Source organism: Hibiscus syriacus, unplaced genomic scaffold (assembly GCF_006381635.1).
Source record: "Hibiscus syriacus cultivar Baekdansim isolate YM2019G1 unplaced genomic scaffold, ASM638163v2 tig00111640_pilon, whole genome shotgun sequence".
Lineage (NCBI taxonomy): Eukaryota > Viridiplantae > Streptophyta > Magnoliopsida > Malvales > Malvaceae > Hibiscus > Hibiscus syriacus.
This window is the reverse complement of record NW_024063142.1, coordinates 477,000-547,313: the sequence shown is the minus strand read 5'-3', so window position 1 is coordinate 547,313 and position 70,314 is coordinate 477,000. Positions and strand designations below refer to the sequence as shown.

Below are 70,314 nucleotides of genomic sequence, written 5' to 3'. Positions count from 1 at the left end.
ATTAATTGTTAATGATTTAAAGTTTTTAATTAAATGATATCTTAATTCATTTAAGATATATAAAAGCAATTAATTAATATATATATATGTCTAGCTATTAAGATTCACAATTAAAAAAATGTTTAATCATAAATATTATTAATAAAGAAAAGTTGACTTCTTTTAATATGAATGTCCACTTATTATCGATTTATTTTTTAATTAAACTAGAGTAATTACAAGTGATAATATTTATGTTAGAGATACTCAATCATTTAATAATAAATGTTAAAATATCTTACAGTTGCTAACACTCGAACCCTAGACTTCTAAGGATAATAATCATCTATTTAATCATTCAATTTTTTAATTATACAAGATAAAAAAATAGTACTATGTGTCTAGGGGCGGAGCTAGAAAATTTGATTTAGGGTGTCAAATTTAGAAAGGATAAATTACAAGATTAGTTACTTTCATTTACGTTGTATATTTTTTCTTATTGAATTCAAAAAATATAATATTTTATTACTTTCATTCTTTTAATTAAGATGTGGTACTAAAAATTAATTGTCGTTAGACCTTTAAGAGATTACTGACTTGACATAATAAATTTATAAAAATAAAAAAGATAAACCGCACAATTGGTCACTAATGTTTGATCAATTTTTTGTTTTCTCCACTAAAGTTTCAAAAGTAACAAATTGGTCAGTAAAACATCAAATATGTCATTGAACAATTATTTTATATCAAATTCACCCAAAAGTTTTCTGATTTTTCCAAATTTCCCAATATTTTTTATATATTTACTTTTTAAAATTTAAAAACAAAACCTAGAAATTAACTTGTTTGGACATGAATCAATCATATATTTTTAAATTAAAAACAAAAATTAGAAAGATCTTGGAATAAGTTAGATATAAAACCATTGGTCAATGACCTATTTGATATTTTAATAACCAAATTGTTATTTTTGGAACATTAGTGAGAAAAATGAGAACTTACTCAAATATTATTAATTATTTTTATAGTTTACTCTTTTTTATTTTATAAATTCATTGTGCCACATCAGCAATCTGTTAAAGGCGTAACGACAGTTAACCCTTAGGCCTTAGTGATCACATCTTAATTAAACAAAAACGAAAGTAATCAAATCTTAATTAAATAAAAACAAAAGTGATAAAATATTACGTTTTCTGAATTCAATAAGGAAAAGTGTACAAAACTTAAACGAATGTGATCAATCATATAGTTTATCCATTTAGAAACTACATGAAGATTTTTTTAAAAGAAATTTTTTTATTATTAAATAATTTTTTAAAATGCGAGGTAAATTTATTTCTTAAAGGATGTCAAAATCTTTTAAAAAGGAGTGTATTTTCCCTTTTTTTATTATATATATATATATATATATATATATATATAATAAAAACTTTTGAGGTATCAACGTTGCGTTTGCACTTTCCTTACATTATTATAAAATAAAAAAATAAAACTTATGTTATCATGTAATCACTTTTAACTATTCAAAAAATATTGTAAGATTTTTTTTTGCAAACATTGAAATGTATAGAAATATTTTTTTAAAATGAAACGAACATAAATAAAATTTCAATATGAAAATATCGTTAATCAAATATAAATTTAACATAAAAATATTTAAATAAAATTTTGGTTTTTTAGCCGGATTTTATTCTCCGATCCTTAAGCGGTAATGCAAACGGGCTGCACATACACTAGTTAACATCGCGTCAAGTTCTTCTGAATTAATTTCATTTATGCATGATTATCCTTTGTGTTTATCCACTATTGTTGTTAACGACGTTATTTTAAGTTAACGAAGTGTGAACACTTTTTTTTGTTTTTAATAGGGTTCTGAGGTTCGTTTTTATCAAAAATAAATAAATAAATATATGTATATATATATACCCATTTTGCATGGCCGACTCTGGATATTTTTTTTGTTCCGGGTGAAATAAAAGAAATAAACCCTTATTTATGTTTTTTATTTTTAACTCGAGACGAAATAAAAGAAATAGACCCTAAACAATTTAATTCTTTATTGAATATTATGAAAAATGTCATGGGCCCTGGGCGGGTGCCCCTCCTGCCCCGGCCCTGCCATTATGAATAACAGTTGTACACACCATTGACCATGGGAATTAGCAAGACGTTCTTTGTTTTGTTTTCTGCTCTTTTATTGGGCAGGTTCGGACGGAACTGTGGTTAGGCTGATGGTTTTTCTCTTTGATGGGGCTGGGCTTGGGGTCCAAGTTTCTTTATTTTGAGATTTATGTTATTTGTATGGGTGTATAGAATTTGTTATGTCAAGATAACGAGTTTTAATAAAAATATTTTTTATTCAATTTTTTTTACATTGATGTGATAAATTTTAATAAAAATATTATATTTTATTAGAACTTGTTACCTCAAATTGACGAGTTTAAATAAAAAAGTATTTTTATTGGAACTCATCACCTCGACGTGACGAATTCCATGAATACCGTAAAAAATACCGTAGATCTCAAAATAAACTTCTACTTGTCATATTTTCTTAAGTAATTTACTTGCTTACCCTATTGGGTCCAAAAAACCCTAGGCACGAGTATTGCTGCACCAGTAAACAGAGTGGTGAGATTAGTTGTTGCTATGAGTTTCTTAACCATCGCAAACAAAATTACGTTTGCTACAGTTTTCTGTTGAAAATTTAAAGGGTAGGCACCGAAAATTGAAAGCAAAATCCACCTAATAGAAATTGTCAAAAAGTAAATGATTTTGTTGAATTTTGGTAAAGGGTAAATTACCAAATTTAGTCATTGTAATTTAGGGTATTTACAAATTAGTCCTTCAATTTCAACTATAAATACCCTAACTCATTTAGTTTCAAAACCATCCCAAAGTATTCTAGCTTTCTTCCAATACTAGAGAGAATTTAGAGAGTTTCTTGAGAGTTGTTTTCTCCTTTTTATCAAGAGAGAATTATCATTGTTTTCTCCTTAGTAGATCGAGAGAAGTTGTAATTCCTATTTTCTCATAGTGAAATTCTTCTACCGTTGCCCGTGGTTGTTACCCTATTTTATTTAGGGGTTTTCCACGTAAATTTTGTGTCTCTTTTTATCTTCATTTTTATTTTCTCAAATTATCAGTTGCGATTTTGCTCTATCTAATAGCCGTCTTCCGCAACAATTGGTATCCGAGCTAGATTAGAGTGTGTAATATCTGCTTATTGTCTTTGTGGTTGCCATCAAAAGGTGGATCCTCCAACATAAGAAAGTAAGAAGTTATTACCTATTATTTGAAGGTTCTAGAGAACTATTCACGATAGTGAAATAGTGGGAGCTATCCGTAAAAGAAGCTATGACAACGAAATTTGATATTGAAAAATTCAATGGGAGAAATTTCTCATTGTGGAAATTGAAGATGAAGGTCATCCTGAGGAAAGACGGTTGTCTAGCAGCTATCAGTGAAAGGCTGGTAGATTTCACAGATGACAACAAATGGATCGAAATGGACGGGAATGCAATGGCAAACTTTCATCTAGCATTAGCAGATGAAGTATTGTCAAGCATCGAGGAGGAGAAGACAACTAAGGATATATGGGATCATCTCACCAAATTGTACGAGGCCACATCGTTGCACAATAAAATTTTCCTTAAGAGGAAATTGTACACTCTCCGGATGCCGGAATCTACTTCAGTAACGGAGCACTTAAACACGCTGAACACTTTATTTTCTCAGCTTACATCTTTAAGATATACAATAGGAGAACAAGAATGTGCTGATCAACTCATCATCAACTTGACAAACAGTAATGTCAACTCATCATCAACGTATACTTCAAATTCTACCGGATTCGTATGATCAACTCATCATCAACTTGACAAACAGTAATGTCACCAGTCTAGTCTTCGATGACGTTGCAGCTGCTGTTCTACAAGAAGAAAATCGGCGCAAGAACAAGGAAGACAGACAAGTAAATCTGCAACAAGCAGAAGCGTTGACAACGATGAGAGGGAGATCAACAAAACGTGGCCAAAGCAGCAGTCACAAACATGGTAGATCGAAGTCGAGAAGCAAGAAGAATTTAAAGTGCTACAACTGTGGAAAGAATGGTCACTTGAAGAAGGATTGTTGGAGTCTAAATAAAAACTCCAATCCACAAGGCAATACTGCAAACACTTCAGATGATGGAGATGCTTTATGCTGTGAAGCGTCAACCACCGTGGAAGGTAAAAAGAGATATGCAGACATATGGCTCATTGATTCGGGAGCAAAATATCACATGACATCAAGAAGAGAATGGTTACATCATTATGAACATGTCTTAGGAGGATCTGTGTATAGTTGCAATGATCATGCCTTAGAGATCATTGGCGTGGGAACCATCAAATTGAAGATGTATGATGGAACAATTAAAGTTGTTCGAGATGTGCGGCACGTGAAAGGGCTGAAGAAAAATTTATTATCCTACGGATTATTGGATAATAATGCAAGCAAGATTGAAACACGGAAAGGAATCATGAAGGTGTTCCGTGGAGCGCTTGTGGTGCTGAAAGGTGAAAAGATAGCTGCAAACTTGTACATGCTTAAGGGAGAGACTTTGGTAGAAGTAGAAACATCTGTTACCTCATGTAGTTCAGATTCTGCAATGCTATGGCATCAGAAACTTGGACACATGTCAGAACAAGGAATGAAAGTCCTTGTGGAGCAAAAGCTAATTCCCGGCTTAACAAAGGTATCACTTCCTTTGTGTGAGCATTGTATAACAAGTAAGCAGCACCAGTTGAAATTCAACACATCAAATTCTAGAGGCAAAAGTGTTCTAGAAGTGGTTCACTATGACGTATGGCAAGCACCAGTTACATCCCTAGGCGGAGCAAAATACTTTGTCTCATTTATTGATGACTACTCCAGGAGATATTGGGTGTACCCTATTAAGAAGAAGTCATATGTGTTTTCCACTTTCAAAAACTTCAAAGCGCGGGTGGAACTTGATTCTGGAAATAAGATCAAGTGTTTCAGAACAGATAACGGAGGAGAATACACAAGCGAAGAATTTGATGACTTTTGTAGGAAAGAAGGCATCAAAAGACAGTTCACAGTAGCGAACACTCCTCAACAAAATGGAGTGGCAGAGCGGATGAACATAACCTTGTTAGAAAGAACAAGAGCAATGTTGAGGGATGCAGGCCTAGAAAAATCATTGTGGGCAGAAACAGTCAATACCGCCTGTTATTTGGTGAATCGAGCTCCATCAACTGCAATAGAGCTGAAGACACCAATAGAGATGTGGACTGGTAAACCAGCTGATTATTCAAACCTCCATGTATTTGGAAGTATTGTGTACGTGATGTACAACTCCCAAGAAATCTCAAAGCTGGATCCAAAATCCAGGAAATGTAAATTCTTGGGGTATGTTGATGGAGTCAAGGGGTATCGCTTGTGGGATCCTACTGCCCGCAAAGTGATCATCAGTAGGGATGTTATCTTTGTAGAAGATAAACTACAGAGAAAAGAAGACGATTATAACACTGAAAAGTCAGATACTACACAGATACATGTGGAAAAAGAGGTTGAACAAGGAGATTATTCTGAAGCAGAACCAGCACATGATGAACAAGAACCAGAGATTTCTGAAGCTTCAACAACTCGTCAATCAGATCGTGTGAGAAGACGTCCCAATTGGCATTCAGATTATGTTATAGAAGGAAATATTACATACTGTCTTTTAACAGAGGACGGTGAGCCATCAACATACGAGGAGGCAATAAACAGCTCATATGCTTCACTATGGATGATGGCGATGCAAGAAGAAATTGAATCCCTTCATAAAAATAATACATGGGACCTTGTGCCACTACCACAAGGAAAGAAGCCAATTGGTAACAAATGGGTCTTCAAAATCAAGCGAAATGGTGACGATCAAGTTGAGAGGTATCGTGCAAGACTGGTGGTCAAAGAATATGCTCAAAAAGAAGGTATTGATTTCAATTAAAATTTTTCTCTTGTGGTTCGACTAACAACAGTTCGAGTAGTCTTGGCAATGTGTGCTACAATAAACTTACATCTAGAGCAGCTAGATGTTAAAACAACTTTTCTTCATGGAAATCTTGAAGAAGAGATTTATATGCTCCAGCCTGAAGGTTTTGAAGAAGAAGAAAAGAAGAACTTGGTTTACAGGTTGAACAAATCTCTGTACGGTCTAAAGCAGGCGCCGAGGTGTTGGTATAAGAGATTTGATTCCTTCATTATGTGCCTTGGATACAACATACTTAACGCAGACCCTTGTGCTTATTTCAAAAGGTCTGGTGATAACAATTTTGTTATATTGATGTTGTATGTAGATAACATGTTGGTTGCATGACCCAACAAAGATCATATTGAATAATTGAAGGCACAACTGGCTAGGGAATTTGAAATGAAGGACTTGGGATCAGCAAACAAGATTCTAGGGATGCAAATTCACCGAGACAGAAGTAATAGGAAGATTTGGCTTTCACAAAAGAATTACTTGAAGAAGATCTTGTCAAGATTCAACATGCAAGATTGTAAGCCAATTTCTACCCCTCTTCCTATTAACTTCAAATTATCCTCCAGTATGAGTCCTAGCAGTGAAGAAGAGAGGATGAAGATGTCTCGAGTACCGTATGCATCAGCAGTGGGAAGTTTAATGTTCGCTATGATATGCACAAGACCAGATATTACACAAGCAGTGGGAGTGGTTAGTCGGTACATGGCGAATCCAGACAAAAAGCATTGAAATATTGTGAAGAGGATCTTGAGATATATAAAAGGGACCTCAAATGTTGCATTATGTTACGGAGGATCAAACTTATTAATCAATGGGTATGTCGATTCTGACTATGCAGGGGATTTGGATAAAAACAAATCTACTACAAGATATGTGTTTAAAGTTGCTGGTGGAGCTGTAAGCTGGGTTTCAAAATTGCAGTCAGTTGTGGCTACGTCCACAACAGAGGCAGAATATGTAGCAGCTACACAAGCCAGTAAAGAAGCAATTTGGTTGAAGATGCTTTTGGAGGAACTTGGGCACAATCAAGAGTATGTCTCTCTGTTTTGTGATAGTCAAAGCGCCTTGCATCTAGCAAGGAATCCAACATTTCATTCAAGGACAAAGCACATACGAGTTCAGTACCATTTCATTCGTGAAAAGGTGGAAGAAGGGACGGTAGATATGTAGAAGATCCATACCAAAGACAACATAGCAGATTTCATGACAAAGGCGATCAATGTTGATAAATTTACCTGGTGTCGATCCTCTTGTGGCCTGTCAGAGACGTAAGCAACCTGAAGGTACAAGGTAGAAAGAATGGTGTGAAGATATGATTATTTCAATCAAATCTTCAAGTGGGAGATTGTTGAAAATTCAAAGGGTAAGCACCGAAAATTGAAAGCAAAATCCACCTAATATAAATTGTCAAAAAGTAGATGATTTTGTTGAATTTTGGTATAGGGTAAATTACCAAATTTAGTCATTATAATTTAGGGTATTTACAAATTAGTCCTTAAGTTTCAACTATAAATACCCTAACTCATTTAGTTTCAAAATCATCCCAAAGCATTCTAGCTTTCTTCCAATACTAGAGAGAATTTAGAGAGTTTCTTGAGAGTTGTTTTCTCCTTTTTATCAAGAGTGAATTATTATTGTTTTCTCCTTGGTAGATCGAGAGAAGTTGTAATTCCTATTTTCTCATAGTGAAATTCTTCTATCATTTCCCGTGGTTTTTACCCTATTTTATATAGGGATTTTCCACGTAAATTTTGTGTCTCTTTTTATCTTCATTTTTATTTTCTCAAATTATCAGTTGCGATTTTGCTCTATCCTAAAACAAAATGTAAATACCATTGAGGCTCTTTAAACATGGTAATGTTCAATATTAGCACTTCGCCTTCTTGATATACTTTTTGTACACACAAATCATGCGAGTAAATTGATTCAGCTGTTTTCGTTCGGTTTGATACCGCTCAACATCTGAACCACACCTGAACCACGTAGCTTACTGAAACTGGCAAGCCCATACCCACAGCTTGTTGGGCGTCAGAAACCGAACCATCAATATGTGGATACCAAGGTTTACCATTACTAGTTATAGTTTCTAAAATCAGATCGAATTGCATTATTTTTATAATCATATGGATTTTAATTGTATTTAAAATCGAATCAGATGCTCTAGTGCTATTTTTTTCAATTAATAACTTTTGAATTCTTTACCATTTGACGTAACAGCCATTTAGATGTGAAAAAATATTGCTTTCTTCCTTCGCTTCACGGTGGCTTGGTGAAGAATCTTTTCTGCTTCATATTCTCAATGTCCACCAGCCACCTAGACAATCTGTAGGCTGAAGTTTAGTTGAAGACTTGGAGTTCAGGGTCAGGATTAAAGAAAACAAAAACAATAGAAGAACCTTGACTAAGTTAAATGAATAACTTGGTTCAAGGCATGAATCATTACAAAATAAATCATTGCACTTGTAGCTATATTGTATTGATGATATTTCCCTAGAAAAATATGCTAATTTATAAACAATTCAACTTAAATTAAATTGATATACGGCCTTATTCATAATTTATGCGAGTGTTTTCAGGTTTATCAGAGATTCAGACCCTAATGATCTTAAAGCGTAACCAAAGCTCCCATTATGATATGTCTCTACAAAACCTCCATTTCAATCCATATAGTTTTGAATTTGGTCCGATTTCTTTTCACTGAAATTGATGCCGTGAATGTTTTGTTCAAATAACAATGGCATTTGACAACATTGTGTTGTGGAGCTGTCAGGCTGGCCATCTTTTGCTGTGAAAAAGTCTGAATGTTTCTGTTTTTTTTCTTCTTCTTTTTTTCGTTATCTTGTTTCAGTTAATTTTGCAGTTTGATTGTTACCGGTTTTACTTGGCTGGACTGGAATCATCCCTAGTTTGGGGAGAAGAATGTATGGAGCAAGTTATGGAGCTTTGAATCTTCCTATACATTTGTCACTCTGAAATGCTGCAGTTTTTGCTGGGTCTGAATCTGCAGCCAAAAGTTTAAATGACAGGATTTTGTAGACAAAAGTGAAGCTCTCCAAATACCATCCCAAGACAAATCAATTCAAAGCACAAATACCATCTCTTCGTTCAAGACATTTAAAATGAAAAATATCAATCCATTTTTTTATAGTAATAAATTGGTTATTGTAAACATTAAAATAAGATGTAGATATATTTAAAATAATGTTTTTCTTCGGTGCATAACTTAAAATTGAAATTGGATTAATTTTTAATTAGATTTATAATATGATATGTTATTAAAAATCACAAGTGTATTAAGATATTATCATTAAAAATATATATTTACACTTAAATTTACTTCTATAGCATTATCCTACAAAATAATATTTTAAATGAAGTAAAACACAGAGACAAATACAAAAATTAGTTTAGATAGTGTGAATTAAAAAAGTTATATATCAAATTTTATAGGAGTAAAGTTATAAAATTTTAAGAGATGTTAAATCAAATAATAAATAAAACATTTAAAATTTATTTTTTAATTTTTTTTAGAAAATACGACCTACCCAACACCTTGATTTTATATGTAGTGAGACGAAAATGAATTAGGGGACACGGGTTCTTCGTGTAGCTCTTCAACCTTTATCAATGCTCTCACCTAACATCTTTAAATTACCATAAGCTCCGTTACTTTATTGTCTACATGTACATCTTTTAGGAAATTATATATATTAATTTTTATTTAACTTTTTCATGATAAAGGTTTAAGAGGTTAACTACCGCTCAAAGGGTGAGGGAAAAGATAAATGTAATATTTGGCCCTTGAACACGATAACGTTTTGATGGGATAATTGACCGTAAAACTGGGGTGCTTATACGTACCAGTTAAGAGTTCTTCATCGTTACTTTAAATTTGCTTTTTATAGTAAATATTTTATTTTTGATGGATAAAATGAATGACATGGATTATATATTTTTATAGATAATACGAAATCATTATTAGTTAGACATGATCACATGATTGAATATAATTGGGCATTAAGAGGTTTGGTTGCTGGGAAAAGTAGCTCGAAAATCGGTGCATATAAGCTTTATAGCAGGAAAAGAAGAAACACTAGTGACCAACTCTCACGAATTCTGATGATTTAAGTAAATTAATTTTTACAGTGGTAATCATAGACGATGCATTAACAAGGGCACTATTGTGATAAATGGTAAAAGAAGAGTCGTTTAGATTACCATAATTATTAATCAAAGTTGGAAGCCTGAATTAGAGGAAAAAGCAAGGCTTTGTAACTTTCTTCGATCAGGCATTACAAATTTCTTGGCAAAGTATTTCGTGTATAAAAAGCCTAAGAAAGCATCAAAAGAGAAAAGCCCTCGCAAAAACATTATAAACTTCTCGGATATCTATCATCACCGTTTCATGCTCCAACACCAACAATGGCAGCGGCCATAACCCGAGATGAATCCGGCTACGAAAGCAGCTCCTCATCGATAACCGTACCCGGCTCTAGCCGGAGCTGGATGAGCAACCTAAGCTCCGGCAGCCACCGGAGCTCGGTTACCCTTTTTTCCGTCGAAACTTCTCTCTACAGCTCACATAAGCCGCACAAGGCGAACCAGGCGGCATGGGAAGCCATGAAGCGACTCAAGAGAGCCAAGGGTAAAGTCGGGCTCGACCATTTTCGGCTCCTTCGTAGGCTGGGAAGCGGCGACATAGGGAATGTTTACCTTTGCCAGATAAGGAACCCTGTGGTTGGTTTGCCTCAGTGCTTTTACGCCATGAAAGTTGTGGATAGAGAAGCTCTTGCTGTAAGGAAGAAGCTGCAGAGAGCTGAGATGGAGAAAGAGATTCTGAGTATGCTTGATCACCCATTTGTGCCCACTATGTATGCAGACTTTGAGGCTTCTCATTACTCTTGTTTGGTAATGGAGTATTGCCCTGGTGGAGACTTGTATGTTGCAAGGCAACGCCAACCGGGAAAGCGTTTCAACCTTTCATCTGCTAAGTAAGTTTATCTTAATTATTAAGGATTAATTATGTACTATTTAGTAATTTTTTATTCAAGTAATGGTTCATTGACTTAAGGTCTCTAATAATAAAATACTGTGATAATGCAGGTTTTACGCTGCTGAGATACTTTTAGCACTAGAGTATCTGCACATGATGGGCATTGTGTACAGGGACCTGAAGCCAGAGAATGTCTTGGTTAGAGAAGATGGGCATGTTATGCTTTCAGATTTCGATCTTTCCTTCAAATGCGACGTCGTTCCGGAGCTACTAAGACATAAACCAAACTCGGAAGACACTGAAAATTACGACAGCTATTGCTTGATTCCCGCATGTGCTACCCCCATGCAACCAGTGCTGTCTTGTTTCTCATCTCCCAAAAGGAAAATGAAAGGTTCTAGAGTCACAACAATCACAGAACAAGCTGATAATTGCGGCCATGAAGTCGGTCCGGAACTGGTGGCTGAACCTATCAATGCCAAGTCCAAGTCGTTTGTGGGAACCCACGAATACTTAGCCCCAGAAGTTATCTCAGGGCAAGGCCATGGGAGTGCAGTGGACTGGTGGACGCTAGGGGTGTTTTTGTACGAAATGTTGTACGGGAGAACACCTTTCGAAGGCGAATACAATGGGAAAACATTGATCAACATCCTTAAACAGCCTTTAACATTCCCGAGAATCACTGCTAAAAGCGGCAAAGAGTTTGAAGAGATGGTCAAAGTTCAAGATCTCATCAGCAAGCTGCTGGTGAAGAATCCAAAGAGGAGAATAGGAAGCTTGAAGGGATCTGCTGAAATCAAAAGGCATGCGTTCTTCAAAGGAGTGAATTGGGCTCTTATTAGATCAGTAAAGCCGCCTGAAGTCCCCGGTGATGTATATAAGCGTAAGATCAGTAGGGTACACATTCCGAAGTTAAGCAAAGAAGAAAGAGATGCCCCATATTATATCCCTCATCATTTTGACTATTTTTAAGTCTTAACAGTGTAAATTAAAATACCCAAAAACAAAATAGGAAGCAAGTGAAAAAAATCATGCATTACACCAAAGCAAAGAGTTGTTTATCCTGCCCAGAGAGTTTTTTTTAAAGTTGTTGTAAGCTTCTAATTTGTATGGTTTGAATTACTTAACATTTAATTTATTTTTATGTATTCTGACGTTTAAAAGGGAGGGATCCCATAATTGTCCCAATGTGATTCCAAGAGAAATCTATGAACTTCATGTTATGACAATTATGACTCTCGTCAATGATGGTAAAAATATTATTAAAAAAAACACCAAGGGCTTTCCTTTGTAACTTTTTCTATCAAGTCGGTCACTTTTTTCTCTCTCACAAAATGAGCACTTCCATAGTCACGCATTCACATGTCCTTTCACGGACCAAAGGTAAGAAAAACATATAATAAAAGGACAAATTATCAATCATGTTTTCCTGCCGCGGGATCAAATATCATGTGTGGACCACTTTCATGATTATTAGAATGTGGTGGGAATAATAACATCATAATCAAGAAATATAAAAGAAACAAGATCATGTATTTAATTAAACTCGTTTATATACTACATCGATAAGAGTGATAATCTGACTCCTTATGCGGATGACTCATCATTTTCTTTCTTTATTTTATATCCCATTTGTAAATTTCGAGGAAGAACATAAGATATTAAGGTGTATTTGGTTCACGGAATGTAAGATTATTAGTGGAAATAAAAAGATTATTAGAGAATATGATTACTGAAAATGTTGTATTTTGTGTTTGGTTGGTTTAGCAGGAATGTAAGATTGTCGTGTTTGGTTAAAGGAATAAAAGATTATTAGAATGTATATTTGACCAAATTGTCCTTATTATATATTTGTATAATATTACAAATTGTAAAATATTTATATATTTTCTTTAAAAAATTAAATTCATAATATTTATATAAATTTTTTTACAAAATTAAAAATATAAAAAAGGTTTAATGAAATGGTAAAAAAAATTAATCCCTGAACTTCATATAAAATTTTAATTATATAATTTTTTTTGTAAATCTAAAATAATTTAAGTATAAATTTGTAATTTAACCTTCGTAGAATTTTTATTATTCAATGACAGAAGAATGATATTTTTGAAAAAAAATAAAAATTTAAGGGCATTTTAGTCCAAAACGCCGGTAATGTTACAATACCTAAGGGAAGGGGAGGTAATGACATTCCCGGTAATATACCCCAAAAAATCTACTATTGATAATAAAACATTACCGGGAATGAGATTCCCGGCCAACCAAACATGAGAATGTGGGAATCTCACAATCCTTGAACCAAACACTCCCTAAGAATCTAATGAAACTGCATGCTTATCTCTTGTGATTTCGAGGTTCTAGAACAACTGATCAAGTTCACTGTTTCGTTCCATGTTATCTAACGCTTGTTCCATGGGAGCTTATTATTTGATCAAGGATAAGTCGAATTTTAATGAAATGGATCAAAAGTTTGGAGAGGAATATATGTATATAAATGTTATGGTCAACAGGTTCATTATAAAGGTAGATTCAACTTTGAACGGAGATAGGCAAAGCCAAAGGCGAAATTGGAGTGACCCATTTGATATGGAATATTGGGACTGGGACTGGGACTGGGGACCGGTGGGTCGTCGGCTTGCAGAAGCACGCGAGGTTTCTCAAATTCAACTTCAACCCCACTAGCTCGTGTTGGTTGCAAGGAGAGAAAGTGATAGCGTTATCTCTAATCTACTATTCATATTTCTCACTTTTCACCCAGCTGCTAATTAAACTGAACAATTAAGTAATATCAGTACGAATCTTCAATTACGTAATACCAGAACGAATCTTCCTACATACAGACCATCTCTTAGTTCCCTTCACTAATCTTCGGTGTTAAGAATGGTAAATGTTTAGTAACCAAATTCCAAACACTTTTATCACAAAGTCCACGAAATTGTTTTTCTTTTGACTTGAAAGGGATAACACTCGACTTTTTAACTTGAATCTTCTTTTAACCATGCGCGACTTCCTTTGTTATATAGATGAAAAAGGCTTAATACAAAACTAAATGACCAAACTGTACCTTAATTCTCGAATAGGTGTTTAAATTATTTTTTTGACATATTCAGGTTTCTAACGTTACAAATATTATCATTTTAGGTGTTTGGGCCGTCAACAACGTTAATTTTCCCGTTAAGTGACACGTGTCACAAATATGATTTTTTTTAAATTTATTTAAAATTAAAAATAAAATTATATATATATGTATTCATTTAAAGAAAAACAAAAACATTTTGAAATGACCCCAAACTTTAGAAACCTTCATTTCAATTCCTAAACCCACATCGACTGATACTCTTTGTTGTCGACGAAGCTCCACTCGACCTCTTCTCCCCCCGGCGACCAAAACCCCATGAAATCATGACCAATCAACGATGAATCGACGTTTTATATCTCGTGAACCCTAGGATGAAAAATCGCGATCCCACGCAATCTCGATGGCAACTACGACGGCGTATGACTAGGAGGGTGGTAAGGATCACGTTGGCAGCGATAGTTGTGATCAGAAAGGGGGGTGGCAGCGGGTTAAGGATAGGATTTGGGTTTGTTAGGTATTTTGTGGTTTTTTATAATGTAAGAGAAATTAGGTTTTTTATATTAAATATAATAATATATTTTTAAAAAAATAAATTTCAAAAGTATCATATTGTGACACGTGTCACTTAACAGGAGAAATTAACGTCTTTGAGGGTCTGGACACCCAAAATGATAATATTTGTAATGTTAGACACATGGATGAGTCGAAAAATTGTTTAGGCACCTATTCAAGCATTTAAGTATAGTTTAGGCACTTGTTTTAGTATTAAGCTATCTGAAAAATATGGGTAATAAAGCAGCAAAATATGGGCCAGAACTACTCTAGAAACCGAAACGAAAAATGGGTATGGGTTTGAGCAAAACTATTAGGCTTTGAGGGTCTGGGACTTTAAATGTGACAAACTTTTCTGTTCCCCTCTTTAATACTTAGTTTAAATGAACCAACAACATTTAGGTATAACTATCAATATCCGATATATTGATTGACTAATCCAGATTAAATATCGTAGAGGCAACTAGGCAAGGATGATCTTCCAGCTTTAATGCACTCTTTTAATAATTTTTTAAAGTTTTTAAAAATTGAATAATTTCCTTGATCGGCCCATGTGAAAAAGGTATATCGAATAAGTTAATTTAATGTAGTACAATAAACTTTTATAATTTAAATTACAAATATTAAAAGTAGATTGATTATTTTAATAATCTGATGACAAAACTAACGATCTATAATAAATATTAATTGACCAACGACAATCATCAAAAGAATTTTTTTAAGATCAAGTTGATACATAAATTAGCATTCAGTACTTAAAATTAAAACATTTTAAATCTAGTGACAATCAATACATAAATTAAAATTCTCGAGAAAAAAATAATTACGCTATTAATGATTTAACAAATCTCCAGTTAAACCCCAAACTAAAATTTAATAGTGAAAGTAAAACAACTTAAAAGCTGTGAAATGCTGCAGCAAAACCATCTAACTTGGTACTTCGTATTGAATGTTTGATGTCTGCCGGTGTCATAGGCAGATAGCGGCAATCCCATTAATTTTGTAGGACACGTGTTCCTATTTCATGGGCTCTTCAGTTCAGGCACATGAAATAGCTAGCACATAAGTTGAACCAACAAAAGGGCCTTACACTTTAGAATAATAATATTTTACGTTTCAAGTATAATATAGTACGACAAAATATCATGTTTCTTGAATACCAGAAAGCACCAAGAAGGTGATTAGGTTACCCATGGTTTTGTGAAAGCTTTGGCTCAGCTAAACCAGTGACTTCGGCGATGTCCATCATGAGAAAAAGGAGAAAAGCACGAGAAAAAGCTTTCATGGATTTGTGCGTGTAAGTGAGAGAACAAACCACCCTGTTGATAATGTGCACAAATCACCAAATTCCTATGCCCACCGTTTTCAGTAGTTCCATATCAACTTATCTAACTCCAAATGACTGAGTTATCTTTCAATTTCTTTAAAGTTAATATGTGAAGTTTGATTTTTGTTTCATTTTAGTATGATTATTAAAAATTTTAATTTTTAATTTATTTTGTTATCTCTTTCAAAATTTAAAGTTAAGTTTTTAAATTTGAAAATTAAGATATTAAAATGGCTCACAAATTATAATTTAAATATTAAACACGTTTTATTTTTAACGGTGAATATTAAAATAAAATAAAAATTAAACGTTAGATATGATTTAAAAAAAATGAAATCAAAAGTAATAATTTATATGCTAATTATGTAGTTTGCTCTTTGTTCTTTTGATTTCTTTTAGATAATATAGGGAAATGTGCAGGAGCAACGGAGCCAAACCGATAACAGCAGAAATCAAAGTGAAAGGTGAAAACAAGTGTCTCTGTCGCTGGGATTCAAGTGAAACCATCAAACTCCACCCCCTATACCTGAGGCACACTCCACAAATCTCTACAACTCCATATCCATCCTATTTCATCCCTTATAAATACCCATCCAATTCTCACAATCTCTTCAACAAACCCTCACACAATCATACCATTTACTTTTTATTGTTTTCCTCTGAAACTTGTTTCATCACAATCACCTTTTTGTTTCTCTTTCACAATGGCTAAAAATGTTGCTCAATCTGCTACCTTGGCTTCCCTTGACCAACAGCTGGCCATGGCCAAGCGCTGCTCTCATGGTAATTTTCACTTTCTTTCCAGGTTATTATACATATTTGGTAACTTCATCATGTTAAAGCATCATGGGACAACATGCTTTAGTTCCTTTAAAAGTAACTTGAATATTGATCATCCGTTTCTTGTTTTGCATCATCAGAGGGCGTGCTGGCCGGAGCTAAGGCAGCCGTTGTTGCTACCATTGCCACTGCAATTCCAACTGTAAGTATATCGAGTACCGGACAGTCTCATAGTATTTTATCCTTGATTTTTCTTGGGGATGATTAAATGTTCTTGATATGCATGATGCAGTTAGCTAGTGTAAGGATGCTGCCATGGGCAAGAGCCAATCTCAATCACACCGCACAAGCTCTCATAATCTCCACAGGTAAAGTTTTTCATCATTTTCCTTTTACAAGTTTCTCTCAAGATCTTGTGTTACTTATAATTTGCTTTTGTTAATAAAAGTTCCGATCGTTATTGCAGCGGCTGGAGCTGCTTATTTTATAGTTGCGGACAAGACTGTTTTGGCTACGGCACGGAAGAACTCCTTCAAGCATGCACCTAACATGGAGACAAGAATCTGAGTTTGGTTTAAATTTAGACTCGGCATCTGATGTAAACCATCATTATTACCATTCAGTACGCTATAAAAAAGGGTTGGAATTAGGAAGAAGGGGTGGGGTGAGTTGAATTAGTATTCTCTAAGAAGCTGGTATTTGCTCCAGTTGCTATGTAATCCATCGGATTTGTAATATATAAATAAAGATGGTTTTCCTTTACAAGAATCTGAGTTTTATGCACCAAGAAATTTCACTTCCAGAGTTGGCTGCTTTGCAGGGTATTAGCTTACATAGCACATGGTTTTAAAATTGGCCTAAATAATGGCTCTCGGCTTTAAATGGTTTCCAGTTTTTTTTTTAGATTCAAGTCCAGATCTTGTCTTGGACTTCGGATCTCTGAAATATTAGTTTATCCATGATTAGCGTAACTAGCGATGCTTTAAATATAATATAAAAATAAAACCCTAAGGAGAAAGAAGATGATGGTGAAATGTAAAATCAGGATATTAGAAGCAGGATCATCTTCCCTATTTCGTCTCTTTACGTTGGTTGTAACGTCCCAAATTTAAGGTTACCAGTTCGGGTCAACTCGAGATCTATAAATGAGCCCAAAGGATCTATTAAAATAGTTGGCCCAAGTTTAGTAATAGTTAACTTGAGTTGGACCCAAGAGTTAAATAAGGGTGATGATTATTTTATGAGATAAAAAGGAAGAGGACCAAAAGTGTAATTTACCCGTTTCTCAATTCAAAGGCTAAAACCCCCATTTTTATGTTTTGTTACGTGAACCACTCCCCCTACTATCTCACCAAACACTCTTCTCTTCATCTTATCTTTTTTCTCTTTTCCTTTCTCCTTCAAATGAAAGTTTCAAGGATCTCAAGCTAGTTGGGTTTAGTTAAGGTAAGCATGGTAAGCTACAATCAAAGAGCGTTAATTTCAACCCCATTTCTCAAGTTTTAGACTTGTTTTTCAAAAATGAGTTTTGGGGAAGTTTAAGAGAATATATGGATTCTAACTCGTTTTTAGTAGATTAAAGTTATATGAAGTGTCATTAACTTTAATCCAACCACCTAGTTAAGTTGGTAATTCCTTCGTTTGACTTTGAACATTGTTGCATTATTCATATCCTTGGGAAAATCTTGTTGTTGCCGATGAAAATGGGGAGAACATTGGTGATGTAACATCGCAGATAAACAAAAATTCTAATGTTTTGCATTGTATAAATTATTCCATACACTTTTTTTTATGATTATTGTTATTTTCTATATAGCTATTTCTTTTGCCTAATGATTCCCAAACACCGCCCCTGCTCCCATTGTATGATACAATGGCTAGGTTTTATCCACCTTCATGTCTTGAGTTCATAGACTAATACAACATTGTTATAACCAGACACAATGAGTGGCAGAGAGATTAAGAGAGTCTGGAAAAGATTAATGGCTTCCAAAGAGAGCAAGCCCAAGAAACTAGCTAGTTTCTGATCACTTTTTATAGGTCCAGTACCAAAAGTCAGAAGCCAAAATCCGAGCCTGCTGTGAGAGCAAACTACAAGCCTGTTTCACAGAGTTGGTTGTTGAAGAAACTCGAAAATGGCCCAGCTGTAGACAATGAAGACCAGAAGCGAATCGAAGGAGCAAATTAAGGTGATTGTTGAAGGGAGAAAGTCAGTGTCCCACATAGAAACGAATTTTGGTAAATTCTAAATATAATTCTAATTCTAATCCTACCTAGAGAAATAGAATTTCTCATAATATAAGGGAACTCTAGGAGAATGAATTACTCATGACTTAAGCTAATATATAACTATAAGGAAATAAAGATGAGCAATTTGATCAACTGACCAAATATTTGTACTAAAAAATGGTTAAATTATGACTGTTACATGAATCTATTCAAATTATATAATCCTTTATTTTCTTTTCTTCTGCCCTTTTGAGTCATTTGGGTGTGTAGAACAATGAAATACTGTAATGCGAAATTAAGTCCAGTCTGTCCCGTGAGTTCTAATCATTTTAGACGTTTAATTACCTTGTTTTTGTCTGTCTCGTAGTTAACACTTTGGGCTTTTTTATACAGAAATTTGATAAAGTTTTTGGATCCGCCTGACATTGCATTATGGGCTCAAATTTCTGCTCATTTGTTACCCACGTAACCGGTTGCTTCCTTTATTTCTCAATGGACGAACTATACATTTTAATATTTAACACGAACCAATTTATTTCAGTGGTTAAAAAAATTATTGTTAACATAGAGGTCATGGGTTCGAACACCAACGACTACAACAGGGTGATTGAGTGTTCATTATCAAATGATTGCGAATGCTTAAAACAAATTCTACTTTATAATCACCTTAGCTTAATAAAAAATACATTTTAATATTTAAAACAAAAGTTGCCATGATTGCAAATTAAGGCTAATAATTAGAAACTTTGAATGCTATTAATCAAACATAGATTCTTTTCTCTCTATTTATTCTCATTTTTTAAAAAATTTGTATGTTCTTTTTTGTTAATGGAGAAACTATACATATTTTCTCTATTTATCCTCAATTATTATGAATCTCTACATGCATTATTTTAGTCTAATGGTGATTCATAATCCAACTGATTCAACACTTAATAATTCTACTCCTCAATTCCAAGTTTTGACCCAACGCAGTAACAATTTAGTGCTAAATAATAGTATTTTAGATAGGAAAGATTTGACCAAAAAGATTTTTATACAAGAGTGACAACCGATGGATTGAAAGAGATGAAAAAAAAACATAAATCAATTGTTACATACTTATTCAAAGGATTAAAATATGGGGATAGGTAAGGATTCCTCGCCCGTATAGGGTTGTGGGTAAAATGGCTGGATTGATCATCGACTTGTCCTTTTTGCGATAATTTCAAGATGAAGGGGGTAAGTAAGGATTCCTCGCCCCGTATAGGGTTGTGGGAAAAATTATTTCCTCATATAAGGTATCTAACATATTATTTCTTAAACTAGGACATCTTATTAGTTTGAGGATGCTATGCACTCCTGAGGTCTTCTCAATTTGCATGAAGGTACCATGCAGTCATGGAGTATTCTTCATTTGTCTGAAGACGTCATGCAATCGTAGAATCTTCATATTTAACTTGAAGACGCGTGAAGCACCTGATGTATTTAGATTGATACTGTTCAATTCATTCTAGATAGGGAAATAATCCCCGAGATGGATTATATTGGGAATTAAAAACTCCCACTTACATTATCTCAACTATTTTGCCGATAAGTAAGGGTATGAAAATTTGGTCTTTTTATATAAGTTTTATTTAATTATGTAGCGGTCGTGTCGAATTAATAAACCCTTTTTCTTTTTTCTTTTTACAAAATCGCACTGATAAACTCAATATTGTTTTTTTATTAAGCTAAAGCAAAATAATATATATTCTAAATACTCTTAACAATTTGACAACAAATGCTTATTTACTCTGCTGATTGTCGCTGGTGTTCAAACTCGTGACCTCTAAGAATAACAACGATTCTTTTAACCAATGAAGTTGATTGGTTCGTGCTAAACTTGGTATTGATTAAATATAAAGATATTTAATCATTGATATAAATTTTAGATATTATATTAGAAACCATCATGTATTCAAGATACACATAAAAATGGTTTTACTAGTTTAGTTTGATAAATTAGGTACTTTGATTAAAAGTTTTGAAAGTGCTAACTAGCTTAACCCACCAAAATTTAATTTCCTAAATTAAAATAAACAAATCTCATTTCTAATATATAAGCAGCATAAGGTCATAGATGGTAGGATGGGTGGGCGACGCCTCATCAATCAAATTGTAGACTATGGGCTATAACAAACAAATTAAAAGTCGGCTACCTTATCAACTCGACACACCAACTCCAAACCAGTATATAAAAATAAATAAATACAAAATCCATTTATTCAAGAGGGTTTGGCATTTAATAGCTCAATTTCAAGGCGATCAGATTAACCTGAGTTTCTTTTGGTATACATTTAACGCATAAACTCAACCCAGAAGAAAAGGGAGAAAGCTATAGCAAAAGCCCGTGAAACATAAGCTGTAGAAAAACAAAAGTAAAACACAGATGTTTCAGGTTTGTGTTCCCGTACATTTTTCCTTCTATTTCACGAGAAAATTTACACGTTCATAAGAAAACCACGCGCATAATTTAAACTGGAATGTCGGAAGTCATATCACATTCGAAAACATTTACAAAGATAAAACTCTCTCTATATATGATCATGAATTACGTTTGTTTGATCTTCGTTTTTTGACGGCATCCGGTTTACCAAAAACCCCGCAAAAACCACAACCGGAGACCTTGGGAGAAGGGGGGTCGATGCTAGGCGAAGCCGCCTTTGTGGTGCGGTACATACGTCCATCGCTACCTCCGTCTGATCGGCTTCGTCTCATAATACCCTCCGATGAACCTCGGCTTTGTTTATTTTCTGGGTTGTTGTTAACAGCCTTCATCCGGTTCAAATCCCCCGATAAAACCTTGTCGTCCCATACCAAACCCGACGACCCTTGTCTCCTAAACGACGTCGTTGACCTCTGCAAACCCTCCATCTCTTCAAAATCTCCTCCTGTCTTGTGTATGTTCTGGAGTATTGGGGGACAGTTGTTTATAGGTTTTTACTGGTGCAAGGTGGAGGGACGGTGAGTCCAAAGATACGTGGTGAAGTACGACTTTTTCAATGTGGTGTTACAAGCATACGAGGGAGTGGGGAGAAGATGAAAGCGACATGTATGGAATATCAAGGACGAAAATTGATAAATAAATGATTGATAAATAATGGAAATAAGTGTTGGTAATGCTCAATCCCACATAGTATTCGAAACACTATTGAGAATGATATTTAAGGCTTGGCTTTCCCATTTCCTTGTTGAGTGATAGAGAACAAGGGAAACTTTCGCGCGCCGTCGCCATCTCGTGATCGTGGTTGTGGTAATACGTGTCTTCGATATATCCGCACGAATACTATCTTTTTAGAGAAAATTCTTAAGAAACAAATGCAATACCATCAGTTGTTGCGAATCTGAAAACTGATTTGCGATACCGGAGATCGCGTTGTGAATTATCAATCGCATTGCGATTTAGTTGGTCATTTTGACAAATAAAAAAAAATTGATTAAAATCGTATATTATAAGACATTTTTAGATCATTTAAGCCCTCAAAAATGCACAAAGCCTTATCAAAGTGCCCTGATATGGAGTGCATATTCATTGAAGAATTTGGAGCCTTAAGGACATGAGTCCGGAGGTGATAGCCAATTTGTGAACCTGGGACCCTGGCTCGATTTAAGGAGTTCTCTAAACCTTCCTCGTACAGGCGTCAAAGGGGAAATTAATACGCGAAAAACGGTGGGGCTTCTTCACCCCTCCGGTTGCCGGAGCTGACTTGCGAGCGGCCTTTGTGGCTAGCTGCTTACGTGGAGCTTTGCCACCGGTTGATTTCCTGGCTGTTTGCTTGGTACGGGCCATTGGATTAATCGACGATGCACAGCAAAGAAAATGTATTGATGAACGTGATTGTTAACATTTGGAGGGGATATATATATATATACATACGTGAACATATAGGCAGAGAGTGATTAACAGGGAAAGGGTCGTGGAGCAACTGGACTCGTACGTTCAGATGAGTGCAAGTTTTGTTTTTAAGGCTTTAATGTAAGCGTAAACTACACAAATGATCTTTGATTATAAGACTATGTATTATAAAAAAAATTAATTATTAAAATTTATAAAATGATTTTTTACTATAAGGTATTTATTCTATTGAGTCCCTGAATTATTAAAAATTATAAAATAATCATATTCATTTGTTCTAAATTCATCATTTTCTATAATTTTTTTATAACAATCTAAGATAGATATTAGCATTGATTGAGATATGATAATCTTTTGAGATTTTAAGATTAAATTTTATTACATCAATTTTTAAAAGAAAAAAATGACTTTAGAATATAAATAGTCAAATGATTATTTTATAACTTAGAGACTTAACAAACCAATACTATATAATAGAGATATTATTTTTTAACTTTAATAGTCAAATTACACAATAAAATAATATCTTACAATTGGGACCATTTGTATATTATATCCTTAATATAAAAGTTCACTTGAACCGTTGAACGAGTTAATTGAAATTTTCTCTTCGAAATAATTTCTCAGTATATACCACTCCCTATATCCCAACAAATTTGTCATTTCTGCGTTTTAAAAATCCTTTTTACGTTTTAAAATTGTTCCATTTAAATTATTCCGTATAAATTATCCATTTGAAAAGTCAATAAATTTTACTAGACACATTTCTCTTTCTACTATCTTTTAATTTTTAAACAGAATAAAATTTAATTTTCATTTTTCAGAAGATACAATTATCATTTTAATTTTTTTACTATATTATCTTTTACACAAATTTTCAAAACCTAAAATTACTTGAAAAGTTAACAAATGGACAATATAATGGGACGGAACAGAGGTAGTATCATTTATTTATACAAGCAATGAGAGGGCAGAGAAAATTACTTTTACTTTTACCCTCGGGCCTCAACCTTTCCTCATCTGCGTCCCTTCCGTTATCTGCCAACACTCCAGCCCGATATAACCCTAAGTTGAAAACTGCACTTGGCGGGAAAAGGATTTTTGTTGCTCCTCGCTCGTTTGCTTTGGCGACACCTTGAAAATCGTAGAATATACTGTTCACTATCGGAAATCATATACAAAAATGCAAGACGTGAAGATCCTCACTCTCTCCGATTTACTCAGCTACGGTCGTTCCCACACTGGATCTTCAACTCCCGGCCCTCCGATCATCTTTGATCAAAACCCTCAACGGCCACCTGGCTCTTCCACTTCAAACCCTAACCAGGAACTTGAACCTCTGGCTCAGCTCGATTACCCGGCTATTCTCGTCGGAACCTTAAGACTCCCTACCCTGACTCTTAGTTGCCCTCACAAGAACTGCCTCGAATTCTCTGACGATTCAGACGCCGTTTGCTGCGACATTGTAGGATTTGATCTCCGCGCCATTGGTAAGAAAATCCACGTCCTTACCTGGAATTTCATTACATCGGATCATCTTTCCAGTGGATTCTTGGAAATCTTCAAATGGGACTTGTCTGATTCGAGTCACGGGCTCAGTCGATGTTCTAGCATGATAATAGATTCGTCTCCCTTAGTTTCAAATTCTATTGAACACGTACCTAGAGCTAGCAATGCTAAATCCTATCGAATTCACGGAGTAATAGGAGCTGTTAGTCCTGTCTCTGTTGTTCCATGTTCAGTTGAAGACTCAAGTTCGAGTAAGTCGATGAATCTTCGGGGTTTTCAAGTGAGAGTCATGACTTGTGAATGCAAATTGTGTCGTTATGAAGAGTCAGTCAGTGTTTTATTTGGAGCAGCGGATTGTCATTTTTTTACAGTACCTGTATATGTGTACTTTTGTGGGCCTGCTTGGTGTTGGCATCCTGTGCTGATGAAGCTCATTGAGAAGGTTGTTACGATTTCGGGTTTGATGAAGAAGTTGACTATGATGGGGAAGCAAGATTCTGTTTTGATGCTTGTTACTGCTGAGAACACTGTTCTCCATTTGCCGAGATTATGGAAGAAGATAAAGGTTGTACGTGATTCTTATGTAGGCACTGTAAAAAATGTTTATATGAAAGGATTGGTTGTTGAGCTGGACAAAGAAGTGTGGCTTTTATTAACGAATCAGTCACTCATGCCACCACACGGTCTTAGGATTGGTGCTGTTGTGAGTAAAATATTCATTTGATTCATTCATTGTTTTATTATCATAATCTTCTTCTTGTTCAGTGTCAGCCTTGTTTACATTTTATCTATTTGATTGTTTCTTATGAGCAGATTTCAATGAGAAATGTCCATTTTGTGGATCCACAATTTTCTTGGGCAAAGTTTCTTGTTCTCGGGACTTGCTCCAATACCAGCATCATAGTAAAATCATTCTCGCCATTAAAGACAAGGTATTACTCATTCCTGAACTTCTCATTCAATATTGCCTTTATTCACTTTTAGCAATGCTATATAACTAGTGTTATTCTTTTTAGAATTACTATAGAAACTGAATTTGAATTCTTTTTCGTATTTTTTAATTGATGAACCCATTTAAATATTGCCTTTATTCACTTTTAGCAATACTATATAACTAGTGTTATTCTTTTTAGAATTACTATAGAAACTGAATTTGAATTCTTTTTCATATTTTTTAATTGATGAACCCATTTATATGTTGGCTCTGCCAGTTCAATGATGGATGGTTTCATGAAGGTATTTGACGCTTAAGACCTGAAAGGATGACTGACATGCATGAACTGTAATTCAACTTTATGCTGCAGGTGTCTTATTGTGTCGCATTCACAAAGCCGGCTGGGGGATTTCATTGAGACATTAGGTTTTCCTACGAGACTGTGGTATGGAAAGTTTTCTTGAGATATTCATGGTTTGGTTGGTTTATGGTGCATAATTCTCTATGTTATTTTCTTATACTGATTTTGGGTTTCAGGGTACTACTTCTTGTTTCGTGTTTCCAGAAAACATTTTCTGGTGTTTTTTCCATAAACAAGATATTGGGATCAAGCCATGTAATTAACTTGCTTTCGTTCTTGTGAGATATTTTTGACTGGCCTGGAGTGCTATTTTTATGAAATTTCTCTTTTTTATTCAGCAATCAATATAATTATTTATGCTGATCTGTCCTTTTATAACTTTGAGGTATTTCCAGAACGAAGGACTGGTTCAAAGGTTTGCTAACTCACATTTGAATTCATCAGTGTTTCGAGCACGGGTAAATCAGAAAACTCCTGTTGATTTTTTTATTACGTTTCTACGCTGGTCATTCCATTACAATCTTCTCATAAATTTGCTTTTGCAGCATGGTGTGCTAATGGAATTCTGTAAACATGAATCATGTTGCTCTGCTACTGATCCATATCATGGCAACCTGAAGTTGGTAATTTCAGGCCCTACGTTTGTTAGAATATATGTGAACTAGCGTAATTAAACTTTTCAAGTGTCCAGTTGATTATACTTTTTGCTAGTTTGGTTTTCTTGTTAACCATTATCTTTTATTTCTTGTGGTTGCTTTTAGGTGGTACCCATATCCAGTTTCATCTATCATTGTGAGATTTTATGGATAAATGCACTGCTACCATCGGATAATAATCTTCCTGTCTCATGCGGGGGGAAATATTATCAACGATCAAAACGAAAGTCTTTTCAGAGTGAAGATTTGGGAATTATTTTGGTTGGAATGTTAAAGGTTAGTAATTAAACTCGTATGCTCATATGCAGCCAAGTGAGGTCATTTAACTAAAGTAAATATTGAAAATACGAATGGCGTGATGGAGGGTACAAGACCAAAAATAAGTTGAGTATGATTTTGATGTTTGCTGAGGTGTTAAAGCCATAGGGTTAATGTTTGAGTATTTGGTTTTCTTTATTATTTTCTTGTAATATTTGACAATTTAAGTCATAAACAAAATGAAGGGGAATGGTGGCAAGTGGTTTAAAGTTAATCAAATCTTGCTTCAGTTGTTGATTACCTCCATTTTGATGGAATACTGGAACTTATTACAATTTTTTCTTCATGTTTTATATATGATGTCAAGGGACCATTTTTTGGATGAATTATGTTTTATGTTATATCCTACACACTATTCCAACTATCTAATATTCCACTGTTTAAATACAATTATTCATACTATCAGGCCAATTAATTCTAGTATCATTAAGTTTGATTCGAATAACATCTTTGATAAGTTCTAGCAACTCATGTATAGTCCTTTGCTGAATTCTAAAGAGCCAACCGTTTCTTTCTCTTTAAATACAGTTGATAAAAGCATTCCAAGCCAATCAAAGGACCACTGTTATGAGAGCCTTTCCTTTTAATTTCGAAATAAGCTAGTGTTGCTCCTGCCTCTGAGTCTTTGGTTCTCTTTGCGATGCACATAACTGTAGTACACCCTTTCAAACTTCATTTGAGAATGAACGTTCCATGGATAGGTGATATCTAGTTTCCTGCTCACTCTTACACATTGCACAAGCTTCTTCAACATTCATCCCCACCTTTTTGGCCTGTTTTTTGTTGGTAACTTATTTTGGAAATTGTAAAAAAGAAAAATTACAACCGTTAATTTTATTGTTACAAATTGCGACTTTTGGGAAGGATTTTAGGCTAATTAGCAAAGAATTATGAATGGTAATTTCCCATTCTTGTAAATCTCTCCTCACTCTTTTAAATGAAACGTACATAAATTGCTCACGGTGAAAAAGATAATGATGATTATTGAAGAATATTAGCTAATTTTATCTAATCATTGTTGTATCTCAACTCGTCTGATATCTCCATCATCATCTTATTATTATTACTTTTGTAAGATTAGCCATTGTTATCTAATCTTGGTTCTATCTCAACTCTGCAGATATCTTCATCTTCTGGAAGATTGCAATTGGTTGATATGACTGGTAGCATTGATGTTATTATACCAGACCTTCCATCATTTTGGGACCCTAATAGCATATTTGAGGTCATAAAATATCCATTATATTTTGTTGTTCTCTTTATCATCTTGTTTTTAGTTGCATGATATTAGAGGGTTTATTCACCCCAGCAGTCTATTCTTTTTTTCTTTCTTTCTTTCAATTTTCAGGTAATTGATTATTTTCTAATTGCGGAAGGAATGCCTGAATCAGACCATCCAGGGTTATCTGGTGATGACTTATTATTGCCTCGAAGTATCTTCCAGGGCTTCCCATCGGCGAGAAAACCAAACCTAAAAATTTTTGTCTGCTTTCACCTACGTAATGCAACATGCAGGAATCGTCTCATTTATCCATATGTAGCCTCTGAGGATGAACTGAATGATACCAAAAGTGGAATATTTCACCTTATCTATATAACTCGTAAATTTCGTTCCCAAAGTCATTCAAAGAAATTAGAGATATCTGTGTTTGCCGAGGCCATAGTCATGCCTTGGTATTTGTTTCTAACTGCAAAAGATGGAAGTATACATCAAGAGAAGGTTTTGATAGACTGTACTATTGGTAACCCCACAGATCATTCTTCTAGTAAGAGGCAGAAGACTAGTTGCTCATCTAGTCAGTCGGGTCCAGGTTTCAAGAACAATTTTTGCAATGTCTGTTTTGAGAAAGGCACTTTTTTAAGGGAAACATGTGGGCATCAGAGTTGCATGGGAACAAACTTTTCTCATGAAATTCCATGTTTGGCTACCATACAAGGTGTTAATAATTTTTTCTTTACAAGTTTTGGGACCTTGTATAGAATAAAGACCAATGCAAAAGCTAAAGTTTGTAAAGGAAGTGCGAAGAAGATTTTTTTGGCTTTTGCATCGGAAAGTGATTTCAAATATCAGGTATTTTTGAATTCCTACTTCCCCATTTTATGTCATTATTCACACAACACATAAATGATGATTTGTTTGTACATTTATCTTACTCGTAGAAGGAAACTAATTTTGTTCATTTCTATTCAATTTCAGTTGTTGCAGATTGGTGGTTTTTACTTAATGAAGCACCATAAAGAAGGTTCTCTCTGTAACATTAAGGACTCTGGTTTAGAATGTGCTAAAGTTCTTGTTACTTCTGGAACATATTTGCGAAAACTTTCATTCTCCTCCGAGATTCTTACCGCTGATAAATCGATGCATGATTCTTCAGTTTCAGACATTCATCTTCATGTCTCGTCAAGCTTAACAGGTCTTTTCGAGAGTGATACAAAGGAATTGGAGACTGGCCAAAATGCACCGGATGCAAACCTAGGGAACTCGGGTTTGCTTGATCATAGTTGCCTCTTTCCTGCTAGAATGTTTACTTCTGTGTGTGGAGATATTATAGCTGTCCACAGTTTTGACCAAGGTTCTGATATGTGCTCAAGCCGTGAGCACTATGGTGATCTTCGTCAATATGGGTTTTGTGCTGGAGCAAAAAATTGTTGCATTCATGTTTCAGTGGCCAATCAAACAGTAAATGGCTATTATATGATTCATGTTCATCTTCTTTACTTCATTATCTGGAATGCTTATCTTATTGCTGAATATTATTGTTTTAGGTGAAGGTTTTTGAATTTTTTAACCAGTATCTGTTCCCGACTGGGTTTGGGCCTGGCATAAATGCAACTTTCCATCGAATTCTTGATCTCCGGTATGAACTTCAGGACTCAACCCTGCACTGTTTCAGGGTCCCTTTCCTATTTTCTTTGGTCCTTATTCCTCCCTTTCTTAATGTCCAACAATGAAATTGACCCTTTAACTTGTTGCCAATCTTTATATTCTTTATCAATAAAAATCTTGATGATAGATATGGTATTGTCTGAATGTAATTAGCTAATTAGTTATGGTAAAGGCTATTAGTACTCCTATTTTGGTTTGATTAATGTGTGTGTACATGCTCTCTGATTATTGAAATTTTATATGTTGAAAATTTCATAAATTTTATGAGTTTAACTGAGATGCACACATTTTATACTTGAGAATAGACTATGGTCTGTAGGATGATGAAGTTTTGGGATTTATTCGGATTATATGCATTTAGTTCTGAAATACGACTAGAGGAATTTCTTGTGGGATTTGAAAATGATACTGAAGATGTTAATTATGCATGCATAATTTTTTTTTTTAACTTGGTTCTGGTTGCTAAGATCACTATAATATGCCCCAGTAAATGTGGTTATTCTGATCTTGCAATTATTCATGCACTTGAATCATTCATTATTTGTCATGCTTGCTGAATTTAAGTTGTTTTCTTTAACTTACACCTCTTAGTGTTTAGTGATGTAATTGGTATGTCTTGGGTCCAGGCCCAGGGTCCCAAGTACATTGTTGTTAACATCTGAATCCAGCATTGTGATTGATCCAATAAGGGCATTCAATGAAACACACAGCTCAGATGGCAATCTAAAACTATTCCGCTGCAGAGTAAGTTTCAACATTCATTTTAAAGCCCTTTAAATGTGTCTCCTAGTTGTTTAACTTATTGTTGGTCATTGGTCATAACTAAGGTAGCCGATGCTCATATTGATCTTTCTGTTCAATTTTGTGGCAGGTTGTTGCTGTTCATTTGCTGGTTCTAGAGAAGAACAACAGGAAATGTGATGACTTAAAATCAAATATGCAATCCAGACCTCTAGGTGTTGATATTCCACTTGCTTGCTTTATATTGGGTGAGTTACCCTCTTTTTAAGAGATTATTGATGGAATGTGATGTATTTGTTTATTCTTCTATGCTTCCTGTACCGTACACAATTTCTGATTTGCTACTTTCATTCGTGTTATATATTGTTGTACTTAGCATTGCGACTTCCAACTTTACGAGGTTAAGCTTTATGTTAGAGGTTCCTAAAGATCGAACTTGGTGGTAAGAGAAACATGTCCAATCTCGCTCATTTCTTTCTCGAAGATTTTACTCTTATCTTCCTTGTGGCTCTCCCGAGTGTGCTTCAAGTTTTACTGGCCAGTGACTTCTATTAAATTTTATCATTGCGTGTTATGAGATTTGCTAATACCAGAATAGATATCCAATGCGTAAGTTAAGCCATTTGTCTGAGAGCATGCTTTTGTTCAAGCAAAACTGCTTATTGGATGATTGTTCTCTTAAGTTACTTGCTTTTCCCTCCACTGTTCAATAATGTGAAAAGAATATTTTGTGCTATACATCAGCTGCGGAAATCTGTGATTGGCAACGATGAGATACTCGTCATTCAGTTTTCTTTTTACTAATTTTTGCACCTTTGCAAGATATATTTTTCTGATAACCTTCCCGCTTGCAAGTGTAGATGATGGTTCACGTTCTTGGTGTTGTTGGGCCGATGCTAAAAGGGCAGCAACACTGCTGAGGCTGAAGGAATGTCCACTGTCTGGCTGTGAAGCCAGTGGTTACAAAAAGAGGTGGATTGGTGTACAGAACACTGACAGGACCTCTACCATGCATCATCTTCAAAGAATTTTAGAGAAGCATGAGAGGATTACTGTCAAAAGCGCTAGGTCGGTTTTTGATCCTATTAATCAAGACTTCACTGTTACGGTTGGTTCAGGAAGGGAACTAACTGGGTTGGATGATGATTTCCACCTCTTGGCATCCATAATCTTTAACGCGAGCATCAATACACTCTGGGTGAGTTTATCGGTCTAGAGTAATATATTTACATGGCAGAAATGTTGTAAGATGTTCTCTAGTTTATGCTGAAATGCTTAGTTAAATGACTTTTTTTGTCACTTGACAGACCGTGGTTACTGAAGTGATGGATTCTAACGCAGTCAACCTGTTAAAAGAACACCTCGTTGAAATGCAGATGCCAATGCCGTCCATGGAAAACTTATGGGCTGCAGAGGTTTGCTTTGTGAATCAGCGAACCGAGGCCAGAGAAATGTTGCAAAACAACTTGTAAAAAGGTAAACTCTCGATGCAACCGCATTTTGTACAGCGGAATAGTTATACTCCTTGTTCTCTTGTGGTTCATGTATCAATCATGTAAATGTTGTCTGATAAGTCGACAGGATATCTCTTGTATAGGCTCTAGATCCATGATAGAACACCCTTGAGCCAGTGTATGGAAACTAGATTTTTGACGTCCAACAACATGGCATTTTGTAATTTGAATTTGGGCATATGCTTATGGTGATAATCCTTTTGTTATTCTAGCAAATGCTCAACTAAGTTTTTGTTTACCATCTTGCCAACTGATGATTTTTGCAGTTCATGTGAATTCAGATTCTTCTTTAACGCAATAAACCAGCAATCAACAATTTTGCTGAAGAAATTTCACTACACTTGAGATATGAAGCTACGCTAAATTCTAAAGGTCCACAAGCATACGTAAAATTCGTGATATACGATAAATCATTCCTTTTTGTGTGTGTCTAAACTATGATCTACAACATGAGCTGCTAACCGAAGCCATTGACAATATAACTCAACCATAAACAGAGCAAGCAGAGAGAAGGAACTAAACCACCTCTACAAAATATCTTTCTATTTTAATCGTATCATTATCTAAAAGTTAAAAAAATTATTAACCCTCTGATTCATTTCTTCTGGTAGTTCCATCCCCTTCTCTTTGATACAACAGTCTCCCACTTTCTTCATCATCAACCTCTTCATCCTTCCTCTCTGCTTCTTCCTTCTCTCTAAGCGCTTTCAACTTCAAATGATTGTAATAAGCAACGCCCAAAAACGCCAGCCCGTATCCAAACAAGTTAACAGCGGTCACCGTGTCTTTAATCACCGACCACGAAAAAGCGATCAGCAACCAGTCTTTAACGACGCCAGCGACATTCATCGTCAACGCTGATGTCTTCCCGACTAATAAAAACACGGCCAGGTTCAAAGCGAAAGCGCAAAAGGAGTTGGTCCCGAAGATGAAGTAATCGAAATGGAAAGTTGAGTTTTCTTTAAGTAAAGGCAGTTCCACTGCGATCCAGGGAAGAAGCAAGAAAACGAAACAACAAGGAGCGATGTAATAAAGGGAAGTAAGTGGGTTGAGGTTGATTCCTTTGGAAGTGAGGAGTATTTGGATCAAAACCAGCCTCGTGGCCTCAAAAGCAACAGCTCCTAGCTGTAACAGAACACCCCAGGTATCGAATTTGGCTTCTCCGTAAGCAGCAATGGCGACACCAAAAGAAATAGCGAGCATGTTAACCATGGTGGAAGACTTGAAAGCATCTTTACGAAAGAGAACGCCGATGGAGTAAACAGCGACCGGCATTAGGGCTTTGAGCATTTGGATGAAGGAAACGGAGAGATAGATGTAGGCGGAGTTGGAGAGCCAAAGGGAGAGGGAGTAAAGAGCGCCGATGGGGACAACGGAGGAGAGGTAGAGACGCGGTGACATAGAAGAAGGGAGATCGACGACGGGGAAGATGCGGACGAGGAGGAAAGCTACTGAGGAACAAAAGCCCATGTGGATGAGCGTTAGGGAGATGGGGTATGGCCAGTTGTAGAGCTTTTTGTCGAGGATGAATTTGTTGTAGACTATTACGGTGAAGGAAAGGAAGATCCATATGGCTACGTAGGTGTAGGAGAGGATGATTTTTTTCAGGATGGAAGGGGAGAAGATGGTGGTGGATGAGGAGGATGTTCCGGTGGCGACTCCCATGGTGGTTTGTGGTGGACTTTATTCTTGGTAATATGGGGGGGCAAGGGTAGAGCTTGTTGCTGGCTACAAGGTGGTGATTCTGTTGGGGGAAGGATTAAAAAGATCGGATATAAATATGCAATTTCTGGAGGCTCTGAACTGTGGCATTAGTTTGCGAATTCTGAGTTTGGGTTTGCTTTCAACAAGGAGCATTATTAAATGAAAAACCCTCATTAATTTTTTTTTAAACCAACTGTCAGAATAATTAAAAAAATAACCTCTAAACTGTTTACGTAAGATATCTCAGGTTTTGCAAAAAAAATGACATCAAGTCTCACGTTTTACGAAAAACAAGTTTAATATATTTATTATTGTTTTTATTTAATATTAAATGATTTTATCTGGAAAAAATTGATGAATCTAATACCTTATAAAAAGTTGGGAGGTTATTTTTCTAACTAATAAGGGATTATTGTTCAAAAATAATAATAAACGAGGGTTTTTCATTTTAAAATGCCTCTTGGTATTTTTCATGTTTATTTAGCGCATCAGTTCGGGAATGTTTTGATAATAAAAAAATGATTTTTTATTCTAAATATAATGTTAAGCAGAAATTTTAATATATTTTAAACAGAATTTTTTATCATAATAATAATTATTATAATATTCTATTCAAACAGAAATTTTAATGTGTATAGATATATATTATTTTCTAATTTAAAAAATTAAGAAATTTAAATAATTCATAAACAATAATTCAACCTTTGTCTCTTCCATCAAAGGTAGATACCATGTGTTCGACACTACACATCATTAGAGAAATTATATAAATCACAAATCCTATATAAATTTATTATAAAATTTTAAATTTTACTTTAAGTAAAATAAAAACAACATAATCAATGGATTGATTTAGGTAATAAGTAGTTTAATATCGAATAACCAAGGTTTTAAGTTCAAGTATCTGTTGTCGTAACCGTCTTTCGGTTGGGCCCCGATTTGGGCTTCGACTGGAATTGATTGGGTTAGGAGTCGCCACCGATCATTTATTTAAAAAAATGGGTTGATCGGATACCCTATTTCTTACCTGATCTGCGTATTATCAGAGATGTGTCGGATTCGGGAGTCGGTTACAGTCAAGGAAGGGCTAGCACCCTTGAACTGCCCTTTCGGTACTGTGTAATTTCCAGTTGTCTTTAATTAAGGAAATTGAAAGTTAAATTAAAAGGTAAAATATTGATCCAAATTGCTTACCACTGATTCGATTTAAAAGTATACCCTTAAAAAGTCATGAGAAGCGTTAACAAATGGTGGTGAAAATAAATCAAAAATAAAGAAAGTGCAATAAAGAACAAAATAGACAAAAATAAACAATAAACATAATTAACATAAAAGTAGAGAACATGAATGAAACAAAAATAAGAACAAGCATAAAAACGTAAGGTAAAATAGAGAGAAGAAAAAAAAAGAAAATAAAATAAAATATGGCATATAAATAAGGCATTAGAAGAATAATAATAAAAATTACATAAAGTATACATATATATATACATATAAATATATAAAATATTAGAGGAAATACAATAAAAATAAAATAGAAGATAAGTAAACAAATGATAAATAAGAATAACGGTAATAATGATAAAGATGTCAATAATAGAAAAAAAAAGATATATATAATATTAATAAATAAATAAAACTAAAAAAAAACTAAAATAAATAAATAACTATGATCAAATATGTACGTATAAAATAAAAGGAATAATGAAAATAAACTAAAAAATATATAGTAGAATAAAATGAAAATGATAATGATGTTAAAAAACCCGGAAACTATATATAAATAACAAATATATTATTAAATAAAACAAATGAATAGAAATAAATATACGGATAATAATAAAAGGAAAAAAAAAGAATATATGTTTATATACGCTATCAATGATACTTAAAATAATAAAAATAACGATGATTATACGTATATATATATATGTATAATAAAATAAAATAAAATATACATAATATATATATATGTATATGAATAAAGGAATAAAATATAATAATAATGAAAATATAGTATATAATAATAGTAGGGACTAAATTGAAAACGACACAAACTCGAGGGTCAATTTACAAGGATTTCGGGTTCAATAACCGATTCAGAGGACCAAATTAAAGGTTTTTGAAACTGGAGAACCAAAACGCAAATCTCTCGCTTCTTGCAAAAACACGCGGGTCCATCGAAACCGGGTCGGGTCCAGACGCGGGTCAAGAGCTGTTATAAAAGTCAAAATTTTTTTATTCTCGCTCATTTCTCTCTTCACCAAACGAGAGAAATTCTTTCTCTCTTTCATTTCCTCTGCTTTGTTCTTCAAAACGAAGAACAAGGCTATGTATTCCAGAAATCGGCCACCCTGGCCTCCTCTCGCCGCCTTGCCACCGCCGTTGGTCGGCGGCGGCCGCCGGTCATCGGCGGCAACCAACTAAAAAAAACTGGTTTTTTTGAAAGCTCTTCGCCCGCACGTTTTAAAAACCAAAATATTTTTTCCAACCGAGCCTCGGAGAACCGTAGATCTAAGAGAGAATATCACGGTTCCCGTGTGTTCATCGGCCCCAAATCTTCTGTTTTTTCGAGTAAAATGACAAGGACATAACACATGCAAGGGAAAGAAGTAAGAAAGGTATAAACTTTCACCTTTTTATTTCTTCTTGAAACGCTTACAAGGCTCGTTTTTTTCACTGAGTAATTTCCTGTGTGTGCACTCGTGATTTCTAGTATTTTTTGTGTCCTTTTTTCCTCCCAAAACTTGTGTGCTTTACATAATATTTATAGCCCAACAATGGCTATTTTTAGAGTTTAAATTAGAGTAAAACACTGATGTTGGTTGTTGTTGCTTGTTTCTTTGCGTGGCCGAGAGTTCCGGTCGTTTGGAGGCGAGACGTGCGGTGATGGGGGTCTTGGAGCGACGTGATAGCCCTGGAATCTTGGTGATACGGCGCTGGATGGGGAAACTGCTAGGGTTCTGGGAACCCTAACTCCAGTGGGTCACTTGGGTCACGTGGGATTTGGGCCATTATTGTCGGGCCTGTAAAAGGAGAGAAGAGGAAAAAAATGTAAATAAACTATGTATATATTATAACATAATATAATATTATGTATGTGTTATGAGGGACGAATTTAAGTGTCTTCAGTTGCCCCTCTTTGCTCATTATCGTGTAATGAAAATAGAGCAAAGATTAAAAGACACAAATTTCGTCTACATCAACTATCCTTTGTCATAGAGTTGAAATTCGATCATGAAATGACTCCCTTGTCGTGAGGTTGAGTCAAAACTGGAAGATTCTGAGTATGAGTCCTTCGTTGTGAAGTTTGGCTTCGAGTTGGATATCCCCCGTCGTGGAGTTGAAATCTACTCTCGAGCAAATTGTGTTGTTTTCGAGTCCAATATCCTTCGTTGTGAAGTTGAAATTGGCTCTGAAATTGAGAAATGTTTGTTGACAACCAGCGGTCCCTTCGTCGTGAAGTTGAACTTGCGTTGTCTGGAGTCCAATATCCTTCGTTGTGAAGTTGAAATTGGCTCTGAAATTGAGAAATGTTTGTTGACAACCAGCGGTCCCTTCGTCGTGAAGTTGAACTTACGTTGTCTGGAGTCCAATATCCTTCGTTGTGAAGTTGAAATTGGCTCTGAAATTGAGAAATGTTTGTTGACAACCAGCGGTCCCTTCGTCGTGAAGTTGAACTTACGTTGTCTGGAGTCCAATATCCTTCGTTGTGAAGTTGAAATTGGCTCTGAAATTGAGAAATGTTTGTTGACAACCAGCGGTCCCTTCGTCGTGAAGTTGAACTTACGTTGTCCGGAGTCCAATATCCTTCGTTGTGAAGTTTGAAATTGGCTCTGAAATTGAGAAATGTTTATTGACAACCAGCGGTCCCTTCGTCGTGAAGTTGAACTTGCGTTGTCTGGAGTCCAATATCCTTCGTTGTGAAGTTGAAATTGGCTCTGAAATTGAGAAGTTGTTTGTTGACAACCAGCGGTCCCTTCGTCGTGAAGTTGAACTTGCGTTGTCTGGAGTCCAATATCCTTCGTTGTGAAGTTGAAATTGGCTCTGAAATTGAGAAGTTGTTTGTTGACAACCAGCGGTCCCTTCGTCGTGAAGTTGAACTTGCGTTGTCTGGAGTCCAATATCCTTCGTTGTGAAGTTGAAATTGGCTCTGGGTAAAACCTGCAAAGATATGCATATATGTGATGTTATGGATGTCATGCTCTTAGGTATGCCTAAAATGCATATGCAACATGTGTTATTCTGAGCTCTGGAGAGTAATCTCGATCTCCAGTGGCCTATCGCTGTTGACTCTTGAGCTTTGAAGTTTTGAGAAATGTTCTTGAATTCTTCAAATGTTTGATGATTTTTTTTTTTTTTTTCTTTTTCGAAGACGCTCCTCAACCATCTCAAGCATGTGCATGGGCCTTGATCGGCTTCTGGGTACCTGTACTTTTCAATGAATCTTTGTACAGTAATATGCGATTACCTTTCATAAAAATAAATAAACCATTAGGTTTAAATCTAATTCAAGATGCTCAAAAGGAATTGGAGGAAAGATGGTCTTTATTCATAAGGGAGGAGAATAACAAATAATACATGGCAAACATTCTAGAAAACGAATACACAATGATGTGTAAATGAATGTCTTAGATCTCGATAACGTGGGCACTTCTGAGCTGAAAAGCCGTTTGGTGACTTTGAATGCAGCCTTTGCCCAAGGATCTTTGAAAATGCGACAACATTTGGGAGAGTGCAACATTTCTTCAATTTGTTGAGTTCGTAGAAGATTCATGTGCCGGGATGTTTCCACCGTTAATATCCAAATCGCCCTTTCCGGGTTTTCAACTTGGACCCATCCTTGGTTGCAAGACGCCCTTTGCGGGTTTTCATCTTGAACCCACCTTATCTTCTTTCTTCTTTTTCTTTTTTCAATTTAGGGCGCCCTTTCGGGTTTTCACCCTAAACGTTTTTCTCTCTCTTTTTTTTTTTTTTTTTTTTTTTTTTCAACTTAAGACGCCCTCTCGGGTTTTCATCCTAAGCGAAGTATTTCTTGACTGCGTCCGAGTTAATGGGATGTGGCAGCTCAGGTCCGTCCATTTCAGCCAGGATAAGGGCTCCTCCGGAGAAAGCCTTCTTCACGACATAAGGTCCTTCCCAATTTGGCGTCCATTTTCCTCGGAAATCTTTCTGGACTGGCCAAATTCTTTTTAGCACTAGATCCCCTTCACGGAATATTCTCGGGCGCACCTTTTTGTCGTGTGCTCGGATCATTCGTTTCTGATAGATTTGACCATGATGAATGGCTTTCAGTCTTTTTTCATCTATCAGATTAAGCTGATCATATCTGGATTGTGCCCACTCTGCATCATCTAGTTTGACTTCTGACAAGACCCTGAGAGACGGAATCTCGACTTCAATGGGTAGCACTGCTTCCATTCCATAGGCTAGTGAAAATGGAGTTGCCCCAGTCGATGTACGTACCGAGGTTCGATAAGCGAACAAAGCAAAAGGCAACTTCTCGTGCCAGTCTTTGTAGGTTTCAGTTGTTTTCTCCACTATCTTCTTAATATTTTTGTTTGCTGCTTCTACTGCTCCGTTCATCTTTGGTCTGTAAGCAGTGGAATTGTGATGTTTTATGTTGAACTGTTCGCAGGCAGCACTCATCATCTTATTGTTCAAGTTTGTTGCGTTATCGGTGATAATCCTTTCAGGTAGACCATACCGACATATAATTTCTTTCTTCAGAAACTTGCAAATAGTGGATTGAGTGACACTGGCGTATGACGCAGCCTCTACCCATTTCGTGAAATAGTCAATTGCTACGAGAATGAAACGATGACCATTCGAAGCCTTCGGATGGATTTGCCCGATAACGTCCATGCCCCACACGGAAAAAGGCCATGGTGACGTCATTACATGAAGTGGATGGGGTGGAACATTTATCTTGTCTCCATAAATCTGACATTTATGACATCTCCTAGCATAGTTGATGCAATCACTTTCCAGTGTGGACCAAAAATATCCGCATCTCATTATTTGTCTTGACATCATATGCCCATTTGCATGTGCTCCACAAACCCCATCATGTACTTCTTCCACTATCATTTTTGCCTCTTCAGCATCGACGCACCTTAACAGAACTTGGTTATGGCTTTTCTTGTATAAAACCTCTCTGTCAAGGACGTATCCAGCTGCCAACCTTCTAAGGGTTCTCTTATCGGTTTCGGTGGCTTTCTCTGGATAACTCCGATGCTTGATATACTGCAGAATGTCGAAATACCAAGGCTTAGTATCTTTCACTTCTTCAATTTGGTAACAATGAGCTGGGTACTCATACGACTGCATGTTAATTGGCATCATTTCAGACTCCCCGCCAGCCTTGAATGTGGCAGCCAAGGTAGCTAAAGCGTCAGCCATTTGATTTTCTTCTCTAGGCACGTAGTGGAAGGTGACTTCGTCGAACTCTTCGAGCAGATCCAACACTAGTTTTCGGTACTCTAACAGCTTTATATCCTTGGTTTCCCACTCTCCTCGGAGCTGATAGATTACTAAGGCTGAGTCTCCATACACCCGCAAAGTCTTTATATTTTGTCCCAGTGCAGCCCGAATTCCCAAGACACAGGCTTCATATTCTGCCATGTTATTGGTACAATCAAAGTTCAGTCTGCTGGTAAATGGGTAGTGACTCCCTTGTGGGGAGACTAGAATTGCCCCAATGCCATGTCCTAGTGCATTTGATGCTCCATCGAAGTGCATTCTCCAGGAACCGTCCGTTGAAATGCTTGCTTCCTCTAAAGATATGGCCATTAAGTCCTCGTCCGGGAAATCAAAGTCCAGCAGCTCATAGCTCTCATCAGTTCTGCTTGCCAAAAAATCGGATATGGCGCTGCCTTTTACCGCTTTCTGGCTCACGTATTCGATGTCAAATTCAGACAAAAGCATCTGCCATCGAGCTAACCTTCCGGATAGAGCAGGTACACCCATCATGTATTTTAATGGGTCTAACTTGGAAATCAGCCAAGTGGTGTGATACAACATGTATTGTCGAAGTCTTTTTGTAGCCCATATCAGGGCACAACAAACCTTCTCAATAGGAGGATATCGGATCTCGCAATCGGTGAACTTCTTGCTTAAGTAGTAGATTGCTCTTTCCTTCTTCCCCGACTCGTCGTGTTGACCCAGAACACACCCCATAGAGTTCTCGAATATGGAGAGATACAAAAACAGAGGTTTTCCTGGGATAGGGGACATCAGGACAGGAGTGTGAGACAAGTACTCTTTTACCTTCTCAAATGCAATCTGACAATTTTTATCCCATGCTCCAGGGCTATTTTTCCGGAGGAGACGAAAGATGGGGTCACATTTGTCGGTTAACTGAGAGATGAACCGAGCTATGTAGTTTAGTCTGCCCAGAAAACCTCGGACTTCTTTTTGGGTTCGTGGTGGAGGTAGATTTTGGATAGCCTTAACCTTATCTGGATCGACCTGTATGCCTCTCCTGCTGACTATAAAGCCTAGTAGTTTTCCAGATGTTACCCCGAAGGTACACTTGCTAGGGTTTAGTCTCAGTTGGAACTTTCTCAATCTCTGGAAGAGCTTCCTCAGATTCTTGACATGTTCACTCTCGGTCTGTGCCTTGACAATCATGTCGTCGACATAAACCTCGATTTCTTTGTGCATCATGTCGTGGAACAGGGTCACCATAGCTCTCTGATATGTTGCCCCAGCATTCTTTAATCCGAAAGGCATCACTTTGTAACAGAAAGTTCCCCACATTGTGACGAAAGTGGTCTTTTCCATGTCTTCGGGATGCATCTTGATCTGATTGTACCCCGAAAATCCATCCATGAATGAAAAGTAGGCGTTCCCGGCCGTATTGTCCACCAAAGTGTCTATGTGTGGCAGAGGAAAGTTGTCCTTGGGACTGGCCTTATTAAGGTCCCGGTAATCGACACACATGCGTACTTTCCCGTCCTTTTTCGGCACAGGCACTATGTTGGCTACCCACTCAGGGTATTTAGCCACTTCGAGAAAACCGGCATCAAATTGCTTCTTGACTTCCTCCTTGATCTTAAGGAGCATTTCTGGTCGCATTCTTCTCAGTTTTTGCTGCACTGGTTTGAATTCTGGTTTGATTGGCAGTTTGTGAACTACCATATCTGTGTCTAGTCCCGGCATGTCTTGATACGACCAAGCAAACACATCTTCGTACTCCTGAAGTAAGGCTATCAGGTTTTTTCTTGCTTCAGTCGAAAGAGTTGTGCCGATTTTAACCTCTTTTCGATCTTCCTCAGTGCTCAAATTTAAGATTTCGATCGCCTCCTCATGTGGCAATATTTGCTTTTCTTCTTTTTCTATCATTCTCAACAATTCGGTAGGCAAGTTGTACTCTTCTTCATTATCGCATTCTTCAAATTCCCCAAGACAAATGGTTGATTCAAAATCCACCTCCGGATCAGGGTCATTAGTGCCCACATTATCGTTATCTGGGAACCTGAAAGGAGGAAGATGTGTATGTGTGAGAGGATAATATCCCACACGGAATGGTCAAGAACTAACTTTGAGAATAACTGGAAATGAAGTACTGGAATGAGGGAGATAGATAATAAATAAAAGAAAAATTTGTTTGCCATGGAAAAAAAAATGCATCCTTTATTAAACTTAAACAAAACATTTATTCACCCTTACAAAAGATCACCTATTGCCCCGGGTATAGGCAAATAGGGATAGTTCGAATATTACTCTGAAAGATTCTTGTAAACCACAGGTAGTTCTTCCACCGACCAACTGCTAGGCACGAACCCATGTGGCAGAAGGCATATCCCGGATCTATCTCCGTTGTCAACATCTTCTGTGGTTACGGCATTAACGTTCAGATCTTCCAGAGCCGTTTGTAACTCGGACATGGTGGTCTCAAACACATAACCACCTGACTTGAATGTTCTGAAGAGCGGCGGGAATGTCATAGGCTTCCATTGGAGTTCGTTTCCAGTCAATCTGGCTATCCTTCTCTCCCGGTTCTTTTGAATTTTCTTTCTCTTTTCATGATAACCGGGCAGAAAACCCAGCCCAAATTGGTCTAATTTTGGGATAGGACGAACAGGGTTGATCATTCCTTGCAAATATTTCCCAAAACCTCTCCCGGTTTTTGCGCCTCGGCCTAGGGTTTGCTTGATCTCCATCCTTGTGCACTTGGAGAGTCGAGGTCTTGGGATCCTCTTTCCTTCTGCCACGAATGTGGCATTCACAAATTCCAAGGAGCGGAACGAACATTCTACCGCTTCCTCGTCTACTTCGATGTATGGAGCCTCCGTGGTCACGCTTGCTACGATATCTTCCTCAGCGTTGACAATTACTAAGGCCCCATCAATGACAAATTTGACTTTCTGGTGTAGCGTGGAGGGTATTGCACCTGCTTGATGAATCCACGGCCTTCCCAAAAGACAACTGTAGGACGGCATGATATCCATCACAAGGAACTCAACATCATAGGTGGCTGGTCCAATGGTCAATGGTATCTCGATCTTTCCGATTACCTCTCTTTTGGTCCCATCAAATGCTCGGACCACATTCTGACAAGCTCTCATATGAGAGGTATCTATTGGTAGCCTCTTCAATGTAATCAAAGGCATCACGTTTAGGGCTGAACCATTATCGATTAAGACACTTGGTAAAGCGTGCCCCTTACAGTAGGTAGTAATGTGTAACGCCTTCGTTCGGCCTCTTCCTCCTGGTGGAATCTCATCATCTGAAAACGAGATGAGATTATCAGCTTGAATATTGTTCACCAGTCGATCCATTTTGCTGACTGGTATGTCTTGTGGCACGAACGTTTGATTAAGGACATTCAACAACGCTTCTCAGTGTGCTTCCGAGTTTAAAAATAGTGCTAGCATTGAAGTACGTGTAGGTAAGTTGTGGAGCTGTTCTACAATGTTGTATTCGCTGTGCTTCAAGATCTTGAGGAACTCCTTAGCTTCTTCCTCCTTTATAGGTTCATTGACGACTAACACATCTTCTTTGAATGGCTCCAGTGGTCTTTGCCCCACTTTACTATTACCTTCTCCGGAAGTGCTCACCTGACACTCGTATTTCCATGGCACTTGCCGATTGTCCTTATATTGAAAAGGCCGCGGTGCGGAGATTACCACCTTGGCTGGTGTTGTCACTGTCATGCTTGCCTTAGGGGTAATTATCAAAGGACTACCCCTTCCAAATTTTCTATCTGATGATTCTCCGGTGGCACAAACATCTGCTTCCCAAGAATCTTGAATTTCCTCGTAGAATTCCAACTCCTTTCGATCCATCATGAGCTGGACTAACAATCTGAACTCTGGGCAATCTTGCACTTTATGCCCTTCTTTGTTGTGGTAACAACAATGGTTACCATCTTCATTTTCTATCGTGTCTGAACATGGTGCAAGAAATCCTGCTTTTACCATTTGGCTCCATACCCAAGCCAAAGGAGATTCAATTTCCGAAACCCTTGATTTAATTCTCCTTCCCCCTTCAGTAGTAATGGCATTAATTCCTGTCTCCTGATGATTGGGCAAGGGATTCTGGGCGACGTTTGGTGCTCCGGAATTGAAAGTGATCCAATTCTTGTTTCTCATTCGTTGCACAAGTCTCTTGAATGCGAGACAACTTTCAATCGAATGCCCCTGCACACCGCCATGGTATTCACAGTGAGCGCTCTCGTCATACCATTTCGGGTAAGGAGGATTTATTGGATTCATAGGATAAGGCGACACTGCATGAGTGTCGAAGAGCTGTTGGTATAATTCTTTATACGTCATGGGAATGGGGTCAAACTGTTCCCTTTCCCTTTCTCTTCTTGGTTCTCTCTGGTTCTGTCTAGAAGTACCGGATGGTACAGCTGCTGTGGAATTTGAGCTTGAGATCGTAACCCCCTTGTTGACGTTGTAGGTGTTCACATTGTTGATCTCTCGCTCTTTGTTTTTCGTGGGAGGCTTTTTACTGGAATCTCCTCCCTCAATCTTTCCTTGTTTAATGGCCAACTCGATCATTTCGCCGGCCATGACTAAATCTGAGAAACTTCCCGACGTGATTGCTACCAAGTGCCCGAAGTAAGGTACCTTCAAGGTCTGTACAAACAACTTTCTTGTTTCCTTTTCATCCAAGGGCGGATGAACTTGCACAGATAAATCCCTCCATCTCTGTGCGTACTGTCGGAAACTCTCATTGTGTTTCTTCTCTAGGCTTTGTAACATGACCCGGTCTGGTCTCATATCGTTGATATGCTTATACTGCTCCAAGAAAGACTTGGCTAAGTCTTTCCACGTCTTGATATGAGTTCGACTAAGCTGGTTGTACCACCGAATAGCTGAACCGGACAGGCTCTCTTGAAAACAATGGATCAGGAGTTGGTCATTCCCGCCATATCCTGTCATCTTTCGACAGAACATAGTAATATGGGCTGAAGGGCAACTGTTCCCGTCGAACTTCTCAAACTCAGGAACTTTAAACTTTGGTGGAAGCACCAAGTCTGGAACTAGGCTCAGCTCCATTGCATCCACTCCATAATAATCATGGTCTCCCTGGACCATCTTTATTTGATCTTCTAATATTTTTATCTTTTCTTCCATCTTTTTAGCTTTATCTTCTTCATCAAATTCTGGGACATGATAATCATCCGGATGATCATCAGGGACGATTGTAGAAGTTTGCATCTTCGCAGCAGGTGCAACTTTCGCTTTGGTAACGAGTGAGTCCCCGGGTAGTGCTATTTTCCCTTTAGTAGCAGATGCGTCCCCGGGTAATATTTCGGGTGAGATAACCACTTGCGGGGTTGGTGGTATGGCCACCCCCTCGGAAGAGATGCCCCCTGATGCACTAGCTTGTTGTAGACCCGACAACTTGGCTACGATTTGGTCGACCAAAGACTCCTGATTTTTCTTGATGGACTCAAGAGTACTTTCGCTGTTCTGAGCCATCTTATCTTCTAGTTCCTTTTGAAGTCTTGCCATGTGTTCTTCGATCTTCTCTATTCTGGCTTCCATTTGTCTCTTTTTTGCTCGAGTATTGTGCGGGTGATGTGTATCTGATGCTTGCGGTGGTAAGCTCGGTGTCTGAGACATGTTCTGTTAGTTAATATGAATGTAAAAACATGGAAAATATAAAATAAACAAACATGAAATATAAAATGCAAGAAATGCAATGTATGATGTATGCAATTGGAGGCATTGATCCAGAAAAGTGTTCATTATTATAAATAATCCTTATTCAGACAAAAATGTTTTATCTTTTTAGAGACATAAAGACAGATTAAAGGTACATTCGGACTAAATCCTCTAGACCCCGAACAGCTTCCAGTAGGTTGACAAGTCTTCTGCCTTCATCTGTCACTGGTTGAATGCCTTGTCGAACCACACCAGCTTCCCTTGCTAGGCCGTGAAGACGACGGGCTGCTTTTTGCACTTGATCCAGGAAATCTCGGATGGTTGCGTCTCGGGCCCTCACCCTTCGTTGTGCTTGTTCCCAACGGAAACGCCATTGTAGTCCTCCGTCGAAGGGCACCATCTGAAGCTCGTTTGCTTGCCTGTTGAACCCATCTATAATAGCTTCTAACTCAGCTATCGTCTTGCCATCTTTCTCATGCTGTTTCTCTAAGTCAGCTACCCGAACTCTCAAGCGTTGGTTCTGATATTGACTATCTGCCAAGCGTCTTTGGGCAGTCTTTGTTTGTTCTTTCCAAGCTCTCTCATCAGGCCCCTCGAACTTCCTTTTCAGGCTATGAGCTTCGTCTTTCCAGTATTCAGAGGTTACCTTCAACTTGGAGGTATCCTTGACCTTATCTTGATACCCCTTTCTCAAGTCTTCGAGCTCAAAACGGACTCTTTTTTGTTCTTTTTCCAGTTTTTCTGCCCGATCTTTCTGAGAGTCAGCATCAAGCTTCCACTGATAACGTTCAGCTTCAAGTTCCTTTATCCTTTGCTTCAGCTCATTATTCACGGCTTCAAACTCGGTCTTGGCTATCTCGAGTTCAGAAGGGACGTGCCTGAGATGTTCCTCCATGGTCCGGGTGTCATCACAGTCTGGCACAGGGATATTGTCATTCTTTCTCAATCTTCGCCACTCCACATAATCCGGAGTAAGCATACTTCTGGCAGCTACAACATCCATCCGGAATACTTTCCTCCACGAATCGGCTACTTCTTTGATCATCTTCTTATAGCTGTCGCCGTGATACTCAAACTCTGACCTAGCTAACCCGCATGTTGCTGGGACAAACTGACGTGCTCCATATTGTCTAAGTGCTAATAGCGGAGCATACCCGACTGCTCCCCAAAGTCCAAGTAAGGTCACAGTGTCGGAGTCACCACATCGAAAAAGAACATCACTGAGGAATAACCAAGGGGCTCTCCAAACAATATCTCGGTCTTGAAGATGCGTAAAGACCTTCAACCATTTTTCTTTCGAGGCGCCTTCATGCCATTTTAAGGTAATAAATTCACCTAGAGGTGAATAGGTGGTGCTGAAACGGCGGTAGGCAACCCCGTCAGTCTTCCAGAAGTGGCTGTGAATCCAGACTTGAAGGAGCTGAATGCACCCGGTGAATCTTCCTCCGCCAGTTCTCCGGCAATGATTGAGAGATCGAAAGGTCTCAGCCAAGATGGCTGGTGCTGGATTGACTCTTCTCGAGAGTTGTTCGAATAGCTCCACTACGGTGGCATCGATGTATCCCAAGGTCTTTGGGAATAAAATTAGACCATACAGACCTAATGCAAACAGGTCTATTGTCTTCCACTCATCAGGATGGTGCTTCATTAGTTGTTTGATATGAAGCCAAGCGATTCCTTCTCCACTACCCTTACATCGAGCTCGGTCAGTTACCCATTTTTCATCAACTCCGGCAACCTTAGCTAGTGTATTTTTGAAAGGTTGACTTTTAATGTGCTTAAGGTAGGCCCGCTCGAGTTTGATGTTTTCACAATGCAGCAGTGTAGTGTACTCTTCTATGGTGGGCACCATGTCTTCCCGGTTAAAGGTGAAGCAACTGTATCCCGGGTTCCAGAATTGAACCAATGCTCTAATTAAGGGCTCATCAATCTTAACATGAAGCAGAAGTGCAACATCACCGTACCGTTGACTGAACTTCTGTTTCACCTCATTCTTCCAACTATCCCAGATATCCCGGAGCTCTTGTACGTCATTCTGTTTTAGGCTGATCGAGGCGTAGCTAACCAGCTCTGACACATAGCTGTCTTGAAGACTGTCTCCCTTTTCCTTCTGAGTCTTCTCGGACCATAGTCGTACCTCAGGGTTTTTAATCTCTTGTATTACAACACCTTTATCCATTAATTCAGATTATTTTGTGCGTAATGAACGTCTTTTTAGGGATCAATGGCCTCTTGTTATGATGCAAATGCTAAAAACAAACACAAAGGCAAATGGTTAGTAAAATAAAAATAAATGGAAATAAATAAAAACAACAAGAAATAAATGGCAATAAAAACATAAGAAAAAACAAATGATTAGGAAACAATTGTCCTAGGTTTTGGAATGTGGTTTTGGGGTAGGCTCTATTTCTTCGAAGTCTCCTGGTTTAGGTTCTAAAAACGGTACCCGAGTTCTCCTTGCTGGTGCCCCCTTGGGCTTACCAGACCCTTAGTCCTAAACCCATCACAGGCTTGTGTGGACTAAGTTAAACTCGAGGGGGACACATTCCCTTATGTCTATGCGGAGAATAAATTCACACGAAGACATAAGGTATATGAATCCCGAAGGCTACTCGCTAGGCATATGCGGTGAATAAATTCACACGAATGCGTCGCTTTCACCCCCATTTAAAGGGTTCGGAGCTCGGGTATAGAGCCTTTGGATGAAAAAAGTTTGGAAAACTGAAATCATTAGAAAACGGTCAGTCCAACTATTTACTCGAAAAAATATAACCAAAAGTAAGTAATAAGGATCGAAATGTTACCTTAAAGTTCAAACTTACCCTTTTCATTAAAAAGACAACTGGAAATTACCTTAGCCTGACCCACTTACCTGTGTCCCCAGCGGAGTCGCCAAGCTGTCGTAACCGTCTTTCGGTTGGGCCCCGATTTGGGCTTCGACTGGAATTGATTGGGTTAGGAGTCGCCACCGATCATTTATTTAAAAAAAATGGGTTGATCGGATACCCTATTTCTTACCTGATCTGCGTATTATCAGAGATGTGTCGGATTCGGGAGTCGGTTACAGTCAAGGAAGGGCTAGCACCCTTGAACTGCCCTTTCGGTACTGTGTAATTTCCAGTTGTCTTTAATTAAGGAAATTGAAAGTTAAATTAAAAGGTAAAATATTGATCCAAATTGCTTACCACTGATTCGATTTAAAAGTATACCCTTAAAAAGTCATGAGAAGCGTTAACAAATGGTGGTGAAAATAAATCAAAAATAAAGAAAGTGCAATAAAGAACAAAATAGACAAAAATAAACAATAAACATAATTAACATAAAAGTAGAGAACATGAATGAAACAAAAATAAGAACAAGCATAAAAACGTAAGGTAAAATAGAGAGAAAAAAAAAAGAAAATAAAATAAAATATGGCATATAAATAAGGCATTAGAAGAATAATAATAAAAATTACATAAAGTATACATAATATATATACATATATAAATATATAAAATATTAGAGGAAATACAATAAAAATAAAATAGAAGATAAGTAAACAAATGATAAATAAGAATAACGGTAATAATGATAAAGATGTCAATAATAGAAAAAAAGGATATATATAATATTAATAAATAAATAAAACTAAAAAAAAACTAAAATAAATAAATAACTATGATCAAATATGTACGTATAAAATAAAAGGAATAATGAAAATAAACTAAAAAATATATAGTAGAATAAAATGAAAATGATAATGATGTTAAAAAACCCGGAAACTATATATAAATAACAAATATATTATTAAATAAAACAAATGAATAGAAATAAATATACGGATAATAATAAAAGGAAAAAAAAAGAATATATGTTTATATACGCTATCAATGATACTTAAAATAATAAAAATAACGATGATTATACGTATATATATATATGTATAATAAAATAAAATAAAATATACATATATATATATGTATATGAATAAAGGAATAAAATATAATAATAATGAAAATATAGTATATAATAATAGTAGGGACTAAATTGAAAACGACACAAACTCGAGGGTCAATTTACAAGGATTTCGGGTTCAATAACCGATTCAGAGGACCAAATTAAAGGTTTTTGAAACTGGAGAACCAAAACGCAAATCTCTCGCTTCTTGCAAAAACACGCGGGTCCATCGAAACCGGGTCGGGTCCAGACGCGGGTCAAGAGCTGTTATAAAAGTCAAAATTTTTTTATTCTCGCTCATTTCTCTCTTCACCAAACGAGAGAAATTCTTTCTCTCTTTCATTTCCTCTGCTTTGTTCTTCAAAACGAAGAACAAGGCTATGTATTCCAGAAATCGGCCACCCTGGCCTCCTCTCGCCGCCTTGCCACCGCCGTTGGTCGGCGGCGGCCGCCGGTCATCGGCGGCAACCAACTAAAAAAAACTGGTTTTTTTGAAAGCTCTTCGCCCGCACGTTTTAAAAACCAAAATATTTTTTCCAACCGAGCCTCGGAGAACCGTAGATCTAAGAGAGAATATCACGGTTCCCGTGTGTTCATCGGCCCCAAATCTTCTGTTTTTCGAGTAAAATGACAAGGACATAACACATGCAAGGGAAAGAAGTAAGAAAGGTATAAACTTTCACCTTTTTATTTCTTCTTGAAACGCTTACAAGGCTCGTTTTTTTCACTGAGTAATTTCCTGTGTGTGCACTCGTGATTTCTAGTATTTTTTGTGTCCTTTTTTCCTCCCAAAACTTGTGTGCTTTACATAATATTTATAGCCCAACAATGGCTATTTTTAGAGTTTAAATTAGAGTAAAACACTGATGTTGGTTGTTGTTGCTTGTTTCTTTGCGTGGCCGAGAGTTCCGGTCGTTTGGAGGCGAGACGTGCGGTGATGGGGGTCTTGGAGCGACGTGATAGCCCTGGAATCTTGGTGATACGGCGCTGGATGGGGAAACTGCTAGGGTTCTGGGAACCCTAACTCCAGTGGGTCACTTGGGTCACGTGGGATTTGGGCCATTATTGTCGGGCCTGTAAAAGGAGAGAAGAGGAAAAAAATGTAAATAAACTATGTATATATTATAACATAATATAATATTATGTATGTGTTATGAGGGACGAATTTAAGTGTCTTCATCTGTATATGTAGAAAATATACGCTGAAAAACTCAAGACAAAACCTTGATAATCAAAAAGATAACAAAAAATATTATTTTTTAAAGATTTTAAGTTAGAATAACTATATTTATAAAACATGTATATATGTTATCTATTATTAAAAGAAATCTAAATAGATATTATTTTATAAACACGTTGGATCATTAAAAAAAACTTCTCTAAACGAGTCTTAGTTTTGGTAATTAATGTTGTTGAAGTTGACATCAAAGTCATGGCGTGTTTGAAGGAATAATTTGGGCACATAGAAAACTGGTATTCCTTAATTTGTCCCAATACTTAGTTAGCCACAAATGGTGGTTCAAGATGAAGAGTCCACGTCCCCGTACAGCGTTCGATTTGAAAAATAATAAAATGAACCTTCACTGGATCTGCAAGTTAGAGTTTGGCGCCCGAACCCCGCAATTACTGGGGGCAGAAGCCTTGAAAAGAAAGCCACGTATAATCAAACAAACATAGCCCTCTCTCCAAAAAGCTGAAAGCCATGGAAATCGTAACCAAGGAAGTTGCCAATACAATTATCACGGCGACAAATGTGTAAACCTGCTCTTTTTTTTTTAATAAATTACGTGTTTAATATTTAAATTATCAGTTTTAATCTGTTTTAGTATTTAAAAATTTTTAATCTTTAAAACCATACTTAACTTCTAGTTTTTGTTTCATTTTAGTATCAATCGTTAGAAACTTAACGTATTTAATACCTAAACTGTTAATTTTGATAAATTATAGTACCCACGCTTTTAATTTTTTTAAAAACTTAACGTTATCCTATTTTTTCAATACCTTATTCATTTCATGATCTTTCCATTCCATTGAATATGAATTAAAACAATGCCACACTTTAGGATTTTATGAAATCATACAAGTTTTTTTCTGGTTAATCTAGGGTAAATACAAAGCAATATTTATTCATAAATAACTCGCCACCATTTGATATTGAATGCTCATTCCCCTAACATTTATAGTGCTTGAACCTAGAATCTCAAAAAATAACAACAGTTATTTTACCGCCGAGGTCGCTTAGTTCATGCGAAATCAGACAAGTTGATATACCTAAGAAGAGACTCAATTCCAAAAGTCCAAAGAGTACAAGGATTTAGAGAAAAGTTACAGGGACTTAAACAACATTTTACCTCGTCTTTCATTTTCTTTTTAAAACTGGGATAAATTATTCTTTGGTGATAATTTTTTTTATCAAGTTAAGGTGATTACAAAGTAATATATGTTTTAATTCTATCAAACATTTGACAATGAACGCTCAATCACACTACTGCAATTGATGGTGCTCAAACATTTGGGGGTTTTGACCTCTAGAAACAACAACGATTCCTTTAACTACTTAGCGATAACTTAGAAAATGAACAAATTATTATTATTATTTGCGTGTTTATTTTATTACATGAAAAATATTAGTTTGGCGATAACTCTCTCAATAGTTTCAACGAATAAAATGGAAAAATTGGAATTAAGCAGAAAGGTAGCCCACAAACTTCAATTATATAAAAGCCCAACATATTGCTTAGATACCCACATGTTTCATGGAGAATATTATAATGTCCCCCACTCACTCTTGTACAATTTTAACAATTTGCTTCCAAATGTTTTGTCCTGTAAAGAGATCGATGAAAGCAGAGGGGATACTGTCAACCCCATTTGAGATGTCTTCCAATGCCTGAATTTTACCAATGCGAAGGAGACCGCAAGTTGTTGAAAGGAAATCTCCGAAATGGTTAAAGAAATCACCGGCAAGAAATCCCTGCATCTTGATTCTCTTGTAAAATAACGTCAATCATATTCGGTTTCGCTCGATTTCTGTCGTCCGTATACTCCGATATCACCCCGCAAATAGCTACCCGACCATTGATGTTCATGTTACTTACTGCTGCTGCTTGCATATCTCCCCCCACATTGTCGAAGTATATGTCGATCCCATCTGGGAAATACCTTTAGAATTTAATGCAAGTGCCGTTAATTTTATATTGTTTCCTTTTGAACCCAACAGAGACGAGTTTATATATATATATATATATATATTATACTTTATATCATACAAGGGAAATAGCTTTTGAGAGTCGACTTGAAGTCAGTTTCTTCCCTGTAGTTGAATGCATCATCAAAGCCAAGCTTTTCTTTAAGCAATGTTACCTGCAACAAAATTTGGTATAAAGCATTTTAATGTTACATCTTTGAGTTAAGATTCTCCAAGCCAACTAAAACTTGAAGGATGAAACCTTTTCTTTGCTACCAGCACTTCCAACCACATAACACCCTGATGCTTTTGCAAATTGACCAACCAAGTTCCCAAACTGATCCAGAAGCAGCAGAAACGAACACTTTCTCCCCTTTCTTTGGCTTGCATATCTCGTAGAATCCAGCATAGGCTGTCAGTCCACTGAACCATGAAATATGCATTTGAAGTTGTACAAAATCAGATAATTAAGTGGTCATGACCCGATGGCATACAAAACGTAACATGCTGCAAAGAGGATTAAGCATAATTCAACATCAATTATGAGAAAGAAAAGAAAAAAGAAAAAGAAATTGTGGTTTACCCAAAATTCCAACATGGTAAGACAAGGGAAAGCCCATGGGGTCGACTTTGTTCAGCATGCCACCGGCTTTTACGACCGTGAACTCTCCTCAGTTGAGGAGGCCGGCAACATTGTCACCCTTTCCAAATTTTGGGTTCCCAGAAGCCACAACTCTGCCAACACCGTAAGTATCGATAGCCTGTTCCAAAAAAGAAAATAATGGTCCACAGAGATTTATAGTTGAACAGATTGTTTTAGCCGAAGGGGGCTGGTTTGACTAATATTTTACCTCACCGGGAGTAATGGTAAGGGTCGACTGAAACGTAGAGATTTTGGACAATGACTTAACCGGAGCCAGGGTCGAGGGAAAGCTGGATTGGTGAAGACTTGAGCTCGAAATCGGAGTGTTGTGGCGCACCATTTACATGGTTCTTGATTGTAATGTACCTGTTGATAGCTTTCATTTTGAAGCCTTTCTTTCGTGCTTCCGAATCTTGATAATTGAATAAACTAAAGATGGAATTATTGCGGAGAGTCCAGGTAGCGTTCTATTGGTGTGCGTTTGGCATTAATTCTCAGCCTCAAAACTTCTTATCAGCAGCAACGGAAGCAATGCCGTGCCAAAATCACGGTAGAAATTTGATTTTTCATCAAAAAAAAAAGCCTCATATTCTAAGCTTTTGCACCACAAAACTTACGTTAACAGGAATTATAATTTTACTCCAACTCATATATACTGATATGAATAAATTTATAGTTTATTTTAAATTTATTGTGATAGCGGATATGTCAATATATAATTTTAAGAGAAAATAATCTCAGTGACCAAAAATCCCAGATAATATACGATTTTGACCAACTTTTTTTGGATTTGCGAAAATGACCGCGTTGCGATAGTTGAAAATCGCGTTGCGATAGTCTACAGTTGTTGTTGCTATAGTCTACAGTTGTCGTTGCGATTTTCTAAATTCGTTGCGAAAATTCGTTGTGAAAATTCGTTGTGATAGTTAAAAAAAAGATTTTGTTTCTTAAGAATTTTCTCTAAAAAGTTAGTATCCGCGACCGCGACCACGAGACGGACGGCGGCGGTGGCGGCGCGCGAGAGTCTCCCTTGTTCTCTATCACTCAACAAGGAAGTGGGAAAGCCAAGCCTTAAATACCATTACCAATAGTGTTTCCAATACTATGTGGGATTTGAGCATTATCAACACTTGTTCCCAATACTATGTGGGATTGAGCCTTAAATAGTGATATTATTTTTGAATGTTTTGCTTAAAATTGCAATAATCGCGATTGATTATAGATTGACTTTTAATTATGACATATTTAATCGTATAATACTAATGCAATTGGTTGCTGATTCAGTTGTTTTAAGGTGCATGATTGTTAATTGTTTCCTGAATAATCACATTGTATTGGAAACAAGTGTTGGTAATGCTCAATCCCACATAGTATTGGAAACACTATTGGGAATGGTATTTAAGGTTTGACTTTCCCACTTTCTTGTTGAGTGATAGAAAACAAGGGGGACTCTCGCGCGCCGCCGCCGCCCGTCTCGTGTCGTGGTCGTGGTCGTGGTAATACGTGTCTTCGACACGTCTGCGCGGATACTATCTTTTTAGAGAAAATTCTTAAGAAACAAAATCTTTTTTTTTTAACTATCACAACGAATTTTCGCAACGAATTTGAAAAAGCGCAACGACAACTGTAGACTATCGCAACGCGAAATGGAAAATCGCAACGCGATTTTCAACTATCGCAACGCGAAATGCAACGCGAATTTACGATAGTGGAGATCGCAATGCGAATTAGAGATCGTATTGCGATTTTGTTGGTCATTTTCGAAAATCCAAAAAAAGTTGGTCAAAATCGTATATTATCTAGGATTTTTGGTCACTGAGGTTATTTTCTCTAATTTTAATAGATTAATGCTTTTACATGTATCATAGTTGTTTTTTGTCAACTTGTTTAGATGAGTGAAAATAAGTTGTAATTTATTTAAATTTGTTATGAATTTATAATTATTACGTTCGTATATAATTTTAGTTAACTAATGCAATATATAATAAATATTTTTTATCAATTTATTTACACCCGTATAAATAAGTTATCATTTATTTCAAAATTATTATCAATTTATAATGGTTATGTTCCTATATAATTTTAATATTTAAAAGGTAATTAATATGTTCAAATTAAATATAAAAAATAAGACAAGTTGATACCTAAAAGGCACTAAATTCCAAATGTCCGAATAGTATGGGGATTGAGAGAAAAGTTAAACCTTTTAATTTTATGGTTTGTTTACTTAATTTTTTGTTGGAACTTGGAAAGTATCGCGCTGGGCACCATCGAAGCGACGACAGATGAGTATAACTAAAGTTTGTGTATGAAATTATAGGGACTGAAACAGTATTTTACCGCGTCTTACATTTTCTGCCTAATATGGGACAAATAATTCTTCGGCACTAACTTGAAGACGAACAAATTATTTGAAGGTAGCCCACAAACTTCAATATGTAAAAGGCCCAACCTAGTGCTTATTTTATTATCGGTTTGAAATAACTCTCAATCATTTAACATTAAATGTTTATACTCCTAATAATATTCAGGTGTTCGAACCTAGACCTCAAGAAATAAGGCTTTTTAACCTAAAAATCACCCTATGAATTAAATATTACATGTCAATCACCGTTTCCGAAATATTACTCGATCTAACACTCATTTTTAAGAGAGAGGAGGCGCACATGACCAAATGCACCTTACCCAAAAGGGAGGTGAGACACGTGCTATGAAATGCACCTTCCATGGGTATTTTTGAAGGTGCGTCCTATGGAATTCGCCTCCCGATTTCGGCGGTTTTTGATTCGTTTAGGGATGTTTTAGGTTTAGAATTTGTGTTATAATGGGTTTAGGGTTTTCTAATTAATTTTATAGGTTTAGAATTTAGGCCTAGAGAAGCGCATCATATAATACAAAAACTTAGTTCATATACATACATAATAAAAAAAAAACAAAATAAGATTCAAATAAATAATCAAGAAACAATAAATGAAAAGATTACAATTTTATTAGATTTATCGAGATTACAATTTTATTAGATCTATCGATGTCTCCTTGAATGTGTTACTCAAGGTGGTGGTCGTATAGTTCGAGGAGGGTTTCTTCTTATATGCTCCTCCTCCTCTTCACTCTCATCGTCGTCGTCGTCGTCCTCATCCTCGTCGTCGTCTTTCTCATCGTCATCATCACTCTCAATAATATTATCTCAATAAGGGTTGAATTCCGATGTATGACCTCTGTAGAATAAGGACCCTAGAGGTGTCTGACTGACCATCCCACCACTCGTTGAGAACCATAAAAACTGTGAAAAACCATAAATCGATGTTTGTGATGCATACTGCGGGTGAGGAGTTTGTGGTGGAGGACCACCTGCAAAATAATTCACGTAGGAACTAAATGTTGGATCAGTAAGCATAGTCGAAAAATATCTGTCAGTGGGTGTCATAAAACCCTGTGGGCTCTGTGTGTAGCCATGCGATGGTGGCATATGAACCAACATATATGGCATCTCAACTGGTATATGTGACATCTGGACCGGCTGTGGGGGCGTCTGAAAGTGAGGCGGTATCCCCATGTAAGTTAGAGGGTTAGGGATGTAAACCGGTGTCGTTGGTTGCTGGTGTGATGGTTCCGGTGGCATAGTTGAGGACGACCCGAAAGTACCTGCTCTTCATCCAATAGTGGGGGGACGATGATGTTATGACATCGGACGTTTTTGTTGGCGACGATGTATTTGCCTCCTTCATACTTCCTTTGAAAGTAAGAATGACTCCCAGTTTGCGTTGAACCATTCAATATAGCCAGGTGAAATCATGCAACCAGTTTCTGATATATAATGTCGATGGGGCAAGAGTTGATGTCAGTTCTCCCACATCGCCAACCAGTCTCTATGTTTCACCAACCACTTGACCTCTTTCTTGCCTCATCTATCGACATTATGCATATTGTTGATGTTTCTTGGTGTTTTTGGAATATATTGTGTAAAACCAAATTGACGAAACACACGATCAATCAGATACCACTCAGTAATAGCATAACAAATAAGGGCACAACTGACACCCATACATCCAATAGCTCACTCAAGTTAGGAGTACCTTATATCAGTATAGTTTCTTTATTACCATATTTTATTCTGTTAAGTTGAATGTGAACATTATATTTGTTGAAATAAAATACAATGATATATATCATGATCAAATAATACAATATGCTTTAAAATTATTTAAAGAATAAATAGTTTTGAAATTACTCATATATATATATTATCAAATTTTGACACTGTCAATAATAACATATTATTTGTTCAAGATAGTCTTCTTTATAAAGATGTAAAAAAAATTATAATATAAGATTACTATTATTAATAATATTAAATAGACCCAATTTTACTAAAACAATGCATTTAGATATCTTATATTTGTTTAATTTTGTCTTTATATTTTATATTCTATTCGATAAACTATATTTATAAAACTTTAAATAGATTAAATTTATTTAACAAATTGTTGAGTGTAAAAAACCTGTCAACTATGAAATTTATGTTTGAAATTTATTAAATAGATTACTATATTAGTTTTGGTACCTAAACTTTCATATTTTTTTCAAAACTTAAATGTTTAATTTTGAGTTGGATATTAAAATGAAACAATCACTAAATTTTTTAATGACAGTATTAAATCGAAATAAAAAATAAACTTTAAATATAATTTTAAAAAAAGTATTAAAATAGATAAAAACTAATAGTTTAATTACTATAATTTAGTAACCGTCAATTGTGTGCCATATGATTCAATTGGTTCCACCCAAATATATTAGTTCAAGTTTGCATTATTTTGCCTAACGGCCGGTTGCTTGGCATGCAATTTGCCACGTCTCAGATTGTGGCATACCTTGCACCATACTCAAGTGATAGACTAGACTATTAATGACATTATGGTCACATGCCATTGTAAATCAATAAAAACAACGGTTTTTTCTAAGTAGAGTTATAAAATGATTATTTAATTATTTATATATTTAAAATTTGTTTTTTTATTAATAAATTGATAATTGTTTATGTTGGGCAGTAATTTATTGACTAGGATATGTTAAAATTATATTTAATGAAATCTATTGACACCGTCATTACCTTCTAACACTGATTCGATAATATAATATTTATAGCATTAGTTCAATGATATAATATAATTTTAAGATCATCACACTCAATCAACAACACCCTATAATTTTAAGATCTTCAAATAGATTTATCTAATAAAAGTTAAACCCCGTTAAACACTTAATGACTTAATAAAAAAAAAAAAACTCAAGAGTTGGGATGGACCGTTGAAAATGAAGCCACAACCCTTTCCTATGTATCCAATGAAACAACACAACACTTAAGACCAAAAACAACTACCTTGACTTATCTAGATTTAAGAGAGATTTTATTTAACTATACCAATCATTCCATTTTTTTCTAGGGTTTGGTAGGAAGGAACTAAGCCTACTGAATTGATCAATAATAATCTTATGAATTATAAGTTTTAATTTGGTATATCATCCATGGAAGCTACTGCTTTCTTATACATAGATAATAAATACTAATTAGTGTTGCATTAATATTGATGCTAACCAAATAATGTATCCCCGTATGATTATTAGATCAAGACACCCAAACCTTAATTAATGGAGGCAAGTACAATTAATTTGTCTGGTTTCAGTTCTTGTATATCGATGGACATAGACGTAGAAATTTGTGTCGGGGCGCAAACATAAGAAATTATATTAAAACTTTAGGGGTGCGAGATTATAAAATATCAGGGGTATAAATTAAATAATTCATATAAAATAAAAAAAATCTAAAATATAATAGATTTTAAAATTTTTAAGGTACGACCACACTCTAACACCCTTCGATCCATCCCTGTATATCCTAATCCACCTATCTCACATATTTTTCAAACAATCATATAAAAACCATACATTTGCTTCAGTTAATCTTTCATTACCTAATCCAAAATATTATAGTTATTGGTTAAGTTGAGCGTTCGGCCGTCCATTGAATCCATCATCTTCTACCTTCAATTCTATCGACACTTATTATAGATGTATTATTTTATTTATAAAATATTTTAAAGGTGACAATGAATTAATTTAATTTGTTGATGAATCGATTATATGAGTTCATTATTTTTTTAATTTATAAATTTATATAACGACTTGGTGAATTTTTTTTAAAAAAAATAGATATATCAATACATTTGATAGAATCACGTGTGCTATGAAAAAGGTGAAAATTCCATGAGATTCTTGGAAAGCAATCAAAAATCATATATGTAAGTAATATAATTATATGAATCAATTATTTCTATCTCACAGGCAGTTATAAACTTAATCGACATCTTGTATGTAGCTGTAGCCCTATAATTATGATCTATCACATACTTGAAAATTATTCATATATTGACCTATAATTTTGATCTCTGACTAATTAAAGAAACAAGTTACCCTCCCCTTCTGGCACACCAAAAGAAGAACAGTTCCTGTGAAGGAGCTCTTCTATCATCTGCAGTGCAATTCTCTCTTCTTCATCAATCTCTCCTCTAAGATCAGTAGTCTCCGTCAACCCTTGTGTTTTGGTATTGGTAGAAACTTGAGCATTATTCCCTTTTCCAAGCTGGACAGTCATGACCCAGTTGGAGTCCGAGGTGTTCCCTGCCCGCTTTTGCCACACGCCGATGTGTGAATTCTCTGTGTCCAGCCTTAGACAAGTCATGGAAGGAGATGGCGCCTTGCTGCATTTTCTAAGCTTTGCATGGAGAAGCTCAGATAGCTCACTTGGAGGTGATGGATGGAAAGAGCTTTCAGTGCCTTGCTGGTGATCTCCAATTGGTGTTGTTTGTGATGTGGGGAAGTTCGTTTTCGCATTCCTCCCACTCATTAAGATTGCAGCTTGATCATACGCTCGGGCTGCCTCTTCAGCTGTTTCAAATGTACCAAGCCATACCCTTCTCTTTCTGCAACAAAATATTATAGTATATCAAAAGATTCAGGACAATACACTGAGAAAAGCTTGTATAATAGACTTACAGTAAAGGGTGGCGAATTTCAGAAACCCAGGAGCCCCATTGTCGCTGCCTGACACCTCTGAACTTCTTTGATTGCACCATAATTAGGAAACAGATAGATTGGTTTGAATCTGAAACAGGCAAGGATAAAAGCAGGCTCTAAGAGAAGAAAATCCACCATACATAGATGAACAAAGCACATGACATGATCAGAGGATATATATAGATATTTTCTTTTCTTTTTTACTGAAAAGATGAATTGTCGGCCAACTGAGAGGAGTGTACTAGGAAGCTCGTAATTAAACCTTGAGAGCCTACCAAGTAAATGACTGTGGCTTACCTTGCATGGTACTCCCTCAGCAACTGCTTCCATGCGATGCATAGTTTAGAAAACTACATTGATGGGACACAACTTTTTTTCATCCATGACACTCAACCGACGATTACTCTTTATTTTAAATGATCATTACTAATATTAATGAAGAGTAAAGAGTAACAAAGATGATTATCCAAGCAAATTAATGATCCAGGCAACGTAATCGTGAGAGTTTATGAGCTTCACGTAGAGTGAAGCTAATTATTAATGTAGGCCAAGGTAACATGCGTCGGCATCAGCTGCTAGGATAAATGTCCACTGCTCAATTATCTTGGTTCTTACAAGGATTCTCTGAGTTCAGAGAAGTCAAAAAAAATCTTGCATAGTATATACATGAGGATTTTGAAGATCAAAAACTTACCACTCACCAAGTAAGATAGATTACGAATTGATGCACCTCCACGCACGATTTTGGGCCATATATAATTTCAGACCTTAATTATGCATGACTCACCAAATGCTGCGCTATCTGCTTAGAACTGTGGCAAGGCTTTATATAGAACTTGAACGTATATAACTTTATTTTAATGGTATAGTTAATGATATTATTATCAGTTTGTTTCACATAGCTAAGACCATATAACCTAAGACAACTGAATTTTCGGTTCAAGGAGCTATTGATATAATACTAATAGACTTAACTGGAAGCAGTTAGATTAAATCTTCAAGAAGCTAATGGAAGTCTCTCAAAAAGAAACTACCACTGTGGAGATACGCCTCTCTCCTAGTGATTTTTAGATACAGCTTGTAAAGTTTTATCCTTTTGTGCGGTACAAGAACTGGAGGTTATATGGAAAGACTAGATGGTTAGCTTTTGAATATATTGCGACGAATGCATGTCGTGGCTGAATAAGAATCACTAACACCCAACTCAAAAGCACATTAAAAGAGTTGATTAGGTCGGAGATTATCAATCTTGCTTTGATCACTGGTCTTCACATTTTACCGGTACAGTTCCCTTACAAAGACCATTATAACTTAACTTTCATCTCATCTGCCAATTCTCTTAAATTGATAATTTTTTACTGGACTGCCACCCATCTCATCTGCAAATGTTTCATTCCAATCTCAAATTTTATATATAATCATATAATAATGTATCCTGTCGTCGCGTGAGAAACAAGGAAACTGCTGGGCTCCTTGCTACTAATTGCAATATTGATGATGAGGAAACATAGGGCCACCAGTACAGGTAGACGGTGAAATGTCAAATACCAGAGCAAAGGCATCAGCTTCAGCTCCCCCCATAAGCCTAGGAACTGAAAGACCTCCCTAAATAAATAAATCATAGATTTCTTAATTATCCCATGTGCCGCTTGTGGTCCTTTTTTTCTTCTTTCTTTCTTTCCCTGGTTGTTGCCTTATGATTTACCAACCATTTCTATGGTTGGCTGAGCCAAAAAGAAAGAAAAGAAACGATTTCTATCGTGGAGTCATCGAGGCAAGGGGCTCTAGGAGAGTATTTCCTGATATGGATGGTGAGTAAAACCGAGATTCATGTGATTTTAACTTTGGGTTATTACTTGGTTTTTTGAGTTTTTCAGACGCACCTATACTGTAACATTCATAAAGTTTTTACAACCTTCCTGGGACAGGAATGGCTAAAGATCTTGTTTCGTAAAGAGGTCATTTAAGACTGCATTTATATATATATATATATATATATATACACATACATACATGTATGTAGAGGTGAGGGGCATCTCATTCCAGAACTTGAATGCAGCAAAATTGAATTTTACTGTAAAATAACTACACTTGATACAGTCACGATAGAAATACATACATATGGTACATACTTCAATATTCAATATACTTAGCCGCTTCGCTGCAGTTGTAATTGCATAAACATGAAGTGAAGTGCCAAGTAGATGATGAGAAATTTTAATTGTTGTCAATCGAAAATTACCTTGGAGGTAAGCTTTAAGGTAAGCCCAGAGCCATGCCTTGTTTTTAGTTTACGTTGGTAGCATATAGACGTCGTCAAGATTTGGAAGAAGTTCATTCATCAAGAGGAAAAACAAGCAGAATGTCCTAATGGTAGTAATACTTGTACGATTCATGTTTTCAAGTTGCAGTCATAATCTGGAAGGTGTTTGAAGGTAGCACAAGAATTAAACAGATGAATCCTGACGGGTATAAAAACATGGGACATTTTTCAGTTGGAGAAGACGGCATGGCAATTGCCACCAAAGTCAAGTTTCGAATTCTCTGTACAGGGTCCAGTGTGCTTGCTTAAGATCCATTTACGGCCTGCTATTTATCTCCAAAATCTCTCAAGCATCATTTTTTTTAAATATTTATGATATTTTAATTTAAAATTTTAAAAATATAAAAAAAAAATTAAGTATAAATAACGTAATATGTTATTTATTATTTGTATTATAATGTTGTTATTATTTTAAATTAATTTTTTTAGTGAAAAATATATGATATAAATGAAATTTTTATATATCATAAATTTAAAAATTAGAATTGCAGTGGGTGACTAAAACGGAATAAAAAATTAAGTTTAGTGAAGAATTAAAAAATGTCAGTTTGATTATCAAAACGGAATCGCAAGAATAGTTGAGTGACTAAATATGTAATTTAACCTTGTATTTTTTTAACAGAGTTAACAGTCAAGGATAAATGAAGTAACGATTCAAACTTTATGGACAAACATTTTGAAAAATACTTTAGGAGATAACTCGGTACAAAATGCATAATTTAGAGGACAATGATACATTTTTTTTATTAATTTGAGTAAGTACAAGACAATATATATTCAAACATATCGACATTGAACGCTCACATCTTTGGCATCTATAGTGCTCGAATCTAGGTCCTCAAGGAATAACAACAATTCATTTACTACGGAGGTCACTTGATTTGTGCAGGATAATAATACATTTAAATCTTATTATTCGATTTTTTTGGATTAATTTTTTACTTTTTAATTGTGTGGCCCTTATATGATTATAAGTGATCATTTTCCCGTGTTAATGATTATGAGAAAACATCCTAATTATGTGTTTAATTTATGAATCTAATTATAAACTTTAATTGCAGTTTAAAATATTTTTCTTTATTAGTAAAATTAGGTGTTTTTATTAAAAATTAAACAAATATGAAAAATATTATACTAACAATTCAAACCGTTTATTTGCACCCTTAACTGGTGCAAATCAGGTATGGACCCACCTAACATTCAAACCGTTTATAAACTACCAGTCTTCTACACGTAGCAAAGCAAAGTCCCTCAATCGCTTCCCGATTCTTTTCCGAGTCATGAAACCTACTCCAGAACCTCTCAAAGAAGATTTTCCATGGAACCAAACCACACCCCAACTCTCCCCTGACTCGGTCCCAACTCACCCGGGACGGCACCACCATGCTCAAAGGAAAAAAGCTCAAGCTTCCCGATCGACTCGGCAGTTTAGTCGCCGGTTTCGAGGACAAGGATGGTGATAGCGGAGGATCTGGTTCGGCTTTGGATTTGGGTGAAGAGCTTGAGATTATTCAGCCAAACGGATTCGGGTCCGATCGTGAAAGTGAAACTGATGATGAAGGTGGTGAAGTTCAAGAAGAGGCATTGGTGAAGAGGAATTTGGAAGTGGATGAAGAATTGGAACATCACGGGCGTCAGCCGAGGCACCAAAAAGACCGGTCGGATCATATTTCGGTCATAAAAACAATTGAAGATGATGAGAAAAGGTCTGATGTTGACTACGAGGTGAGAGATTTAACTGGTATTAGTCTTTTTGTTTTATTTCATCTTCTTTTAACATCAAATTATGGCTCCTTTTAATAATCTTCATCGTTATTTTCCTTTTTTGTATAATTTAGATTTCTCAAAAGGTGATAAATGTGGGAAAACTGCAAAGAATTGTTAGCACTGGGCTTCCTGGTGGTGGGAATTTGCGTCCAACGGTTAGGAAGGTAAATTTCTCAACAAAAAAAAATAGTTTCTTCATTTGATTGCTAGTGTTGAAGTTAATGGAAACCAGTACGTACAGTCATAATTGTGTGAAAAAAATTTCAACTTACTGAGATTTGTACATTTCACAGGAAAAGGAAAGAGCTTGATTAGTTCACATTTAATATTCAAATATTCAGTACACGTATTTACTGTCTTTGAATGAAAATTTCTTGCAGCTGCTCCTAGGTTACTTGCCTCCATCTCGGGACTTGTGGGAAAAGGAGCTCATTGAGAATCGACAAAAATATGCTATGCTGAAAGAAGAGCTTCTTCTAACTCCTGTAAGATACTGATTATGATGCAGGATTTGCTTGCTGAAGAGGTCCTTTGTAATATAGTTTACCATAAAATATCTTAGATGTTGAATGGAAGTGCATTTTAGGCTTTAGGTAGTATTTTATAAGTTCTATTGAACTAATCTTAATATCAAATCTAGTCAGAACTTGCAAGGATTAAAGAAGAAGCACTCCACTCTGATGAGCATAACAATGCGTATAGTGGTACCAATGGACCACTTATACGGCACAAGATTTCCCACGAAGATCACCCTTTGAGCCTTGGTAAGGCTAGTGTTTGGCATCAATACTTCGAGGTAAATCTCAGTTCATACGGCATCAACCTTTGATTGGTTGATTATTATCCTTTTATGATATAAGTTTGCAAATGTTTACCATGATTGATGCATCGGTTTCCAGCATATAGAAATTGCAGAACAGATTGACCGTGATCTGCAACGCACACATCCTGCAATGAAATTCTTCTCAGGAGAGTCATCATTCAGCAGGAGACACAGGGTATGCCTTTTCGCTTCCTACATCCATGGTGTATTTACTTGTCACCACAATATTTTCCATCTATTAGCAGACCAAATTTAAAGATATAGGATGTATTTATGAACTAACAAATACATGATCAACCATCTACATTAACACCTATTGGGGTTTGAGGTCTCTCTCTGTGCTGCGATATGTTTCGGTTTACAGGAATCAATGAGGAATATTCTCCTCCTATTTTCAAAACTCAATCCAGCCATTCGTTATGTCCAAGGCATGAATGAGGTCTTGGCACCAATATACTATGTATTTAGCTCAGATACAGATGTGCAGAATGCAGTAAGAAACATGCTTCATTCTTGCTTTCCTTGACTAAAGATCACTTACGAAAATTTGTCATATCATACTTGGTCAATAATGGCAACAAGTTTATTTGCTAAGGTGATCAAACCTATGACTGAAAAAGAATCTTAGTTGCAGCAAAAGAACATGCAGTTTCTGAAAATTCAAGCAAATAATTGAGACTTAAGAGCTTTGTTGTAATTGGAGTTATATATTAATTTAATTCCATTATGCAGTCTAATGCAGAAGCAGACAGTTTTGCTTGTTTTGTCCGGCTCTTGAGTGACTCAGTGGATCACTTCTGTGAACAATTAGATAATAGTTCTGTGGGCATCCTTTCTACACTTTCCCGCTTGGCGGAGTTACTGAAAGCCAATGATGAGGAACTGTGGCGTCATCTTGAATTTACATCTAAGGCAAGTTTAATGGAAGTATGAGGTGTTCTTTATAGGGAGTTCAATTACTCGATACATACCGTATGCATGTTTCTTCATCCTTGTTATTCGTTTTGATTTCTGCTAAGGTACCCCTTCTGCATACTCCTATTGCTTATAGCATGTATATGTATAATGAATGAGCAGGTTAAGCCTCAGTACTATGCATTCCGGTGGATAACATTGCTACTAACTCAAGAATTCAATCTCCAATCTATTCTAAGAATCTGGGATTCCCTTCTGAGTAATCCTTTTGGTGTCCAGGTCGGTTTCCCTTTCTTTATCCCTGTGTATCAGCTTTTGTAAATTTAAAGAAACACTTTTTCGTTACAACAAACTATCCCTTGCTTTGTGCAGGAAATGCTTCTACGTGTATGCTGTGCCATGCTGCTGTGTGCGAAAAGCAGGCTTTTGAGTGGTGATTTTGCAGCAAACTTAAGGCTATTACAGCACTACCCCGATATTGATATAGAACACCTTCTAAAAGTAGCCCAGGATCTTAGTCCAGACACCTCCTCGTATAGTCTGACTTCGTAAATTCATACCTTATCCACTCTTGCATATAGAGCTTATCTCTTGACATGCTTTGCAATACTGAAATGGTATTGGTCAATGGCGCGGCCGATGATCTCATCTGGCCAAGAATCCCCTGAAATTTCCTACGAACAGATCACCAATCCTACTGTTTATTCTTAAAACCATATTGTTTCTTTCATTATTATTATATTTGTAATTATCTTAGTAACGACCAAGTAGTTTATACGGAGTTGACGGGCTTTTACTTTCCCCAGCTGTGCATAGTTCAAGATATTTTAAAATATGCTAGATGATCTTCCATCACACTAAATAATAATAATTTGAAGTTTAAATTTCAGATACTTGAATGCCTAAATCATAATCTGCCAACCCATTACTCCTAATATGTTTCACTTGCCAAGTTACGTGAATTGTACTCTACCCTTTCAATTCCTTCTAAGACCGAAATATGTTCCCTGTGGTAACTGGAAACCCCATTTTCTAATTCCACGAAGCTTTGTTGTCTAAATTTAGGGTAAACTATGCTGATAGTCCCTTTTGTTATCGGTCTGACCGACTTTGGTCACTGAAAAAAATTAAGGGAAATTATACCTTACGTTATCGGTCTGTCCGATTTAAGTCTCTATGCTATTTATTAATTTTGTTTAACCCCTTTTATTTTAAGTTCATTTTGTTGAAGTCAATAACATGGCTAAAGGACTAAAATTGAACAGACCGATAATATTAGATACTGAAATAATACGAACCGATAATGTTAGGGACTTAAAACGGACGGACCAATGACGTTAGTGATCATTTTCACTTAATTTTTTCAGTGACCAAAGTTGGTCAAACAAAAAACGTAGGGGAGTATCGGCATAGTTTATCCCTAAATTTATTATTGTTGCCTGAAAAGTACGTGCAAAACCCAAAGTCCCGCCATTGACTTGTTTGTATACGACTTTATTCGGTTGATGGAGCAAGCAACTTGCGGAAAACTACAGCAAGTGGATTCCATCGGTAACCATTGTCGACCAAAACCTCTTTTCTTGGGTAAATCATGACCGTAAGATAAAATATGATTTATCTGGTTGCTTGCTGCTAGACGGCAAGCATGTGCCAACGAAGCTACAGAGAGCAGCCTTTATTTTTCATTTGTAATCTCTGATAAATTAAAATAAATTATAAATTAAACATAAAATCAAACTTGATTCGATTCAAATAATCATCCTTTTTAAATTTGAGAATCATAAATTGTATAATTAGATCACATTTCCGTTAATCAATTTCTAGTATTCAATCTCATGGCGTGCAAATTTAACAACTAAATTTGAATATTACAAACCCATCAATATAGAATGATTTATAAATAAAAAATTATTATTTTTATTTTAAAATAATAATAAAAAATCATCAAAGCTGTATCCCCATTAGTAGCATATTCATTTTTAAATTCGCAGTTTCTGACACCGTTGAAAAATGTTCGATTTTTTCACAAAAAACTAATTAACTTCTATTTACAAAAAATGGAATTTAAGAAAGCAAATGCATCAGCTATCCTTAACCGATTTTACAGATAAACAAACATTAAAATTATTACCAACAACCCTAACAAACAAACAAACGGATGTAATTCGGTATTAACACCTCCAAATCCAGACGTTAATCTCTAACATAGACATGGATTTCGAAATCCCAACTTGGTAAAAAAATACAAAAACATAAAAATGAAGCGTCCGGATCACGCGCTGGCGGAAAAGGATATTGGGTGGCCATATAATTGATGTCATCAGCACGGGGTTTGGTATTCTCGTCGGGGCATTGCCGTGTAGTGCACGAGCAGCGGTTAAGAGATCCCAACAACGCCACTCATCCCTTTGCCTTTCATTTTTTCATTACACCCATTTTTACAGAAAATATATATATATATATATATATATATATATATATATATATATATATATTAAAAGCCCACCAATCAGAGCTTCCTTTTCTTTATAGAGATATTGGCCATCTGATCCCCAATATTATTTTCAAATTTTCAGACTAAGTTTATGTTATAATAAACCATCATTCTCTCTCCATCATTCTATTTTGTTTTTCCATTGGGGTTTGAGATTTCGGTTGGAAAAATGGTTTCGATGTTGAGCTCTCAAGGAATGGTGTTAGCCACAGCTATGGCAGTCTCTGGCACAGTAATTCTACTTGCTTTTCGTCTTCAGAAATCTTTGGATCAAATCTCCCTGCCTTCTCAACAAGTCCCCCGTTCTTGCATATCTTCTGGTACATATCTATGCAAAACGATTACATGAATATGTTTTGAACATAGTGTTTACATAGTTATTTATTAACTTTTTTTTGGGATTGTTTTAAAGAAGGGAAGAAGAAGAAAAAGAAAGTGCACTTCGCGGAGGATGTGATGGATCCAAGGACTGATGGTTCAGAGTTCAGGAAACAGCCGAGGAATCGGGTTAGAATCAACAGTTCAGCGGCGTCGGCTTTGAATTCAACACCAAAGTTCAAGAAATTTGGTGGAGGTAACGATAGAGGGATTCCTGCTAATAGACTTGCTCTGTACAATGGAATTCTCAGGGATCGTGTCGTTCAACGATTGGCTTACTCTTACTGAAAAACAAATTAGGTGAAAAAAAAACACAGATTTTGATTTTTTTAACTACAGTTTGTGTCTGTAGTTTGTAATTTTGTGAATAGTAGAGCTTTTTTTTCCCAGTGTAATTATGTAGATTTTTCTCTCTAATTTTATACAAAGTTATTTTTATCTATTGTGTTCCTTTCATAATTCCGTTCATGGTTATCCTTCTAACATCTCCAACATTTAAATATAGTTGTTTCAGTTTTAGTTAAATAAAAGTTATGAATCATATGATTATGATAACAATTAGATGTAACAATTATGCAATTGACAACTTTTGGGGTGAGTCTCGGTTCAAATCCCAACTTGAACCTCACAAAATATTTAAATTATTCAAATATTAATGTCACAACAAATAAATAAATAAAGAGGAGGATCACTGGAACTGAAAAACAAAATAATATATAGATTATTAAATGTATCAAAATTTTATACATAGCCAACAACCAGTTGGTCTAGTGGGATGAGATGTTATATCTATTAAGTAAAATCAGGGTTCGAATCATAACGATTGTGAATAGAATAAATTGGGTTTGGAGGTTCGCCCTTGTCTCTACAGTACCCGATCCAGATTAGTCGGTAAATAGATCGGATACCGGTAATTATACCCAAGATTCTGTAAATAGATATAGAGTAAATTGAATTTAATGTGACTCTAATTGATCCCATTATCATTGTAATATGAAAAAACATTTAAATACTTTATATAATATTTTTTTAATTTATAGATAAATATAGATCACTTATTTTTTATCTTATCCAAAGTTATGGGGTTTATCAAGAACACTCGTCTTCTTTCCTCGTCTTTTTTATGTTTATTTTTCTCTTAGTTTTGAAAGCTATATTCGTGAAGGCGGTCTCTTAAT

The 70,314-nt window shown here is 36.0% G+C and overlaps 8 protein-coding genes and 1 pseudogene across 10 annotated transcripts; 5 read left to right on the top strand and 4 right to left on the bottom strand.

The window, feature by feature from the left end:
* The first annotated feature begins 10,375 nt into the window (after positions 1-10,375).
* LOC120166395 (protein kinase PINOID 2-like) lies at positions 10,376-12,062 on the top strand. The gene is made up of 2 exons (XM_039175644.1): positions 10,376-10,998; positions 11,111-12,062. Exons 1-2 carry the CDS (start codon positions 10,430-10,432, stop codon positions 11,970-11,972), a joined length of 1,431 nt encoding a protein of 476 aa, XP_039031575.1. The 5' UTR covers positions 10,376-10,429; the 3' UTR covers positions 11,973-12,062.
* A 4,503-nt stretch (positions 12,063-16,565) lies between these two features.
* On the top strand, positions 16,566-17,500 carry LOC120166396 (early nodulin-93-like). The gene is made up of 4 exons (XM_039175645.1): positions 16,566-16,741; positions 16,879-16,940; positions 17,031-17,106; positions 17,205-17,500. Exons 1-4 carry the CDS (start codon positions 16,663-16,665, stop codon positions 17,303-17,305), a joined length of 318 nt encoding a protein of 105 aa, XP_039031576.1. The 5' UTR covers positions 16,566-16,662; the 3' UTR covers positions 17,306-17,500.
* A 3,785-nt stretch (positions 17,501-21,285) lies between these two features.
* LOC120166533 (uncharacterized protein At1g15400-like) lies at positions 21,286-21,862 on the bottom strand. Its single transcript, XM_039175785.1, has 2 exons — positions 21,544-21,862; positions 21,286-21,350 (listed from the first exon to the last, which is right to left on the bottom strand). Exons 1-2 carry the CDS (start codon positions 21,860-21,862, stop codon positions 21,286-21,288), a joined length of 384 nt encoding a protein of 127 aa, XP_039031716.1.
* A 1,994-nt stretch (positions 21,863-23,856) lies between these two features.
* On the top strand, positions 23,857-31,934 carry LOC120166448 (CST complex subunit CTC1-like). The gene is made up of 15 exons (XM_039175704.1): positions 23,857-25,056; positions 25,167-25,285; positions 25,658-25,732; positions 25,825-25,903; positions 26,044-26,106; positions 26,194-26,271; positions 26,410-26,580; positions 27,743-27,847; positions 27,971-28,693; positions 28,820-29,302; positions 29,389-29,480; positions 30,136-30,253; positions 30,381-30,498; positions 31,111-31,448; positions 31,558-31,934. Exons 1-15 carry the CDS (start codon positions 24,028-24,030, stop codon positions 31,720-31,722), a joined length of 3,756 nt encoding a protein of 1,251 aa, XP_039031635.1. The 5' UTR covers positions 23,857-24,027; the 3' UTR covers positions 31,723-31,934.
* A 282-nt stretch (positions 31,935-32,216) lies between these two features.
* Positions 32,217-33,503, bottom strand: LOC120166496 (probable sugar phosphate/phosphate translocator At4g32390). Its single transcript, XM_039175757.1, has one exon. It carries the CDS (start codon positions 33,427-33,429, stop codon positions 32,347-32,349), a length of 1,083 nt encoding a protein of 360 aa, XP_039031688.1. The 5' UTR covers positions 33,430-33,503; the 3' UTR covers positions 32,217-32,346.
* An 18,736-nt stretch (positions 33,504-52,239) lies between these two features.
* On the bottom strand, positions 52,240-53,587 carry LOC120166443 (annotated as a pseudogene).
* Positions 53,588-59,744: 6,157 nt separating this feature from the next.
* LOC120166433 (ethylene-responsive transcription factor WIN1-like) lies at positions 59,745-60,561 on the bottom strand. The gene is made up of 2 exons (XM_039175688.1): positions 60,416-60,561; positions 59,745-60,342 (listed from the first exon to the last, which is right to left on the bottom strand). The coding sequence occupies exons 1-2, from the start codon at positions 60,493-60,495 to the stop codon at positions 59,817-59,819; spliced, it is 606 nt and encodes a 201-aa protein (XP_039031619.1). The 5' UTR covers positions 60,496-60,561; the 3' UTR covers positions 59,745-59,816.
* Positions 60,562-64,057: 3,496 nt separating this feature from the next.
* Positions 64,058-66,871, top strand: LOC120166457 (TBC1 domain family member 13-like). 2 transcript variants are annotated; one of them, XM_039175712.1, is made up of 9 exons: positions 64,058-64,484; positions 64,598-64,690; positions 64,907-65,011; positions 65,167-65,322; positions 65,426-65,524; positions 65,714-65,842; positions 66,082-66,261; positions 66,427-66,543; positions 66,637-66,871. In XM_039175712.1, exons 1-9 carry the CDS (start codon positions 64,143-64,145, stop codon positions 66,814-66,816), a joined length of 1,401 nt encoding a protein of 466 aa, XP_039031643.1. In that variant the 5' UTR covers positions 64,058-64,142; the 3' UTR covers positions 66,817-66,871. The 2 variants fall into 2 exon arrangements, with proteins under 2 accessions (XP_039031643.1, XP_039031644.1); XM_039175713.1 differs by lacking the exon at positions 65,714-65,842.
* A 1,933-nt stretch (positions 66,872-68,804) lies between these two features.
* Positions 68,805-69,439, top strand: LOC120166381. Of its 2 annotated transcripts, none has more exons than XM_039175636.1 (2): positions 68,805-69,078; positions 69,174-69,439. In XM_039175636.1, the coding sequence occupies exons 1-2, from the start codon at positions 68,928-68,930 to the stop codon at positions 69,422-69,424; spliced, it is 402 nt and encodes a 133-aa protein (XP_039031567.1). In that variant the 5' UTR covers positions 68,805-68,927; the 3' UTR covers positions 69,425-69,439. The 2 variants fall into 2 exon arrangements, with proteins under 2 accessions (XP_039031567.1, XP_039031566.1); XM_039175635.1 differs by having other exon boundaries at positions 68,806-69,078; positions 69,171-69,439.
* The last annotated feature ends 875 nt before the right edge of the window (positions 69,440-70,314 follow it).

Excerpts from the sequence above, each read along its gene's own strand:
- LOC120166395 (XM_039175644.1), top strand. The coding sequence starts at position 10,430 with ATGGCAGCGGCCATAACCCGAGATGAATCCGGCTACGAAAGCAGCTCC. Across the intron at positions 10,999-11,110 it reads TTCAACCTTTCATCTGCTAA|GTTTTACGCTGCTGAGATAC; the intron begins GTAAGTTTATCT and ends GTGATAATGCAG.
- LOC120166396 (XM_039175645.1), top strand. The coding sequence starts at position 16,663 with ATGGCTAAAAATGTTGCTCAATCTGCTACCTTGGCTTCCCTTGACCAA. Across the intron at positions 16,742-16,878 it reads GGCCAAGCGCTGCTCTCATG|AGGGCGTGCTGGCCGGAGCT; the intron begins GTAATTTTCACT and ends TTGCATCATCAG. Across the intron at positions 17,107-17,204 it reads AGCTCTCATAATCTCCACAG|CGGCTGGAGCTGCTTATTTT; the intron begins GTAAAGTTTTTC and ends TCGTTATTGCAG.
- LOC120166533 (XM_039175785.1), bottom strand. The coding sequence starts at position 21,862 with ATGGAGGGTTTGCAGAGGTCAACGACGTCGTTTAGGAGACAAGGGTCG. Across the intron at positions 21,351-21,543 it reads AAAACGAAGATCAAACAAAC|CTTATGTTTCACGGGCTTTT; the intron begins GTAATTCATGAT and ends GTTTTTCTACAG.
- LOC120166448 (XM_039175704.1), top strand. The coding sequence starts at position 24,028 with ATGCAAGACGTGAAGATCCTCACTCTCTCCGATTTACTCAGCTACGGT. Across the intron at positions 26,107-26,193 it reads CATCAGTGTTTCGAGCACGG|CATGGTGTGCTAATGGAATT; the intron begins GTAAATCAGAAA and ends TTGCTTTTGCAG. Across the intron at positions 26,272-26,409 it reads ATCATGGCAACCTGAAGTTG|GTGGTACCCATATCCAGTTT; the intron begins GTAATTTCAGGC and ends GGTTGCTTTTAG.
- LOC120166496 (XM_039175757.1), bottom strand. The coding sequence starts at position 33,429 with ATGGGAGTCGCCACCGGAACATCCTCCTCATCCACCACCATCTTCTCC.
- LOC120166433 (XM_039175688.1), bottom strand. The coding sequence starts at position 60,495 with ATGGTGCAATCAAAGAAGTTCAGAGGTGTCAGGCAGCGACAATGGGGC. Across the intron at positions 60,343-60,415 it reads GAAATTCGCCACCCTTTACT|AAAGAGAAGGGTATGGCTTG; the intron begins GTAAGTCTATTA and ends ATTTTGTTGCAG.
- LOC120166457 (XM_039175712.1), top strand. The coding sequence starts at position 64,143 with ATGCTCAAAGGAAAAAAGCTCAAGCTTCCCGATCGACTCGGCAGTTTA. Across the intron at positions 64,691-64,906 it reads TGCGTCCAACGGTTAGGAAG|CTGCTCCTAGGTTACTTGCC; the intron begins GTAAATTTCTCA and ends AATTTCTTGCAG. Across the intron at positions 65,843-66,081 it reads ATACAGATGTGCAGAATGCA|TCTAATGCAGAAGCAGACAG; the intron begins GTAAGAAACATG and ends TCCATTATGCAG.
- LOC120166381 (XM_039175635.1), top strand. The coding sequence starts at position 68,928 with ATGGTTTCGATGTTGAGCTCTCAAGGAATGGTGTTAGCCACAGCTATG. Across the intron at positions 69,079-69,170 it reads CCGTTCTTGCATATCTTCTG|AAGGGAAGAAGAAGAAAAAG; the intron begins GTACATATCTAT and ends ATTGTTTTAAAG.